Source organism: Nilaparvata lugens, chromosome 11 (genome assembly GCF_014356525.2).
Source record: "Nilaparvata lugens isolate BPH chromosome 11, ASM1435652v1, whole genome shotgun sequence".
NCBI lineage: Eukaryota > Metazoa > Arthropoda > Insecta > Hemiptera > Delphacidae > Nilaparvata > Nilaparvata lugens.
Genome location: NC_052514.1, coordinates 30472480 through 30544568, shown reverse-complemented (window position 1 = coordinate 30544568; position 72089 = coordinate 30472480). Strand labels below are relative to the sequence as shown.

At 34.7% G+C, this 72089-nt stretch overlaps 5 protein-coding genes across 5 annotated transcripts in view; 2 read left to right on the top strand and 3 right to left on the bottom strand.

Annotated features, from left to right (window-relative positions):
* Positions 1-11311, bottom strand: part of LOC111058343 — a 260023-nt gene extending 248712 nt beyond the window's left edge. The window contains exons 1-2 of the mRNA XM_039438141.1: positions 10532-11311; positions 6579-6633 (exon numbers count right to left, since the gene is read on the bottom strand). Of these exons, the coding sequence (XP_039294075.1) occupies positions 6579-6586 (8 nt within the window). The 5' untranslated portion in view covers positions 6587-6633; positions 10532-11311. The remainder of the gene's footprint in view (positions 1-6578; positions 6634-10531) is intronic.
* Positions 11312-24901: 13590 nt separating this feature from the next.
* On the bottom strand, positions 24902-34696 carry LOC111052672 (glycine-rich protein). Its single transcript, XM_022339418.2, has 2 exons — positions 34370-34696; positions 24902-25556 (listed from the first exon to the last, which is right to left on the bottom strand). Exons 1-2 carry the CDS (start codon positions 34388-34390, stop codon positions 25215-25217), a joined length of 363 nt encoding a protein of 120 aa, XP_022195110.2. The 5' UTR covers positions 34391-34696; the 3' UTR covers positions 24902-25214.
* Positions 34697-34780: 84 nt separating this feature from the next.
* On the top strand, positions 34781-36930 carry LOC120353618 (shematrin-like protein 1). Its single transcript, XM_039438140.1, has 2 exons — positions 34781-34933; positions 36507-36930. Exons 1-2 carry the CDS (start codon positions 34913-34915, stop codon positions 36831-36833), a joined length of 348 nt encoding a protein of 115 aa, XP_039294074.1. The 5' UTR covers positions 34781-34912; the 3' UTR covers positions 36834-36930.
* Positions 36931-53822: 16892 nt separating this feature from the next.
* LOC111052671 (shematrin-like protein 1) lies at positions 53823-56598 on the bottom strand. The gene is made up of 2 exons (XM_022339417.2): positions 56379-56598; positions 53823-54458 (listed from the first exon to the last, which is right to left on the bottom strand). Exons 1-2 carry the CDS (start codon positions 56397-56399, stop codon positions 53928-53930), a joined length of 552 nt encoding a protein of 183 aa, XP_022195109.2. The 5' UTR covers positions 56400-56598; the 3' UTR covers positions 53823-53927.
* A 2250-nt stretch (positions 56599-58848) lies between these two features.
* LOC111052670 (keratin-associated protein 19-1) lies at positions 58849-61809 on the top strand. The gene is made up of 2 exons (XM_022339416.2): positions 58849-59066; positions 61126-61809. The coding sequence occupies exons 1-2, from the start codon at positions 59046-59048 to the stop codon at positions 61582-61584; spliced, it is 480 nt and encodes a 159-aa protein (XP_022195108.2). The 5' UTR covers positions 58849-59045; the 3' UTR covers positions 61585-61809.
* Positions 61810-72089: the final 10280 nt, after the last annotated feature.

Here is a 72089-nt window from a genome sequence, read left to right as displayed (position 1 = left end):
TCGAATTTATATCCACTTAATTGAAAACTGTGGTTTATCTCACTAAAGAAGTTCTAACTAATTATGGTCTCTTGAGTCACTCTTCATCCTGGATACTGGATAATAACTACATACTACCACACTACCACCGAACTACTGGATACTACCACAAGTACAAGTATTATTTATAAGATTACGTCTAACTTGTCGTATACGACAAGAGCTGGGTGCTCTTCCAACATGAACGAGAAGGTAATATCATATCGCAACCAATGGAGAGAGCATGTCAACAAAATGCCAGCAGAAAGGATTCCCTTGAAGATTCTGAACTACCACCCGAGAGGGAAAAGAGATATAGGTAGACCTAGAAAAATATGGCAATAGAATATATAATACGTTATAGCTGCTAAAAATTTTCAGTTTCATTACAGATTTACTGTATAATGTAGAAAGAAGAATTTAATTTTAGATTTACTATGTGCTGTAATAGATTTGATCTATACTGTTGTGAGTCGGAACAGGCAAGAGCCTAATCCTTGATGGAAAGAAGAAGTCGTCTAACTTCAGTAATTCCGTTAGTAATAAGGGACAAAAGTACTATCTCCCTTAGTACTAAAGGACAAAATTAGTATTTCCATTAGTACTAAGGGAATTACTGCAGTTAAACGTAATCTAATGAATAATAGTTTGTACTAAGAACGTAGATTAATTCTCTTCAGTAATTTTCTCAATAAACTCTGCAAGTATTTCTGAAATCAAATACCAGAGTTCAACAGAATCAGAATCTGTTATCTCACTCAGCTCCCACAAATCCTTTTTAGTCGTTATGCTATTTTCAATTTTCAACGCAACGCATTCAATATTCCGCCATGTAATGACGCTTGTAATAGTTCCAACCGATGGAATATCATGTTTATGTTATCATATATGATTCATCTCAATGATATCAGAGCTCTAGTGAAATAACAGTCTCGTCCAGAATGAATGGATCTTGTCAGATTCATGTACCACTGCAAAACATGAACGAAGATCGAGTCTGATAAGAACAAGATGGAAATTTCAAACTTTAGATTACAGTTATCATTGACGCAGGTTGAAGTTGATTGCGTCACGTGAGTATGGACTGGAGCATTTATTACTTTGGCCTACGTACCTCATTATGTGAAATGAGGGATGGGATACTAAAATGGACTGCTTTTTGGCCATAATAATGTCTAATCCTATAAAAAATGCTCTACGTTTCATAAAGAAAAGTTAAACATCTTCACATTTGATCAGTTATTCAGCTATAAAATATCATAGAGAAACACATACTATTCGTTCATATCTGATAATATCAACCGATTGGAGGCTGCTCGTCCAATTTGATTCTATTTATTTTCGAGATGTTCCATGTGTATGCACAAATCAAACGAATACCGGTAATTGAAATACATTAAACATTCTTTGTTTGATATTTTTATCTCTGATGCACTAATGAGCTCTAGGTTTGTGCATGTTTAATAGGAAGAATGGTGACGAGAGATAAAAATTGAGATATAGCTTGAATCACAGATCTAACGTGTTTAGATGTTTACTTAGTCTGTGCTTGAAGTGAGTTTCGTATCACTGGGAAATGATCATGAAGCTCACAATGATGTCAGAGGAGTGAATCTGGCCTAAAGCTTTGACCCAAGCGTGACCCTTCCACGGCAGTTGAGGGGGCACGTCACTCATCTAATCACACCGATTCGATTACAAGATTTCTACAGGGTGAACAATATTATTGAGCATGCCCTTAATAATTTGATAGTTTCTATTCAATTTTCAAGTGTTCCATTTTATCAATAATATCCTCACCTATAGAAATTCTGTTCTCCCATACCTTCAATTGTCTATCTAAAAATCTATTCAATTTTCGAGCGTTCCATTCTATCAATAACTCCCTTACCTATTATAATTCAGCTTCTCCAAAATCTCCTATTCATCAATTTCTCCAGATTTCTTGGTCCAATTCAAACTTCAATGTTCACACACGACTTTCCACTCTGATTCAGACATGCAGTCATACAGTCATTATTATTTGAATGTGAGGAACGGGAACGCGACTAGGTGCCACCCCGGCTACTTGACACCCCGTCAATCTGTCCCCTTTTAAAACCGATTTTAGGGGACAAGTTGACGTGAGTCATCCCCGTCTACTTATCTCATTTCTAAGGAGGTGACAACTAGTCGGGGGGACACTCTGGCACGAGAGTGCGAAGTGTCAAGTTGTCGTTTACGGCCATGACTAGTTGGCACCTTCGGTCAAGTAGGTGACAAGTAGTCGGGTGACAACTTGACGGCAATGGTATATTTTTACGAGGGTACAGGTAGTCGTCTACGGTCACGACAACCTATCACCACGATTCCACACCACAATAAATCACGATTCCGGCTGGCTCTTCATTTGAAAGTTGGAAAATGAAGCCAAACTGTCAAGTTTTATATGAAAAGGCATTAAGATTTCCAATTCATCATTGGCCTTCTTATGGACTGATTGTCATCTGAGCGCAAGTGCATATAAATGATTATTTATCCTCATTCTAATTACCAGACTTCATGTAAACCTCAGTTGATAACCAGACTGATAGCTTCATCTAACAACATTGATGGATGAAAATTTAACTGTCCTAGCATTAGGCTCAATTTACTCCTAAACGGTGCGTCTGATGGGAAAATATATAACTGAACAGAAAGTGTTTAGAATTGTGTTCTATATCTGGTTCAGTTATCAAAAGGGCTTATTATTAATTTTTTTCTGTTTTCAAACAACTCGAAAAATTTGTCCTAAAAATAGCAAAGACGGCGAATATCTCCCGAACCGTGCGTTTGACGGGAAAATGTGACTGAACCAAAAGTGCTTAGAACTCAATTCTACATCATAACCAGTGATAGAAATTGCTTGATCTCTCTCCCCACGCCGCGGGGGTGTGAGTTGTGCCAACCTGGTGCTCTGTAGGTGACAGGTAGTCAGGGTGACACCTTGACGCCAGCGTGCAAGGTATCATGTTGACGTGAGTCATCCCCGTCTACTTGTCTTCTTTCTAATGAGGTGACAACTAGTCAGGGGGACACTCTGACGCGAGGGTGCGAGGTGTCAAGTTGTCGTTTACGGTCATGACTAGTTGGCACCTTTGGTCCAGTAGGTGACAAGTAGTCGGAGGGTCAACTTGACGGCAATGGTATATTTTTACGAGGCCTATGGCCAAAATGACCAGTTGTCAGGTAGTCGGGGTGACACCTAGACGGCGACCCGTGAGGAACAATGAGTGTCTACTTGGGTTGCCACTAACGGTAGAGGATTGACTTACATTGTTTGTCATCACAGCTGTCATCAGTGAGAGGATTCTAACATAGAATAGACAACCTATCACAAAAATAAAAAAACTGTGAATTTTAAAATTAATATGATATAAGAATAATTTTCCCTCAAATAGAGCAGTGAAGAAAAAATGAACAGAAAATCAGAGATAAAAGAACCTAACTCCAAGAAATATATAATGCTCGAAGCGTTTCGCTGTGATCACAGCTGTGATGACACAACAATGTTAAAGTCGTCAACTGTGTATGTGCATGCATGTTCTACCGTTAGTGGCTAGCCTCAGACTCGAGTTTTATTTTGTTTGTCGGTATAGCATTACAGTTGTGCGTTCCATTGAACTCATTGTCAATACAGTAAATAGTCAATAAGTCAACAGACTACAGTCATTGTCAACAATAAATCTTCTTCATTAAAAATTCTTCTCCTCGTATATCACCAATCATCATTATGTGATCTCGTCTTTTAGGCTACTTCTTATCGGTACAGATAAAATAGCATATTATGTATTTTTCGGAATCGTGTCATGTCAATAATATATGTCCAAGTGTGCTGGACACTCAGAGCTATTCATTGGAAATTTTTTGGATGGAAATTCAAATTTCCTTTTTAAATATTCCATAATTGATTTTAATAATCCAGCGAGAATTATTATATAATAATTATCGTAATAATGAGCAAGAAGCCCTCATTGAAAAAGTAAATTCGTATGGCTTTTGTTGGTGGGGAGTCCCTTGCGGGAAGGTCCCACCTCCTGAATTTATAATTTAAGCCGTCATTGGGCCTTTACGACTGTCATACTTCAGCCGGGACCGACAATAACGTGCCCATCCGATAACACGGGAGTGATCTGGTTAAAAAAATTTTGGTAATGAGAAGGTTTGAACTATCTCTATGCAGCTATGCAATCTATCCACTAGACCACGGATCATTAATCTCGTTTGATTCAACTCAGCATAGTCAACGATATTGTAAATCGAATATTAATGAAGATTGAATTGAAGTAGGCCTACCTTGAGTTGCGAAACAGTTATTCCAACAAGATTTGAATCGATATCTATCAAATATGTAACTTGGAATATGCAAACAACAGGTCCAGTATTATAAAATAAATGTAGTTGATAAAATTGCCCAGCAAGTGCGTCAGTAAGCTCGATTGATGTGTTCATCTGGACAATAAATGTGATAGGGCACCCTAGCAAGCACGTGATCCAGTGAACAAGAGTGATTAGAGCTATTTTTGAGCCTTAGTATGTGATAAAACTTAGATCGGTACCCTCTCGACCCTTAATTGGCAACTTCCAGGCCATGATGCTGATGGCAAACGTGCTTAGAATCGAGAGAGTACTTGACCAGTGACTTTATTGGCTCCCATCCTGGCTTCACTTAACAGGCTGCCATCAGACGCAATCAGATATCGCCATCTGATGCTACAGTAATACAGTAGTAAAACATTATTACTCGATCCTATCAGGAACAATCAATAAGCGTAGAAAAAAATGCTATCAAAGTCTATGGAACCGATTCATAACTGATCAAAAATAATAATTTATTTCAAATTTGAAATATTGTTGAATTTGTTGTGTTTAAGAAGGATTCGATATAGGATAGTGATATGTTAATGATAAACATGTTGTATTTGATTTGATAATTTTTTGAGTTTAGGCTAGTTAAAATAATTTCACAAGTTTACAAGAGAATTTTGACTTCTTGTTTGAAAAAAGTGAGTTGAAATAGAGGTGAGCAATAACTCAGGTCGCAAACCTACTGTACTCAACTCGATAAAATCTTGATTTGTTTAATCATCAAATAAGAACGATCTGTTATAACTGTTATACACAATCATACATAGATGGTACTGAGTAATGAAGAAGAAGTGTATATAGGCTACATGGTTTCCGTTCATAATTAATTGTTTCAACTTTATTAATGTAGACCTATTCAAATAATAATTTTATTTCATTTCAGCAATAATTTGATTCAATTTTGATTTAAATGCGTATGAGCAAGGCATAATCACTTCTCAATTAGTGGTTCAAGCAAAAACATCCATATTTTAAAAACCATTGAATTCTCTCCAAATCTAGATTATTATATCACGCTCTTTATTCTATTTTCTCTCTCATCCTTATTTTCATCATTCTATTCTCTTCTCTCGCCTCCATCTCTCTTCAGCATCTTGACTCTCAACTGACATCCAAATATCTGAATTGAATTCGTTAGTTTGAAGAACACCGACAAGGCCTATATCCAGGACTGAAACATATGCTTCGGTAACCTCAAGCTGACCTTAATGAACCGAGTTTTGCCAATTCGAGTTACCATATTCGAAAGTCTGTCAACTCATTCAATGCGCACACACAATCACTCACTCACTCTCTCCCTCTCTGTACATTCATCTCTTTCTTTGTTCTCTCTCTCTCTCCCGATGATATTCAATATCATTTTTGATTATATTTATTTATTTATTTACAATGCAAATGACACTAATGTAATAACATTGAATGGCTATGAGCTTTAGAAGTTTGGGGGAGATCTAAAACTGGAAAGCCGATTCTTGTTGTGATGAGAATTGAGGATTTACAGATTATTTCCAAGGTTTCATTTTTGATTTGTACAAGTTATGATTTTTGAAGGCCTTTTTTTCTCAATTTATAATTTGTAGAGAATAGATACCAAACTTGGCTATCATTCGTGTACCTACTCAACTTAGTTTGAACAATCCTATACTCTGTACAAAATAACTTTTGTCTTGGGATGAGCATGCGCAGCAGAGGAGGCATAGAGCGGTAGGGATACAACGGCGGCGAAGTGCCGTTCTGAACCGGCCAGCATTCTCTAATTTCTAGTGAGTATTCAGGCGCTCATGTTAAACTTACAAAGTTTCCACTCTGGAAGTATTCAATCGACTGACTCTAATCGACAAATTGGCAACTGCGCTTCTACCTATGACTCTATCCTTCACTGTAATTGGCTGATCTCCCTCCATTTCTCTGCACCGCATATTCCTCCAAGTTAAAAATAATTTTGTACGGAGTATAACTCATAGACAGAGCCAATAGAATGGAATATTAATGTAACCATTCAATAGAATATATTTCAAAAATAATTCCCAATTATTATGTCATATACTGTTAAACATTGCTTGATTTTTTGCTTGTGTTATTTTTTGGAAAGAAAATGAACCAAACTGAACATTATTAACTGTATATTACTCGTGATATTGGAAATTGTAAAGTTAATAATATTGTTAACATACCACTCCATAGGGAAGTATGATGTCTGCTACCGCAAACGCACCATTGAGAAAGATTCTGTGAAAAAAGAAATCAGGAGTCAGATCATCCAACATTTTTCAAAATAGGGAAACTAACAAAATATAATTTTTATACCGCACTATTGACTGATGCTAAGAACATTTTAAACTCTTCTAAAGTCACAAGATAGTGATAGAGCAGATAAGATTACAGAACAAAATTTACTAATCAAGGATAGATTACTTCAGAACATAACAAGATCATTCTACATTTTTGAAAATAGTGAAAGTAACAATATATAATTTTCATAGTTGAATGATGCTTTAAACACTTGGAACTCTTCTACAGTTGATAGAGCAGATAAGATTAAAAAGCGATGCCTCCCCACTCCAGAGCATAACAAGATAAATTATCAGATGAAGAATATCTTTATATTCAAAATATAACCACTTTCTTTCAACAACCACTTATGACCACTCTCTGCACGGTCGAGGAAGGAAGCCCAGCTATCAAAAATTTCCGATTATAATGTAAGTTTCTAAGTTGTTTCAATCTATCTATGCCGTGTGTCCCCTGTTCTAATTTATTTTATATTCAAAATTATATTGAAATTTGAATAAAATAAAAAATTGATAGCATTTTATGTCATTTCTCTAGTTACAAGCTTTCTGACGGGATAAATTTGAATGGATCAAGTTGAATACGATCCTGGCAAATGGTAATTAACTGCAGTTGACCATTCAGATTACTCGTTAATCAAGAAAGTAGATGAAAGTAAATATTATATATATATATATATATATATATATAATTAATCTTATTTTCTATTAGATATAGAATAGAGAGCCAAATAAAATTTAATTATTACAAAATTTAATATGATTACAAAATGTAAAATCTTCTTAAGCATTCAAAGTATGATCAGAACAAAAACATTCTCTTGTCAAATTTCTACTCAGTCAACAATACTTGTGAATTATAATTCACAATATATTCTAGAGATGTAGAAAATGAGAAGCTGATTAATGTAGTAAGCTACCTGAATTAATTCTGATTGTCGCAATAGTATTTTCAGTAAATTGAAGTCAGGATAATAATTGTGTTGATAAATCTCATAACATCACATTATAATAGATCTCTTCTCCACTATCAACTCTACTGGAATCAATATTATTGAATGGTAGGAATATAGCTGTCAATGATTTCTATCAATGTATCATCTGCTATCATCCATCACAGCAGGATGGAATTTACATTATTGTATAAGAATATATTTCAAAGTGTAAATTGAATTGCGATATGCTAACACGTCCACAGTATCAATAGCATTTTACCTTTGAATGAATATTAGTCTCGCCATCTGCAAATCTATTCACGTCAAGCTGTGTGTAAAATTTGTAATTGTTACAACAGTCTTTTCAGTAATTGAAGTTACCCAAATTTTCTCATTAATAGGTTTGCAAGTTGAAGTGCAATTTTGTTTTCTACATCACCACACAAAGAGATAAACATTTGTCAAATTGTATTGCATTTAAGTGACTGAATAAGTGATAGATGATTCCTATTCATCATCCATTCATTCAAGAGCATATCGCATTATTTACTGAAGATTCTTATCGTTGAACTGGTAAATTCAAGACGTCATCTTCTAGTTCATCTTGCATTGTGTTATCAACTCAGTTGAAACGCGGCGAAAACTGACGCAATCAAGTTTTTTGCTATCAACACTAGATAAAACGCTATTATTATAATAGAGCTAAATTGAGCCAGGAAAATTATTCCGATTAACATTGGTGTTTTTAGTTTTGAGAGCTTGGTGGTTGGCTACGGTACTGCAGTTTTTTTTACAAATTTATCAATCATTATTTTCATTGCATGGATCACATCTGAGTCAGTGTGGAAATCAGCCCATTGCTTCATCAAGAACTTGAAATGAAAGCTTTCCATTAATACATACATCAATGGATAGCTTTGGATTCAGCGAGAATTTCTTTTAGTTTGGCTAACTGAGAGATTGAGTGGGAACTTATTATTTTTGTCCGAATGTTTAGTGGTTTTCTAAATTGATCTAATAAAATCAGTGGACATGAATAGTTTGACTAAAACTTTGAAGGCTTACATTATATAAAATTGATCAGACTTATGAAAAAACTTATCACTTAAGAATTTCTCTAAACTGAATATGCAGTTTCAGAGACAAAGTGAAGAGAAAAATGACTGTAGCTACATATTTTTTTTTACATGAATTGCAAAATACTGAAAAACAGGTTAAATTTGGTCGTTGAAATGTAGATGAATTATATCTACTGTATTTATATTTCTATCTCATCTATGTTAATTAAAATACAAAAATAGAATTATTCACCTATTTATACCAGAAATATAAGTTCATATCCATAGATATATCTGGCTTACAAAATCCCCTAAAACAGGTTGAATTTGGCAGTTAAAAAGTGTGAGCAAATGAAATTTGAGTCAAAATTTGGCCAACCTGAAATTGGTAAGTTAGTATCGAGATGATGTTGGAGCACCTACATATGTGTGTGAGTTCGAAAGATTGAGTGTGTGAGTGAGAGAGTGTACATGAGTCAGCATGTGAGGGTGAGTGAACGAGAGAGAGAGAGGGAATGAGTGAGATAACCTGGTCCAGAGCGGAGGTCTTCCACCTCAAAATTCAGCGCAGGCCTTGGCATACTTGCTGGAGAGCCAACTCCAACTCGATCGACCCAGGCTTTGGATAAGTTGATCAGTACTTTCTCTCAATCTCCCTTACCCCTCTCCGTCCCACCACAAACACCCACCCATCCCCCCTATCCCAAACAAGCACACTAGAGCACAAATCGCAAATCAACAAACTATTGTAAACTGAATCAAAATGTTGCCGGAATATTTCGACACTCCGCCTCTCCTTTACCGGTGGACTACCATTGGCGATAGGGTACAGCTACACTGTTCTAAAAGGTAGCAAATCACTATCCACTTCAAACTGTCAGAATTCGATGAATTGTAAAGCAATGTTGACAGTATGATTCACTATGATAATGAAATTCAGGTCTCATGAATTCGAACACTGCAGTAGCTTCCCAAATATTTGACGAAATATGTTGGAATAATGATTTAATCAATTCGGTGGATAAAATCGTGATAATATATTATCAACTCATGCGTAGCCTCATTGTAATAAAAGCAAATCATTTAATGGGTTATTAAAAATAATCTGCTATAGCCAGACTAGTCCTGGGTTTGATTCCCATACCATCTGGGATTTTTTCAACATCCACATCCATACCATCATAAAGGAATCTGATCTAATCTCATTACCCATGTAAAAGTAGAAGACTAATATTATTCAGGCATCATAGTAGTCTTCTTTTAGACTACCTCAACCACAATGATGAACAGCAGCAATTCATTAGTTATTAATCTAATTGAGTTTTTAATTCTTGTTAGTGTCCACCTCACACAAACTAAACAAATCAACCACTGAACTTTTAACTTGGAGACGGGAATGATTGCAACAAAAGTCAGGTTTTGATCAATCTATAAACCACAACAAAATATTAGACTTTCGTCGTTCAGATAAGCATCTTAAGTCTCTCTTGTCTGCTGACTCCTGACGTCATGTTTCCCTGAGTCCTGACGTGGTAAGCTCTATCTTAAAGTGTTAAACAGACCAAATGGTGCAGACCTGTCAAATGAAATGAAACACAGTAGGCCTATTCGAGTTTTGAAGCTCTGAAATAGAATTGATAGATTGACCGCTTGGAGGTGAATTGATCATTATTCGAGGTGAAGTTAAAGAAATATCTTTTTATTAAATATTCATACATCAAATAAACACATTTACCCTTAGCATCTTCAATTTACTTCAATAATTATTATTTTCAAATAGAGTGATAGAAATAGTTCCATCACATAAAATTCTAATAAAAGATGTTATGATTTTGATACTTACTCATTCTCAATACGAAATTCATTCAGATGAGCTGAAGAAATTCTCCCTAATAAAACAAACACTCCACCCTTCGTAACTATTGGCAATGTGATATCAGAACTCTTTTGAAATGTAGCCCACACAAAACCTCCAATAAAGGACAACTATTGACAAACAACTTCCAATAGACAGACAACTTCATACTACAATGCCAGTACGCCTGTTTAGTTAAATTATTGAATAATCAGTGTTTTCACAATACTGAAGAGACACTTTCCAAATCAAGTCAAAATTTGAAATCCAATTGTTAAACTGGAACATCGATTTTTACGCTGAGAGTGTATCTCATCAACATCACTCTTCCAACGTCTCTTCCACACAAAAAACTATATAATCATCAATGTAAACATTTTTCTAAAAAATCAATGTATAAACACTTCCATTGCAATCATTTTAACAAATTAGAACATCAAATCAAATCAAGTTTACAAATCAAAATTAAAAATATGTACTAGAATTTCAAATAAATTTAATACACTTCAAAACAAATTTTAAGAGGCCTATACTCTCAGGAAACTCCACTATACTCTCAACAATGTGAATACACTCTCAACAGAAATGTGAATCTAAGCTCCGAGTGTTGATATACTTCTAACAAATGTTAAATTATGGACACCACTTGACGCGATCAACGTGATACTGGACGAGAATCAATGTTGTCACACGTATTACCGAACACGATTCATGTTGTCTATGTTGTCACCGGACGGCACGAGTACAACACCATGGCCTAAAGCAGACTGCAACACTGAAAGTGTTGTCAACTAGAAACAGTGATAGCAGACAGCTCCTTCCCCCTCTTCCCATCACTCTTACAGAACAACCCCCCCCCCACCCCACCGAACAAGGGCAATATTCATGAAACGAGCACAGCACGAGTATGATGTCATTACAACCAGCTGCTCTCTCTCTACACTCTCTTCCACTGTATTGTGTTGCTTTGCTATTTCAAATTTGATTTCGACCACGAAATTTCTATTTCAACGCTCTGCTAAACTGTCAGCAATACGATATACTGGTTAATTTACTATTAATGTAGAAATTGTGTAGTTTATCATATTCTACAGTAGAAATGAGAAATGGATCTATCAAATTTTGAACACATATTCTTCGAACCTTTTTACAGATTAAGTTATCTGGACAACGAAATTAACTCACTCCTTCGTTTTTTCCAGGATATAAAAAATAATATTGAAAGTGCTTAACAAAAAAGATCTGATGTCATTCATTAAATATTTACTGTAATATTTACTCGTCAACTGGAGGATTAATTGGATGCAAGAATAACATGAATTTTCCCAGCAATTTATAACAGACTAGCAGGTAACCCGTGCTTTGCACTAGGGAAAACTCTGTGTTGTAAAATGCAATCTCTTTATGTTCAGAAAACATATTAAAAATCCACGTAATTTCATCACAGTTGAGTTTTTTAACAATAAATATGAGTAAATGAAGGGGGTGCTTCTTCTCATCTGTAATATTTACTGAAATTATACTGCTATAGGAATTGTATTCTTGAATCCCTGGTTTGTTGGGAGATTAGTGGACTCGTTCATTCAAATGCACAGATCGTTATAATTATTGAATTGTAATCTATTTTAGTAGCTAGTAGCTAAGAGCCAGTAACATCAATGTAAAATACTTTTGAAATTCAACCTCAGGTTAATTTAATATTCTGAATCATAACTAATTATTAGTAGAAGTCATGTCACATCTCAATTTTTTTAAAAGTTATTCAGCAATTTATTTAGGACAGGAATTCAATTGAGATTTCTACACTTGGGAACTTGCTAACTTATCTACATTCAACTTCGAGCCTTGGTCATTCTATGAAACTAAATCTCTGAGCTGAATATCAACGAAAGTTCAACAATATCAACGAACTTACCATTTCAACGATCTTAGCTTTGACTCTTGAAAACACACATCATTCAACATTCAAATACGACTCAAGAAAACTGATTATAAGAATAGTGAACTCACACTGATTCTACTTCTACAAACTCTATCAAATAATTTGGTTTCTTAAACTAGATCAAATGACTTATTACAAAAGCTTGTCTATTTGTCCCTCTGTATGAGAAGAGATCTATTCAGGGGACCAAGGCTCGCACACCATTACATGTTTTCTTGGTTACGTCTCAATTCGAACTCCGGCTTTTCACAAGAAAATTATTTCTCCTCCACGAGCGTTGAGCCTTTCTTTGTTTCGAACAACCGGAGCTTCAAAAAGGTCAATGTTGGAAGATTTTTTATTAGAAATTGCAGTTTAACCAACTGTTGGAATATAATTACTTCAAATACCCAATGAAAGCTATAGTCTAAAAATATTAACTAAGAACTTTTGCTACTACAAATATTGACCGAAAAACTAAATAGCAGAAGAAAATTCGAAGAATGAAACTGTCCACTGCCAGGGGAGCGGCAAGGGGTACCGGGTTCGATTCCCGGTCTGGGCGCAATTTTTGTACAGTTTAGTTCTTTAAATTTCCTTCAGTTCTTGGATCAATATTTGCAGTAGCAGAAGTTTTTAATTCTATTTATGAAGTTTTCATTGCATATTTGAAAAAAATATTATACAGTAAGTCAATGTTCGTAAAATTCCAAATACAGTAGCTTTTTTGACGTGAAATTGGAACTTTGGAAATTAATTAATAGACCTAGTTAATTCTCACACTAAAAATTCAGTCAGCGGTTAGACACCGAAGTGGTAACATGTAGGCCAGTTTCACACGGCAGAGACCTCGCTCCTGGAATATCATATTACGGAAGATCATATTTCATATTTTGCAGCTCTCCTGTACTTTCACATGGGGATCTTACGAATAAGCCGACAGATCTAACAACTATGCCGCCGTTTGTGAAAAGTATGACTCATCACTTTTTCTCAAAGTCTAACTTCCTTAAAAATATAGATAGAAGATTTCTGATTTTCGGATTTGGATTCAGCGACCCCAAATTCTTTAAAGCGTAAGTCCCATTTTCAAAAATACCCGAAAACAAGGGAGTTATAGCTGTTTTTAATATAGCTTTCCATTATCATATGATTATATAGTACGTACTAAGATAATAATACTCCTGCCTCACAAAGGGACAGGCAAAGGTTTTAAGAAGTTTTTGAACACCTGAGAAGTTTATACATAAAAATTTTTAATTTTTAAAAGTTCTAGTTTTACAAAAAAATATTGAACTATGAAAAGATGAATCCAAATATGAAATCATAAATCATCTCCACTCATCACCCAATAAAATATGAGGAAAAGGAATGTTGTACAGTAAAATTCACTGAATTTCAATTGTCATTCAACAATCCAATTTATCAGGTTCAAATCGTTGAATATCTCTTTAAATTCCCAGCAATTATTGACTATTTCTTTTTACAATCAGAAAAATCTATTATGAACATACAGAATAAACATTGTGCTGATCTGAATCGATCTATGGTAATAATAGGAATTGAAAGAATAGAAAATGTCATGGCATTCCAAGTAGTGATGTCTGTGTATTAGAACTGCTGAGTTGATAATGCATAGTGAAAAAAAGTCATGAATAGCTCAGACCAGCCTGGCCTATGATGAACCGGTATAAACAATTCATAGAACTCTTAGAATTCATAGGAACGGTAAAAAAATCAATTTACGAAAATCTATGTACATGTAACTGGATTTAGAAGATCAATACGATAATGTTCTCTATCACAATTCAATCATAGAAATGTTTAAGTGAAAACGTTGGGCGCAAACCTTCTGCCATGAGGAGACAAATAAATTTATGAAAAGCTTGATAGCTTGAATAGTGATCTGATATTTGTTACACGTTTTTATTCTAAGACATAATATGTCTTAGACTAATTTTTAATGTTTCTTCAATCGGCAGGAAAACTTTGGTTTTTCAAAGTTATCTTACTCCCTTATTTTGGGGTATTTTCAGAAATCAAGATAAATAACCTACCAAATTTCCTACACGAATACAGTGTAAGTTGTATTATAATAGCTACAGTACTTACGTACTGTATAGTACAGTACCTGTTCGTTTTTACCGTATAATTATATGATAATAGAAAGCTTTATTAAAAACAGCCATAACTTCCTTGTTTTCGGATATTTTCGAAAACGGGACTTACGCTTTAAAGAATTTGGGGTCGCTGAATCCAAATCCGAAATCAGAAATCTTCTATCTATATTTTTAAGGAAGTTAGACTTTGAGAAAAAGTGATGAGTCATCCTTTGAGCAAACGTCGGCGCGTAGTTGTTAGATCTTGCCGCTGCTTGCCTCGAGGGGAAAAGACGTGACAAAACGAGGTTCCTGGATAGGAGTCACCATGTGGAAGACACGATTTGACTCAATGTACTTCGACAAAAAAACGAGAACACTGTTCAGTGTTCAAGTTGCACGTCTCCTTCGTGTGAAAGAGGCCGTAGAGAGTGTTTAATAGTATTTCAGTAATAGTATACATAGTTATAGTAGTGTCGTTTAGTGTAGTTTAGTGTCGTTTACTATATTCAATAGAACAATAGGTTTGCTTACGCTGGAAAAATAGAGCCGGCTGTGAGTGGAAGTAGTACGCATGTGCGCGCTCGCGTCCGTACGTTCGCGTCGCCTGCCGCGGTCGGTCACCTCGCGAAAAACCAGCTGGCGAGAAAAAACTGCTGAGCCGTCGTAATAGTTATATTAATCAGAATAATGAATGGAAAGGAATGGAAACTAGTTAAACCTTCGACTTTCTTAATTCCAGAATTTGAAGAAGTTGAAGATAATAGCTGCAATTCATCACCACCACCATCAATCACCATGAATGAAGGAGATACATCACCAGAAAAATTCATTCAACCAGACCAGCTTAAAACTCCGGCAGAGCAAATACTATATAATGCATGGAAGGAAGCTGACAATAGGATGCGAGTAGCAGAAAGTAAAAACAACATGTTTGAAAAAAAACTGGAAGAACTTCAAATCAAGCTGTGTCAGTTAGAGAGCGCTAATTTCAACTCGGCCCCTGCAGCTTCCAACAATTTGAAAGTTGTAGAGAGTGGTAAGTCGGATCAACACCAATCAACAACAATTAAGAAAAATCAACCAAAAGGTGGAAAATCTGATAATGTTAAAAATGCATCACTTAGTACTAGTTACTGTACAGATGAGGAGGAACTTGCCAAGGAGACGGAGTGGGTGAGAGTGAAAAATGGGAGATCCAAGAAGAGGAAGCTGAATACTTCACTTTCGCCTCCATCACAAGAAAAATCACCTCCACTCTATTCAAGAAATAAGCGAAATGCTTCTTCAAATAAAGAGAATAAATCGAAAGATGACACTGGACATGAACAGTTTTCCACCAACAATCAACAGTCAAATAAAATTTTGAAACCACCACCCATCATATTATACAATATTAAAAATTATCAAGTTATCTATAAGATTCTAAATAAAAAAATGGAGAAAAATTCTTACAAGGTGACTTTACTGAATAATGATAGTCTAAAACTCAATGTAACACAGAAGAGAATTTCAGATTAGCTACGGCAGTGCTGAACGAAGAAAATATGAATTGGTCTTCGTTTGAAAACAAACAAACTAGACCTATTAGAGTAATTGTTAAGAAATTGCATAGCACTTGCGATCCAGGTGATATAAAGGAAGAACTTCAAGAGAAAGGATTTAAAATTCTGGATGTTGTAAACATACTGCAGTGGAAGACTAAAGAACCACTTCCAATTTTCATGCTCACTTTTGATAATTCAGAGAATATAAATAAAATTTATGAAATCCATGCAATCATGGGCATGAAAATTGAGGTTGTGCCAATTAAGAAGCCGAAATTTCTACCCCAATGCAAAAATTGCCAAGCCTGGGGGCATACTAAAAAATATTGTAGGAAAGATCCCAGGTGTGTGAAATGTGCCGGTCCCCACCTTACCACCAGCTGTACAAAGCCAAAAGAAGAAAAAGCAAAGTGCTACAATTGTGGAATGGAACATCCAGCTAATTATAGAGGGTGTCTAGTGGCACAAGAACTGCAAGCACTTCGGAATAAGAAGAAACAACCAAAAACCAATGAGGGAAATAAAACTACTGTGCCTCAAAGGATATTAAGAGATGCTCGAGTTATTGAGAATCAGTCTTATTCGGATAGAGTAAAACAAGTCCCAGTTAACAAAATGAATGAGAAAACCCAACTTATATCGCAGAGCTTAGGTGAAGATTTGGGATTGAATATAGCCTCTCAACTCCAATTAATTCTTGAAAAGCTAGTTAGGCAGGAGCAATTCAATAAAACAATTCTTTCTAGACTAGAAAAACTAGAAAATACTACAGTGAAAGAAAGCACTTACAAGAAATATGGAAGGTAGATTTAGAATAATGACATGGAACGCCAACGGTCTATTACAGCATAAAGATGATCTATTGGCAATTCTAATTGAACAAAAAATTGATGTTTGCCTAATTTCAGAAACACATTCCACAAAGCAATCATATTTGAAAATGAGAGGTTACAAAATATATCATGCAGTACATCCCCAGAACAGTGCTCGTGGAGGAAGTGCGGTGATGGTTAAAGAAGAATTAATTCATCATGAGTATAAGAAATTAGAACTGCAAGAGTTCCAGTCGATTTCTGTAAAAGTGAAACTCACATGCCATTCCAGTGGAATGATAACGATCGCAGCTGTCTACTGCCCTCCTCGATTCAGCTTAAAGAAACCAGATTACTGTGATTTTTTAAGAAATTTCACAGGAAAATTCATCATCGGTGGAGACTTCAACTCGAAGAATACTAGATGGGGCTCGAGACTAACCACAACCAAAGGGAAGGAGTTACAACTGGCCGTTGATGAATACAACTGCGAAGTACATTCGACAAGGAAGCCAACTTACTGGCCAACAGATAGAGCTAAGATCCCAGACCTGTTAGACTTCTTCATCACAAAGTACATATCACCCAACACTATAGAGGTTGAGGAAGAATTTGATCTTAACTCCGATCATTCACCAATTGTCCTTACAATCCATAGCTCTGCTGTGAAAAAACCCGGAGCACCACAACTAATAAATAAATATACAGACATAGAATCATTAAAGCACATGATAGAAAATAAAATTGATTTAGACACATCTCTACAAACGACTGAAGAGCTGGAAAATGAAGTACAAGAGTTTGTAACGAGCATTCAACAATCTGCATGGGAAAACACTCCCCCACTTCAGAGTAAAATTAAAGGTAATTGCTACCCCCAAGTAGTAAGAGAGCTGATAGCAGAAAGAAGAAGAACTAGAAGAATCTGGCAAACGACAAGAGATCCAAGAAGTAAAATAGAACTGAATAGAATTACACAGAACTTGAGAGGAGCAATACATGAAATAAAACAGCAAGAGATTAACACTTACCTGGAGGAACTAAGTAATGAGGCCAGTACCAACTACTCACTATGGAGAGCGACAAAGAAAATAAAGAGACCAGTGGAACAAGTGGCACCAATAAGAAAAGAAGATGGAACATGGGCTCACAGCAGTAAGGAAAAAGTGGTTTTGTTTGCAAACCATCTTGAGAAAACATTTACTCCTCATGATGATAGAGTGCTCAATGATGGAATAAATGTAATCATACAGCCAAGACTTTTGGATAATATCCCTCCAACATCGCCAAGAGAAGTTAAAAAAGAAATAAATAATATGGCAAAGAAGAAATCACCCGGATATGACCTCATAACAGGAGAAATACTTCAACATCTTCCTAGAAAAGCAATTGTGAAATTGAGTCATATTTTCAATGCAGCTTTCCGTTTAAAGTACGTGCCAAGTTTATGGAAAGTAGCCGAAGTTATAATGCTACCTAAGCCCGGAAAGTCACTAAATGAAGTAACCTCTTATAGACCAATATCACTCTTACCGGTACTATCAAAACTTTTTGAAAGATTACTGTTGGCAAGATTAAAACCAATTCTACAGGATAAACAACTTATACCTTCTCACCAGTTTGGATTCCGTAGTAAACATTCAACAATTGATCAAGTACACAGACTAACAGATGTAATAGAAAGATGCCTTGAGGAGAAAAAAGTATGTTCTACTGTCTTCTTAGATATTGCCCAAGCTTTCGACAAGGTTTGGCATGAAGGCTTGTGCCATAAATTAGAACAAGTCCTACCCGCAGCATATAGCCAATTATTGAAGTCCTACCTGGACGAGAGATATTTCAGAGTGAAGCTGGATGATGAATATTCTACACTAAGGCAAATTAAAGCTGGTGTACCCCAAGGAAGTGTGCTAGGACCAGTTTTGTATACACTGTACACTAGTGACATTCCAAAGCCAGCAGGAGTCACTATAGCTACATTTGCAGATGATACTGCTATTCTCTCAGTCGCAGAAGATATTGAGGAATCTACAGAAAAGTTACAAAGAGCAGTTAATGAAGTAAACACATGGACAAATCATTGGCTAATTAAACTAAATGATACCAAGTCTGTACATGTGAATTTTACTAATAAAAGAATTCAATATATTCCAGTATATAGTTGGAATATAATTACTTCAAATACCCAATGAAAGCTATAGTCTAAAAATATTAACTAAGAACTTTTGCTACTACAAATATTGACCGAAAAACTAAATAGCAGAAGAAAATTCGAAGAATGAAACTGTCCACTGCCAGGGGAGCGGCAAGGGGTACCGGGTTCGATTCCCGGTCTGGGCGCAATTTTTGTACAGTTTCATTCTTTAAATTTCCTTCAGTTCTTGGATCAATATTTGCAGTAGCAGAAGTTTTTAATTCTATTTATGAAGTTTTCATTGCATATTTGAAAAAAATATTATACAGTAAGTCAATGTTCGTAAAATTCCAAATACAGTAGCTTTTTTGACGTGAAATTGGAACTTTGGAAATTAATTAATAGACCTAGTTAATTCTCACACTAAAAATTCACAGTGGAAATAAGAGCTATTTCAGTTCAATTTAATAACTAATCAGTTCAATAACCTGAAAAAAAGATGCAAGACTCACAAAAAACTATGATAATTCCCTCTTGATATTCACACTATTATGCGATCTCGAATGGTCCCGCAACTGAAACAGCCCATTCACTATTGGACAATTTTGTCTGGCTGCTTTGGCACTTGATACTGGCGCATGCACTCAGTTCCATCAACAACCACCTGGCACGACTGAAAAACGTTTTCGCCAATTTCAAGGTATAATAATTATTCTCTTGATGATTTGGTGATTGGGAATGAGCTTAGTTTAAAATGTTATAATTATTTGATCGCACTTGGATTGCTGATAAAAAATATATTGCGTATGTTTGTAGCCTATATGCGCCATAACAATGTTGTGAGATATCGATGTGTGGTTTTCGCCATTAATTTTCTCTTGAAATTCTGTAACGAAATCAAGTATCATATGAATACCTTTCCATTCAAAAAATGAAGTTGGATTTAAAATGGCGGACCAAAATTTTGAAGTGACAGAAAAGCAACTTTTTCAATTCGAATGGACAGTAAGTTTACCCAGTGAAACTTACTGTCAAATTAGCCTTGAAAAAGAAATATCAAGCTATTACAATATTTTTCGCCACACTTGGATGTAATGAGCTGGTTTACGTGCGTCATATGGAGGCCGAAAGTGATTGTTTTCCGACCAGGCCGGTAAAACTTTACGGCCCTAGGGCTGTAAAATGACCTTGAATAACAGCTGATCGTGTCCGATCTCACAAAAATCATAGAGATAATCTCATAACGATTGTAATAATCTATATAATTATGTATCGTGAATCGCGGTATCATGTCTATAATATATTTTATGAATTACTGTTTCATAATTTAATATTTATTATTGTGTTTTTGATATCAAACAATAGAATACGATGATATCTCCATAGCCTCAACAATATAATGTTGGCTGCATTGTCCATTGTCAGAAAGGTAAGTATCGCAAGTCTTTAAAAGTGAAGAATCGAATTTGAAATCAAAGTACAATAATTGTATCAATATTTAAAAGTGAGGTAGAGTAATAATTGTTTCTTTTTTATTATCGAATTCCACTTCTTAATGCAATCAACAATAATAATAGGAAAATACAGCAGAGATCTAAAGTTTGAGGTAAGCCTACTGGTGAAACTCAGCCTTGACTGAAAAATTCCTAGTAGTTTTTCCGTAATTCATTATTAAAACTTTTAGATAATTTTTCTTCAATATCAAACCATATAGAGAAAACATTAGGCCCACTCAAGATTGAATCTTCGAATGTTTTCTCTGTGATTTAACTATTTTCAGAGCAATATTTTGTTGTGAAAATGCCGGCAAACCGTCTTCAAGTTTGCCGCTTTAGGCTACACTATATTATAGTAGCCTACATACGTTACCTGACTTACAGGCCACCTCGATCAAGAGATGCAATGGCCGAGAGCATAAAGGCGTAACACATCAGAACTCAAATTTCAGTGAAGTACAAACATGATCTAGGTTCGAACCTCGATCAGTAACATTTTTTTTGTCGATGAATTTCGACTTTTATTAGCTATTTTTTATATTAGTTACCGTAATTTAAATTTCAATCAATTTTTTAGATATATTTTGAGACAAAACTGTGAAATATGCAATTATATTAATTTTTCAATCACATTATTTCAAAATAGTAATGAAAATTCTATTCATCCATCTATCCATGAGATATTGCACCAGGCGCAAAGCGCGAGCTATAAAAATTCAAACAATTATTCGAAATATTAATAGTATAAAAATATTGTCACTATTGTAAATTATTAATTAGTAATATTGAAATTAATTGACAGTGAAAGTTGTCATAACCAAGATTCAAACTATCAAAATAGGCTGTTTGAATTTTATTTATTTTTTAATTTCTTATATATTGGGAAGTTTTTTTTTGGTGTGGCGAAAAATAGCGTTCGCACCATGGGCAAAAATGTATTTCCGGCTCTCAATCTTTTCTAGTCCTCGGCCTACGGCCTCGGACTTAAAAACCGATTTCGAGCCGGAAATATCTCATTTTCGGCCCTAGGTGCGAAATATACTATTCCATCAACTCTTTATAATTTATTACAAGTTGCTTAAATATTTCAAAGATCAATACAACAGTTTATGAGCGAGTTGAGGGGGAGAACTCCCCCTAGTGATAAGTCACAAGCCCATAATCTATTCAAACTGATTTCGAGTTAACCCATTTGTTTTTTTGTGTTGTTGAGAATGTGGTGAATGTTCCATATTGAATGAAATCCTCTTGATATTAATTTTCCAAAACCACTAATAGTTTATCAAATCAATTTGAAATATTCGTTTTGGTTGTTACACCATCATCTATCTTTTTTTAACTGGAAGCTCAAACATTGAGCAGCAGATTTATTTATTCATTCTATTCTTCTTATTATTTTATTCATATTTAAAATAATTTGAAAGGATTAACATACCGAGTTTTGATTCATTAAAATAGTCCAGAAAATAGGTTATGTTTTCTTCACTTTATAAAATTTTCTTACCAAACACTTGAAACAAGGAATTTTTAATAAAAAAAGATTGAGATTCAAATTAATAGCAAAACTCCTCTCACATTGCACTCAAATTGTGAAATATTGATTAATTTGAAAAAAATTGTTCCTAGAGAAAAATTGTTCACTTTGGATGAAGCCCTACGATTCACCATTGGCTATGTACCAATATAATTTGAGCTTCACTGTCATAGGCCGAGACTAGAACACTTGAAGTACTTGGGCATGTCTAGTCGCTCGGCCAATGACAGTAGAGCTCAACCTATATTGGTCAACTAATGGTCACTCTTGGAGTTTCACCAATACTGTAATATATTCTGCTCATCAATGCTATTCTCCTGCCCAGCTCCTATTATTCCTTATCATTTTACTCAATTTATGAAACATAATCATTTGGAAACACAAATAATATTGGATTCGGATAAGCTGTGTAATAAACTCATTGTCTTAAAAATAGAAAGAAAAAGAAAAATCTCAGTACCTTTTTTGGATTATTTAATCACAACATGTTTCAACATTGATGCCATTTTCAAGTGATATGAAGTAAATAAATAAATATTCTCATGGGTATTTATTTATTTACTTCATATCACTAGAAAATGGCATCAATGTTGAAACATGTTGTGATTAAATAATTCAAAAAGGTTACTGAGATTTTTATTTTTCTTTCTATTTTTATTACAAGTAGCCCTATACAGAAAAGAGACTCATTGTCTTAACATTGTAATCACACCATGTTCCAAACTTTCACCCTAAATAAAGGCTTATCTTCCTTGTACTATCATAGAGGTGTCTCATTTCAGTTTCAGTTTCAGATTCAAGCCTATGCTCGTTTTTAGTCTATGGTAATACTTTTTCTTGTGCGAGAGTGAATTCGTGAGCTGAGAAGATAAAACAACCAGACCCTTGGCGGGCTTCGAACCAACGACCGGGCGCAAACATACCTGACCGGTCTTTGAAAAATATCAAGCTTTGAACTGGAATAAGCACGAGTTGTGTTGTTCAGAATAGATTCTTTATCGAGTTATAAGATTTAACTAGATGAGTACGATTTAAATGAATCATTGAGGAAAATCATTAACTAGTAGAGCTATCTTTATCAAGCAACCATTAGAGTTGTCATACTGGGAGTTGACCAGTCTATCGTGAATATGAAAATCTTTCCCAATTTCAAATATGGTGGAATTAGGATATTAAGAGAAATGTACCAAATGGCAAGGCACTGGTTTAACTAACAGGTAAAGGTGTTCCCTTCAGCAAAAATAATTACTCACAGTACGCTTTTTATAATACTTTTCTTCTAGAATCAGTACTAAACTTCAATGTAATCTTAAACTGAATTCCCAGCCAAAATTGACCAATTCCCATAATTTTGCTTTTTATTATAACTTAACTATAGTGGTTCAGCATTCAAAACTCCCTAAAAAGTCAGGTCAAGAGAAGAATTAGCATGTTCCTCGTGACTCGATTCAAACAATTTGTGAAAATACCCTTAAATTTGTATCTCATTCTCATACTCAGTGGCCTACGCAGGGGATGTCGTATGGGGATGTACCCCTCCGAAATGAGACCGAAATATTTGGATATGTGGCCGGATCAGCCACAATTATTGACCTGTTTCTATGCTCAATTGTATTCTTTTTAAAACTTATCATCCTCATTCTGTATTTATTACTTTCAATATACTTTCATCATATTTTTCTTATGTATTTGAAAATTGCATGTACTGTATCTCTTATTTTTTTTAGTAACTTGCTTAATACGATTGTAAATTGTAGGGGAGACTGTTTTGGGCTTAATGCCTTTAGTCTTCTTTGTTCTGTAATGAATAAATAGATAAAAAATCGAAAAAAGTCTAAATAATATTCAAGGGACAAGAGAATAGCACAATTATAATATTATGAGCTAGCCAGTGAGTGGTCTAGTGCGTGCGGCTACTAGGATAGCACAAAACTACAGATATCACTTAAAGTTAGTCAATCTTGTTACTTTTCACCATAGATTCAATAGAAAGAAATTCAATGTGGCTTGAATTCCTCTAGCTCATTACAGTTTATCCAATTTCATGCATGTGGTTGTAAAGTGTGACTACCTATAGTAGTTCATATCGTTCAACAATGCTCAAGCAGCTTTTTCTAGAGAGTACCTCCGAAATTTCCCAGTCACGGTCAACGGGTGCAGTTTCCACTGTAGGCATGGGGAACTCATCGCTTCAATTTTTGGATGAATAGTTTCATACCCCCAAAATTTAAGTTCGAGTACTAGAGTGAAAAATCATAGAAAAATTGTGAATCAAGTTAAAACTTAGTCTATGATGCTAAAGTTTATTCACAAATTCATTTGGAACCAATATTATAGCATGCTAATAATGAGTAGGTAGGCCTATTCAGGGCTACTACAAAACTATTATTTTTTGAAACAATTGAACGACTGATGAAATTCTATTCCATTCCATTCTTGATATTCAATCAGAAACCGTAGGCCTATCAAAATCGAAATAATGAGAGTGGCCTAGCGAACACAAAAAAATAGACTGTTAGTAAATTCGCACCAAATTGGAGGTATATTTTCAAAATTTTTCGGGCCCTGCTTTTGTAGTAGGGGGGTATTCCATACCCCCACACCTCCCGGTGTCACCCCCAAAGTTTAGGTGCTTTGTACGCCTATGTTATGATCCCTTCCAAAATATTTTCTGGATACGCCACTGCTCATACTCGAATTTTTCAAACACTCAAAACAATTATTATCTGAATCTCCTATCTGTATAACACATTCATAGCAAGTGCGTTCCTTAATCCACCGTGAATCAACAAATAATTTCTCTCAGGTGAATAAATACGATTACCAAAGCAATAATTTTATTGGAAGCAATTACAATCGTTAAACATCAGTTTTATCAAATTTTTAAAAGGGAGGAATTTTGATTTCTAAAGCGGAATTCGAATATATCCTTAAGTTATCAGTAAATTTCAAATGATAAGTTTCATTTTGAACATCAGTTTTCAAAAAAAGGTGAATTCTTGAAGAATGATTCTAAATAGTCACCTAAAGCAGCAGAAATGAGTTTTATGTATTGATCTGGTAATCCAAATAAGGGATTTAGATTATATCTGCAGCCGTCTGCTGTAGCACCAGTTTCATCAGCATTTTCAATCCGATGCAAGATCCGATGAATCTTCGTCATCATTATCATCACCAGCATTGTATGGTACTATATCACCACCAAAATCACGTCGTCTACCACAACTATATGGACATCTTCGGCATCCATATCCATATCCACCTCCATATCCAGGGAATCCATATCCACCTCCATATCCAGGGAATCCATATACACCTCCATATCCATATCCATATCCAGGGAATCCAGAGTCATATCCTCCTAATCCATATCCGCCATAGCCTCCGCATGGACGTCTCGGGTAGTAGCCACCTCCGCAGGAAGCCTCGCTGGGCACCAGTTCATACATCACTACTATAAGTGCTAGAGCCTGTGCAAATTTGAAAAAAAACAGGGATCAATTTCAAAACAATGTTCAAAAAACAATCCTTATATAAGATGACTTTTCCAAAACTAATGTGCAGGCTACCATTGTACAGGCTACTTACGTGTGCGGTTTGCGTTAAAGTGAATAGAATGTATGGATACATAGATATATAGAATACTAGCAGGGTACCCGTGCTTCGCTACAGGAATTAAAAGATGAAATTATTTTTGTGAAACATTTATAATCTAAATCCTACCATAATAATTGTTTAAATCGTTTTTGAGATTACGCCACAACTTGGCATGAAAATAATTGAGTCAAATCATTCGAATAATTAATTGATGTGTTGGAAGTGCTCTGTGGAAGAGTAGTCTTATTGCAGCGAATTTTATAGAATATTGGGCGGGGCTTAAGAGCCGATCTCGACTTTATTCATTGGTAATTAATATTTCCCGTCGACAGTTATAAAATTAGCTGTGATCATGTTATTTTTGTTTTTGCTTGATGCAATTGAACATTAGATTCCAAATCAAGTTGATTCGGAATTTGATGACTGGTAGCCTATCCATGGATCTCTTCCTTATTCTCGAATTTTCGGCATAGCTTGTCGCTTACTTTTCGTTTCACTCATCCAAAAGTGTAAAAGCAGCCAATCCACTGATTCTTTCTCCCATGGAAGTTCATTCATACATGAGAGTTCATTCATAATTGTTTAGTATAACATATTGTGGCTGATTTCTTATGTCCTAAACTTTACTATAATAAATATTAAAGTGGGATCATTTTAATGTGAATTTGCATGAATCTGAATAGAGTGTATTCAATCACTTTGATTATTGACTACCATTATATGATTTCTTTCTTTGATCTTAGCTTAAAACCGAAAGCTTAGGGATGAAAATTTGGATGTAAACTAACATGCAACTCAATTTAATTTCTAAATTGACAACTTTAGTATTTACTTGTGATCTATCAATATCAATAGATTTGTCTTGTGTCATGCAATGACATCACGAAAGGAAATAGGAGCAGCTGATGGAATATTATGGTTTTTTTTCGATTTAGTTTTTAGTTGATTTTGAAACATGAAAATATCAGGCCCAGTGGTAGAACAAAAGCCTGTTCAATCAGGATTAAATTCCATGAGAATTGATCAGAGAAGGGTTTTTTTTAAAGAAGGTTTCTCTGATTGGTTCTCCTGGTATTCAGTCCGGATTATGAATTAACAGATGGTGCAACTGGCTCTCTCAAGGCCATGGCTGCGTACAACATAGAGCAACATAGGAACCAATACAATAGATAGTGAAAAAATTAGTTGCATTTTTATCACCTCACAATGAACACCACATTCAACTACCGTATTTTTGGAGAGACCGATTGAACCGAGCTCACTGTTGAACAAAACAACAAACTGTAAGTTAGGCCTACTGTAACTGCGCTGTGTCTTTTGTTTAATCTATTAACCAGTTATTTGTAACCATTTCACTTTGCTTTTTTGTGTTAAGTGTTAACTTTTTTAAAAACTGCAGGTAATTTTAGACATTATTCATACTCTGAATCAGCTGACATGCATTTAATATATGGGATGGGACACTGTAATAATACTGAAGCAAGACATTTGTATTAAGAGAACTTTCCTAACCGAGTATGTCCAAGTTCAAGGTTTTTTGCTACTATTCATCAACGTCTGTTTGAAACAGGTTCTTTCATGTCCAAAGAGCACATTAATGCAGGCAGACCCCGATCTACTAGGATTTTGAGTTGAAGGAACAAGTTCTTAATGAAATTTATGAACATCCAGAGAAGAGCATGAGAGAATTGTCAGTGCAGTTTAATGTCAATCAATCTATTATTTGAGGATACTAAAAGACCAACAATTACATCCATACCACCTCCAGAAAGTTCATACTCTATTGCCACGAGACTGTATTCCCCGTGCTGGTATTTGCCGATGGATTTTAGAAAAACTTGTTAACCCAAACTTTTAAACAACCGTTTTATTTACCGACGAGGCACACTACAAGAACAGCTAGTTAACGTCCACAACCAACATATTTGGGCAGCTGAGAATCCACATGCCATCAATCCAAATCGTCCACAAGATCAGTTTTCAGTAAACATTTGGGCAGGAATCATAGGAGATCATCTGTTCGAGCTTCCTCCCAGGCTTGATGGCATAATCTACTTAAACTTCTTGAGAGAGGAGCTATTTATCTTACTTGAAGATGTACCTCTTCAGTTGCGCCAAAACATTTGGTTCATGCATGATGGAGCTCCAGCACACTTCAGTGTTGCTGTTCGTGAACACCTGAATCACAGCTTTCCAAATCAATGGATAGGCCGAGGTGGGCCAGCTAGCTAGGTGGTAACATGGCCAGCTAGGTCACCACACTTAAATCCTTTGGATTTTTATCTTTGGGGACACTTGAAAACCTTAGTATACAATACTCCGATTGATACCATTGAAGAACTCCGATTAAGGATTTTGAACAGAATAGAAATGATAAAGCAGACTCCTGAAATATTTTAACGGGTCCGACAATCGATGAGAAGACGTCTGAACATATGCATTAAGAACAACGGAGGTCACTTTGATCATCATCTTTAGTCTTTTGGTATAAATTTAATGTCATTTAGATATGTTACTTTCATATAAAAATAAAACTTTTCATAAAAAAACGAATACTTTATTTGCAATCAGCTACAACCTATGAGTTATTAGTTCTCTCCTCATAAAACAGCAAATTTTTATTGTGTAATGTACTACATAAGAATACATTTTATTCAACTTTTATCCAAATTTAGTTTACACAGCTTACATAATTATTTTCAAAATTAAATTCTCTACAATTTTTATTGCAAAAAAATATTTGTTTACTGGTCATTAAAGAAAGTTATTGGGCATCAAACGTAGAGGTCTGTGCTTTTCTACTTGGATTTTTTGCATATTTTAACTTTTTTCTCAAAAACTACTCACACTACAGCTTCCAGACTAGTTTTATTCAATTTTTCAGATATTTTTCCATATGAATCCACCATACGTTTTTCAAAAACTAGTCCCCAAACAATTCAGCATCGGTGTATTTCACCAGAGGAACTGAATTCCGGGCGAAATCTTTCACCCTGTATAGCTCGCTAATGAAGCGTTTATGGATATATGTTTATGAGAACTTTTTTCTTATTTTTACCTCTACTATCACGTATTAAAATATTTTACCATAATTAAGAATCACCCTGTATATTTATATATATATATATATATATACATAGATTATGTCATATTATGTAGGACTATATGGACTAGTAGTTCTGTGAACAGTAGACCTCGCGCAGTTATAAACTACGGCCTCCATCAGAGTGAATTATGTCCTGTCCTGACGTGTCGGCGAGATATCGGTGTGTAAACAACTAATGGGTGTTCCAAATGTATCGACAATAATTATTGACCGAGCGAAGTGAGGTCTAAGATTCAAGTCGACGGTTTTGCATTTCTCTTTTATGTTCAAATGTTTATAATTATGTTGCGCATTTACAGCGAAACGCAGCAATAGATTTTCATGAAATTTGACAGGTATGTTTCTTTTTGAATTTCGCGTCGACGTATACATAAGGTTTTTTAAAACTTTGCATTTTAAGGATAATACGAAAGGAAAAGGAGTTTCCTTCGAACACCAATATTACCGTAAAAATCAGACTATAGAATATTATTCATCATAAATCAGCTGTCTAGTGGACATACTACCCGTTCAAAAACATCGAACATCTTGAAAATGTATGTTTCCATCAACGTTAGTAGACTGTCTGCTAACTTTGTCTTTCCATAAGCTGAGGCCATGATTCTGGTTTGGAGTTTGGAGTTATAGAAAACATTTTTTTTACATTTTTCTTTTTTAATCTGATGATTAAAATTGCAACAAATATTATCGAAAAGAAATTGATTTCTAAAATCATGAAAAGTGAGAAATGAAGTTTTTAGGAAATCAGCATTATGGTAGTTTATTTTGTTAATTTCAACACACCGATTTTTCGCCAACACTATAACACAGAATGTTCTCTGATGGGTTGATTGGATAGGCGTATCGACGGCAGCCAGAACTGATAACAGCGCTCACACTCACATTCCGGGACGACACGTCACGGTACGATAGGACAACGCTCTATGTTCATTAAGGATTTTTTCTAGACAATTAAAATTTTTGAGAAAACATAACAACAGGTCAATGTGACTTACTCAGCGCGAGGTCTACTGTTCACAGAACTACTAGTTAATATTAATATAACTATTATCATTCGAATGATAATCATCAAAAGCTTACCGAGTTGAAAGCAGAAAAAAGTCGGGAGAAAATACTATGCTACTTCAAGTTATCAATTATTGCATGCCTCACTGCATGCGATTAATAGTCCACACTACAGGTGTTTTTTCACTAAGTTACATTGAGATATTGAATTGCATTTATGATGAATAATTTCTATAGTCTGATTTTTACTCTAATATTGGCGTATGAAGGAGGCTCCTTCTTCCTTTTATAATATTATCCTTGAAATGGAAAATTTCCAAAAACCTTGTATATACGTCGACGCGCAATTTAAGAAGAAACATACCTGTCAAATTTCATGAAAATCTATTACCGCGTTTCGCCGTAAATGCGGAACATATAAACATTTAAAAATAATAAACATAAAGAGAAATGCAAGAACCGTCCACTTAAATCTTAGACCTCACTCCGCTCGATCAATTGGAAAGTATACGTTGGTATATGTTGGAATTCACTGTCTTTCATGCATGCCAGTTTATTAGGTTTCGTAGAAACTTAGATTGGACCATTAATAAAACAAATGAATATGCTAAGATGTTAGTCCATAGGTACAATAATTTTCAAATTTTTTTCACAGAACGACTTGGACAAAAATGCTCTGAACTAGCGTGAGATTCACGTTATGAAGTCATCAACTGATTAACATTGGTTTGCCATCCTTGCCCAAGCTAATAGCTCCATCCTTTTCCTAACGCCGCTCCGTTGCCAAATTGTTTGTAGCCTACGTAGGAATAATTATGATGAATTATCAAACTATGTCATCCCAATTGTGTATATTCACCACTAAATCATGCTAAATATAGGCCTATCTTCTAGACGAATAAAATATAATCTATTATGAGATAATATGATTCATTATTATTAACAAGAAACGACAAGATTAATATCAGATCATATTTAACGGGATAACAGATTCGAGCTGTAACTTGAATTATAGCTTTCTGCTATAGAAGGCTTATGAAGAGGAAAATAAATTGGCAACAGTGTCAGCCTATAATTATTTCCACTGACGTTGTAACGTGAATCTTCTTCTGTATAATATAAAATAAATAAATAAATAAATAATTTTATTTCCATCATAAAATTCACATGACATTCATTTTAAGTTTTAGAAATTATATGACCACTTTGACAAGTTGTGTGGTCATTGTTAGTAATGTATTTAATTGTAATTACTAAATTGTTAAGACATAGATTAATTATTTTTTTGGAGTTCAGTTCATCACTTTACAGACATTTTAGCGCACGACGTCTGTAGCATCCTGTAAACTTTAAACACTATTCCTAACAAGCCAAGATAACCAGCAAGAAGCAAAAAATCAAAATATAACAAGACAACATACAATTAACAAAAAAACAAAGCAGCAAACAAAACAATACCCAAACCGAAGAACAACTGGATTCATGAATTTTTAATCAAACATAATCAACTCTAAATAAACAGTAATACAAAAAACTTCAAACCGGGTTAATTCTTAGAACATCAACATCCGTTTGCATCCATAGCCATTCTTTAACTTTCCTTAAAAATTTATTCTTATTATTACATTTCCTGATATCCATTGGCAAACTATTGAAATATTGTGTACCCAAGTAACTAAAAGAATTTTTGAAAATCATTGTACTAACTTTTTGAGATCTAAAAAAATTTGAATATATGGATCCAATCATTCATTCATTCACCATGAACAGATATGAAAGAAGAATTCTAGTAGTTCTGTGAACAGTAGACCTTACGCAGTATTCTCATCCACAAGTACCTGATTGAAACTATAGACCTTATGGAAATACAGCAATAGACTGGCTTCTCCACACATCTGTGTAATCACTTGTCAGCTGATTTATGATTAATAACTCTATAGTCTGATTTTTACTCTAATATTGGCGTATGGAGGAGGCTCCTTTTTCCTTTTATATTATCCTTGAAATGGAAAATTTCAAAAAACCTTGTATATACATCGACACGCAATTAAAAAAGGAACATACCTGTCAAATTTCATGAAAATCTATTACCGTGTTTCGCCGTAAATGCGCAACATATAAACATTTAAACATTCAAACATTTGAACATTATGCCAAACCGTCGTCTTGAATCTTAGACCTCACTTCGCTCGGTCAATAAGAATAAAAGGAGACTTTGATGTATTCAAAGAGTTCTGAAATGACGCTGAAGATTCGTCCAAAATCGACGGTTTTATAGCGTTACCCAGCGTTTCTCCTTCGTTCTTCAAGCTTTCTAAAGAACTAATAATTGAGATAAAATGCTCAAATTTTGATACACAAGTTCAGCTGAAGTACCTATACATATCAAGAGTGCTCAACAGGTACGTAAAATGTACACCTAAAATCGATGTTTTCTACGTTGTTTATTATTAGTTCTTGAAAAAGCTGAGACAACGTAGAAAACATTCTAATAATTATTATTATTAGAATATTATTCACAATTTTTTTCAAATTTGGTACACCAGCTCAGATAAACGTCTAAAAATTTTGTTTTGGAATGACGCCAAAGATACACCTATTATCTCTGCTTTTTCGAAAACAAATGAGCAGAAGTTTTCAAATATGGTTCAAATCTTTAAGCTAAGGTGTGAAGATTAAGCATTAGTAGGACTTTTCAATAATGCCAAATATATGCCCAAAATCGGATGTTTTTCGTGCGTTTTCCAGAATTTTCTCTGTTTTTTTTTATAAAGAAGACAAAAAAAAATCAAATTTGTTAAATGGGTTCATCTGAGGTGTGTAACAGAATCTTCAATATTAATTAAGAAAATTCATCATCAAATTATTGAAAAATTTAAAAGTTTTGGAAAATGATACATCAATATTAATTTACCAGTTTCAACAAGGAAGAAAAATAGTTATTATTACATCAGACATACCGAAATCAGCTATCTTTTAAGGCAGTGGAAAGACAGAGAATCAGCAACGCTGCTCTCGTATCTTTATTCACTATCATCATTGCATGCACCTTACTATAGATTATACTCTCTACTTATAGTCCAGTCAAGCGGTCATTTTTCAGGAAACAGCCCCGTATTTTGGTATGCTGAATTCGAATCTGCTGACACAAGTCTGGCGTGTCAGCAATTTTCAAATTAGAATTCAGCGCCCCAAAAAATACAAAGAGAAAAAAATTCTTTTGGGGATGTTTCCTGGAAAATTATCATTTGACTGGACTATAAGCAGCGTTAAAGAATATGGGTCCTACAATCCAAGACATATGAAAACTACAGAAGAGTAAATAACGAAGAGTAATATAGAAGAGTAATAGAAGAGTAAATATGAATTCGCATTGTTGAATAATGATTGTATGGAGTTTGGATGGTATCGGACTACTCAATTTTTCACTTATAGCTCTAAATCCGATTTTGAACGATAGAATAATAATTATGTCTCTTCTAATATGACTGGTTTCTCCTAAATTACAGATATACGTTTTGAAAGTGAGTTGCGGGATTTACAATTCACGGAAACTGGAATACAATAAATGAAAATAGGTTCCATTTATAAATAGGCTCCTTGTAAATAAGTTCACAAGTTACGAATGCTATAATGGCCCGTAGGCATATTATACCACGGTTTGCCATGTTATAAACAGTGTACCTCTCGTTAGAGAGTGCCTCAAAAAATACCTGAAAATTGTCATACTCTTATAATCTGAACACGTTTTTGTAAAATGATAATAATTATTCACATTCATCTACAAAAATGTAATGACAAATCGTGAAATTAAATGAAGGACTCATAAATTAAATGAATCGTGGAATAGGACTCTACTCTGCTCTGTTTTGCAACATTCAATATTTTATTATAGTAATTCGTGTGTTTATATATTTCGTTTTTTAACTATTTCTTCTCGAACTTAAAGACGAAGGATGCTAGCAGTAGATAAAATCAGCGTCATTTTGTTATGTAGACTATGTGAATCAATATTCTGATGATATCATCAGAGACGATTATTGCAATGTATAATAACGGTACGGTATCTCTTCTCTAAGGTCAAGGTATTTCACCAATACAGATTTCAAAAAATCCTCAATACAAGCCCCTCTAGGTAACCATCAAATACAATCTGAAGTTAAGAGGGTCTCTTATTAACAGATAGTCAGTATTCAATATGCTATAGAATTCATATGCATACATATGAATAAAAATAGAAATCGGAGTATTATTTTTAAAATAATGCTATTATCAAATGAATCACTTGATAATGGCATTATACAGCCGAAACATGTCGCGACTGAATAATAATTAAAAGGGTACTCACATTTCCATTTTTATTTATATTCAAAAGTAGCCCTAAAGAAAAAAAGACAATCTAGCATACAGTACTATTGTACTCTCTACTATTTCTAGCTAGTTCAATACTCTAAATACTTAATAATTTTCAAAACTACACAAAATGAACTTATGAAATATACCACCAATAAAGCAAAAAACACAGATGTTTAGTTAATAGTTGTGAGAAGTGAATGAAGATTTTTCTGTACTTACAATGAGAACTTGGGACTTCATTGTGCTGTTTGAGATTTCTCCAGTAATGATGAAAGCTCTTCAGGGCAAAGTCTTTTCCACTTATAATGACTAAACAAGTAATCTCCATTTATATATACTCTGGGAATCGCTTTTACTCAATTTGATCATGACCCTAAGTCAAATAATCAATTATAAAAAATACGGAGAACTCATAAAAAGTTCTCTAGACTCCGAAACAAATCCATTTGATGCTTCATTATGTTTGTCTCAAATCCAAATATTCGATCATAATTCCTGCAGTATGTGTTCTTTCGAGAATCAATCTGATTAAAGTGTTCAGAAAATGTTTTATCTAACTGAAAAATAGGATTTTCAAGTTATTCAAAATTGATGTTGGTGTTTCTGCAACGGAATACCCACAATAAGGCGTTACATGAATTAGTCACAGAGAGTTTTCAAAGTATAAATACTTGGTGAAAGTTGTGAAATTTATCAAACTCAGCTTGCATCAGCAGATTTGTTCCTTCAATCAAGTGATCACAAGCTCTGCCTGTATTGAAGATGAGTTCCAAACTTTTCTTTGCAAGTACCTCATAGTATTCTACTATTCCAAGAGTCATCATCATTGTCAATTCAAATAACATTTTGCTCATTCCTTAATCATGGAGAGATTCTCCTTCCACTCTTTCTTCTCTTTATAAGGCTTTCTATCTATCATTTTTCTTCTCTGAAAATTTTCTAATCCTCATTTCATAATGTTTTGGAACCATACAGTAATGGAATTCATTCTGATTTTGATTCCATTAATAGTTTAAAGCTCATTGATTCAGGTAGGTATCCCGAAACTATATATAGCATTATATTTCCTCCCTTAACTTATTTCTATCACAGAGAGTTTACTTTTATTCTCATCTTCTCGTATATTTTCCACCTAAAAATTTAAAAAATGTTCATTTCATATTCCTATAATACTTTTCTTCTAACATGAGCTGGATTTGTACTGTCCCTTGAGAATTTTAAGAAACAATGAAGTTTTCATGATCTCGCATTGATAAATTCAAATTTAATTTTTACACTTCTAGAAATAACAAAATGCAAGACTCATGATTTTGAATCTCAACATATAGTTTGGAGAATGAATTTTCACAAATACATGAGAGTGAATTCATCTGTATAGAAACCATACTGTAATGAAATTCATTCTGATTTTGATTTCATTGATAGGTCAAAGTTCATTGACATAGTACTCAAGAGCTCATTGACATTTTTGAAAATTACAAGCAGAATTCAGTTTCATTTTTGGATTCTGAATTGAAAAATTGTTCACGCCAATCAAAATAATTTGAATTCTCAACTACAATTGAGACGACCTTATGTTTTATCCATACTTTTTAAATAGAAAACTGGCGTTATTATTGGATCAGCCCTGCGACACAGTCTGCGGTCTGCGATCCTATCGGCTCGATAATTAAAGCATCATCGTATCATAGAGAGCGATCTAGAAATACATAATTGGAGAAACCTATAGGATCATAATCGCTCTCAGTGGGGCCGGTTCCTTAATTTGGAAAAATTTTATGAACAGACATTGATCACTACCTCCGTAAACAAAGCCATAGTGCATTACAGGTGGTTGATGGTAACGTCAGCACAGGTAGAGCTCCTACACCAATAAAAACACTAGCTAATAATTATATGTCAGCTGAAATAAACAAATTTTTATTGGTGTAGGAGCCCTACCTGTGCTGACGTCACCAGAATGCACTATGGCTTTGTTTACGGAGGTAGTGATCAATGTCTGTTCATAAAATGTTTCCAAATTAAGGAACCGACCCCACTGAGAGCGATTAAGATCGCTGCAGCTAAGGCTGCACAGATAGCCTTTGCTTGAAAACGCTTTTCTTAACAACCCCATTCAGTTTGATTTAGTCGTACGTTTATGGTGAGTGTAATCAGTTTTGGTGCAGATATATGATTCAGATTTGTCAGGTTATTATCAGATTTGGTGTAGGTTTGATAATGAGGTTACGGACTGACATTTTAAGGACGGTTTACGAACAAACTCGACACAATTTGATTCAGCGTTTTCAGTAACTGTTGCTGAAGATAAGTGACATTTTACTGTAGAATAGTGATTGAATGCTTTGAATTGCAGGTACTTGCCACCTTGGCACTTTCAGCTCTTCTCTCAGCAACGGAAAGTGATGCCGTATATAGCAACTATGCATTAGGAAGTTATGGTGGTTATGCATATCCATCCTACGCATACAGATACCCATACTATGGATATGGATACCCATACTACAGTTATGGATACCCATACTACGGATATAGATACCCATACTACAGTTATGGATACCCATACTACAGTTATGGATACCCATACTATAGTTATGGATACCCATATTATGGATACGGTGGCTATGGAGGATATCCTTATGGAGGTTATGGAGCATACCCTGGTGTTGGCTGTGTGGCATAAGGATGAAAATATGATCAAATATTGATCATTGATATCAAATATTTTCCATTAGGAAACATGTTGTTTGAATTTGAATAAAATCTGAATTGGAGTAGAACTGATTATAATTCATCTCTTGTACATTCCCAGACCCTTACTGTAAGAGGTTTGAGCTTGCTATTCTTGTGGGATGGCATATTGTTAGTATGTAACATTCTTGTTAGCTACGCTTTTCAAATGAAAAGTAACATTTGAATAGAACAGGTTTGTTGAAATGAAACTTACCGTTCTTATCTCTGATATAAGTATATTTTACATCTATCAACCATGACATAATTTTATAGAAATGGAAGCTTCACACAGTTCAATGGATAACTCATTTTCAAGGAACTTTTATTGAAATGAATGGAATTACTTCAATTGAGTAACATAACGACATCCTCAAATTAAAAATTCTGTAAGGCTAGGAAGATACACATCGATTATTGTTCGTACGATTTTTCGCCGTCCTTATGAATTCTATTAGATTGAACAGTTTATGCTTGTCAAGTTCCGTTTAATCTGATAGTATTTATAAAGACAGCAAATAATCGAACGTCCAAAAATAGATGTGTGTATAACTGGCTTAGCAGTGCACAGCGAAGAAAGAAACTGACACTCATGTTTTAGGAACGATAGGCCTCTAATACCAGCTCATCAGGTTTTTCTTTGAAAATTAAATTGTGGTCATAATTATTATCAATAAATCCAAGTACTGTATAGTAGCCGAAGACGATGCACACTAAGGTAATATGTTTCATGAAATTTCAAATTAGGTTCCAGTGAAATCAATGGAACCGATAAATCCAGAGAAGTACACACGCAGTTTCAATTAATTACACTCCCGCACTCGACAATATTCCAGTTGTTATTTTTTTATTTCATGCAATTCTCAGTTTTTCTCACACACAGAGCTTCCTTTATTCCTTATTGATTTATGCAATAAGTACACCATCAAAATGATAGGGAGAGAAGAAATAAGGTAAACTTGTGCTATTCCTCTCCCAAATTTAGATAAGGTTACACATAGTCCGAAATGGTTAAGAGTATTGTAGTTGTTCACTTCACACTATTTTCAGTCCTTTATTATTTACACAAAGTAGATCTCAGAATCTAGATGCTTCAAAACCAAACGTAGAAGAAATATTTTACATTATTATCACTAAAATAGGAAAATACGTTAATTTCATTTTACGTGTCCATGAAATGTCATTTTGTCAAATAACAAATGGCATTTTCTGCCAACCCCCCCCCCTCCCACCAAAAAAACATTCTAGGGGGGTAATGCATGCATTCCATTTGTATTTTGCATCTGTTCTTCTTGTTGTTATTGATGAACTATTTTTATTGATTCTAACGGTCGATCAATAGAAGTGGCTGTGAGATTCTTGAATAATCTTCAAATTGATCAGGACCAGCACTGAGATTGATAGTAATGAGCGTACAATTGTATTGCCATTTCCTGATTGTGCAAGGAACCGAGAAATAAAGTAATTGAGATTGTTGCTCCCTCTTTCCTTCCAACACCACGACAAAAATCACATCTTCTCGGAGTACACCTTGATTAATATTTTAGGTCTACTCTCGTTCAAGTTTCGTTCGCGGGTGCCAAGACGCAAGCTGCGTCATTGAATAATGAAACAAATCTTGGAGAACCTCAAAAATAGGTCAACAGTGTAAACATAATGACTGACGGCCTTTTTCCGAAGGTTTCTTACTTATTCATGCTGGCACAGAAATCTGGGATATTTACGGGGGAGCGTCATTGATGTTGATGTGGAGGGGGGAAGCACCCTTGCAATTAGGCTGATAATAAAGGTATACAGTCAACAGAGTTTACTACAGTATTTGACTGAATGAAGATAGTACGGTAATTAGTAAGAGGCGGCTTTTAGTGATCATAAATCATGCAGAGTAGTATTTGAACTAGTATAGAATAGAATCACAATTGATTTTTATCTTTGGGATTTACGTCAACTTGATAATTCCAAAACAAAAAACATTCAACTTTCACACCTATTTTACAAGAGTCCCCCACCATCAATGGGATTGATTCAAGTTAAATGGGATGAGAAGTGGACCTCAGTGGTCACGACATCGGCGATGGGAGCAAGTCCCCCCCCCTTAATAATCATTCTACGTAATAATGGATTTTACGTCCCCCCCCCCCAAGGAAAAACTCGAAAATTCAAATGAATGGGTTTGAATGAATGAGCTCACAATTTTTCAATTTTATTCAAATGACTTGAAATTCTAAAACTACATTTATTGAGTAGATATCTAAATTTCATCGACATTTTATTTATATTTCTAATTTTTTTACAGAATTACCCTATTTTACTAGTAAACTCATTCAGCAACATCCCCACCCCCTCTAGGTAATCAGCATAGGACCTTTCATGAGGTTTTACTATCATGTATGTGCCACATTATAGGCATATTGATGATAACAACTATTGTAATAGCCAAATAATATTTATTCACAAGGGAGAGTTTGAAAACTCATCTTCATTTCATTACAGATAGAGAACTTGTAACTGATGACAGAGATGACAAAAATATGCTGATTCAAGCAAAATTTTGATAAATTCCACTGTTTTCACATATGATTAACAGTCCAGGCAATGAATGCTCCAAATAATAATAATATCGAGTGACCTGGCTGGCTCAGGTCTGGTGTCAGAGTTTTCAGGTCGCAACTGATCAATTTCAGGGCCTCTGACATGACCTAACGACTGCTTTTTAGGCAGCCGGGACCGACGTCTTAACGTGTCCATCCGAAACACGGGAGTGGCCCAAAAAAGGTATAGAGGAAAAAGTTTGGAACACAGTTTTTGACTGCGTTTTTTCATTTCTGGCTTACACGCATGTATATTGGAGACAATGCATTTCAGCGACATAAGTGACGTAGCAAAAATGAAGCTAGATAAATTTACTACAAGTTTTGTTAAGTAGAGTTTTGTGATATCTCTTTCAATTTTCGATATATTCACTTTTAAAAGTGTAAAATCTTTGAAAAGACAGTTTTTCAACTTTCAAGGCTTATTACTCAACAACAATGCATCGAAAAAAATAAGTACTAGACGATGGTTTGTAGAGGATTAATTCTCTTCAATTTGATGTATTATTTCACCATTTTATGCTTTCCATCAATTGTATAGCAGCTTTAGTGTTGTGTGTGAAATACTCAATACATCAACAATAGATCATTCAATTATGTAATTTGGACACAATATCTGGAACACAATTTTTGACTCTGCATAATTAATGATTCTGCAGCTTCATTAAGACTAGTTAGGAGCTGAACATATTGTGGAGCGTGATTTGAAGGCTTCACACATGTAGGGTGAATCTTGTACTGAGTCAATGGTGTAGCGGCTATAAATTTTGTAATTGCGTGCGTGGACGCTGAATGTACACCAGACTGATTGATTCACTACAAGATTCAATACAATTGTCGGAATCGCGGGAGGCCTAAACGCTCGCTCACCCTTGATTCTTCTAATGTCAAATTGTATAGTGATGAAATTTTTATAAGTAGTGTAGCAATCGCTAAACACTGAAGACGGATACCTTAAAATTATTACCTGTGAAGAATGAGCATACAAAATCATACAGGTCGAGCAAAAATCCCGATGTAGATAATTTACGGGACTGCGTCTCTAATAAGTTCTGAAGGATTAAAATACGGTATTTGGACCAAATATCGTTCAGAATATATTTCGAGAACAGAGTCTTGTCGGGTTTTAAGCTCTATTGTAGGAATTTATATGATCTATGGCTGCCACTGCTGTACAATTGATGCGTTCGCTCCAAAGTCGAGGTAGGTAACAGATAAAAGCTGATATATGAGCAGGTAAGGACAAAGAATAAATATCTCGATCTGACCCCACTCGCTACATCCACTTAGACCTGTTCCAATATCCAGCTCAATTCAATTATTTCAATGATCGTATTCGATCGGTTCTTGATGATATAGAACGTATCAGACACAATAATTGACAGGCTTAAGAAATAATCGAACTCAGAAAGCGAATTAACAAAACTGAAATATATTACAATAAAATATGTAATCATACAGTGCAGGTTCAGAATTTGATTCACAGGTTGATAATAATTTAGCATTAACAGAATAGTTAAAAAATTTCTTGTGCTTGCATGATACCATGCGTGATTCAACAGAATTTTACGATTGATAAAATTGAACAATTTTGAAAGGATAGTGAAAAAAAGGAATTATAAAATATTTTTAAAAAATGTTCGGGGTCGTGGTTCAGGCAGCGGAGGATAGTTAATCAACTACAAATTCTTATAAATTCAATATGAATAAATTCTAGACTCTTAAATGCTAAAGCGCTTGTCGGCGTGGCCAATAATTTAACGAAGAAAAATTTATGTTTTTCTGCACTGAAATATTTTCGAAGCGTAGATTGGGGCCCCTTATGACTTATAACTCACGTGAAATTCCTTGGTAGTCGTGGTTTTCTTCTTTAGATCAAAAATCGTTTGATCGGCGGCAATCCAGGCTTCGGTTTCAGCACGTGGGGAATTTTAATTTAAATATCTCCTTCACCGAATTAATTAAGGGATAATTTACTTTAAGCTTTTAAATTTATCGATTGATGAGAACAGAAATTTACGAATAACAAATAAATTGGCCTAAAATATCGGCTCACAAATAGAACATTTAAAATCGAACAAGAAATTTTCACAAATAGGTCTTTGGTAACTATAAAAAAGAGATCTACATGGTGAGGATTTCAAAAGGGAAGTGCTGCTCTTTTCTCTAAGCTTTTAGGCTAGACCTTGCTTCTCAGAATCTCAATGTAATAATTTGCATAAAAATTTGCCATTGGTAGAACGCTTGTGACGTAAACATGACGTCAGTGGCAAGTAGTAGAATACAATTCCTTTAATTACAATAATAATTTAATTTAGGTAATCCTTAAAACTGCTTAATCTTATAGACATAGTTTCTCTCATACAATGTACATGTGCTAGTGTAACTGATAAGGCAGGGTTGGTGTCTGATAATAGATTAACATGTGTTGCTTTCAAACGATCACCGTCTTGGTGCTATTTCTATGCACTGTGATTGGCTTAGACCTGCCATAGAGATTTAATTACCATGTGGTTCAGTTGAATTAAATTATTAATAAATTAATATTCTTGTACAATTTTATTAGGTTTGAGATTATTATAATTAATTTCTGCCGTTTTATCAATAATATAATTTCATGCTATGACCTATTTAGTTACAATAAGACCTGACGTATAATATAATTTCTTAAATAATAAATAATTTCAACAATAATACATACATTTTATTTTTTATTTTGAAATTCTTGATCCTTTATTGATAGTTTTATAATTTTTAGGAATGATATTTTACCTTGCATGAAAACCGGCATGACATTTGACAATGCTTTGAATCAGTCAGCTGCGTTCGAACTGTTTTAAAAACATCTGATCGATGGTAAACAAAGTGTAACCTCAAAATCAGTGAGCGATTCATAAACAATTTGTGTTTTATTTGCAAAATAATTATAATTTTATTGAATAATTTTCCTAGAAAAATATTCAGTACAGAACGGTACTCTTATCAAATATACAGTTACTGATAAGTAAGTGTTATCGCTCGGTCGCTAACTATTCCTTTAGCAAATTCCTTCATTTTAAAAGGTAATCACAGTTTTTCTCTCTTTTCATGAGATCTATTTGAAAAATTCATCACACAAAAGCCCCCAGGATATTTTAAATAGGTAATTGGGAGACGAGTCGAAACAATGACTATTTGAAAAATCCGATATTGTGATGAATACACTATTTCATCTCCTTACTTCTACGAAAACTCAACACTTAACACTAAAAACAATATATCGTGCACTTTTGGCTACGAGAAAATAAATAATTGATTGTTCCTTTCATTGGATACAATCGAAATACAATAATTAATGAGGTCTCTTTGGATCCTTCATTAAAACAACTCCACAATTTCCACTCACGGGTGGCTTATGAGCAGACCCATAACTATAACAAATATACAAAATTTCACATATTACTTCTTAAGATTTGAATAGTATTCGCAACAAATATAGACTTTCATCATTTTTTCATGGTTATTACAAGTTTTGACTCTTTGGTTTGGCTTTTACATAAATTGGGTGAGAGTGTGATTTTACTTCGGTGACTTGACAATCGTCTACCGTTTGACTCGAGCAATTCCTTATTTGCGCTTAGTACGTTGCGTACAAACAGGGTTACACTTGAAATGGCTTTTTGATTTTTATCAATGTTGGTTACAAATATTAAGTCCTTAAGATTATATTTATCAATTTGAATTTCAATTCATGATCTTTTGATGCAACAGTAATAAATTTCACATTTGAAGGTAAGAATTTCATTTTCTTTGGAGTTTTTTAGAGATACATTCATATAACACAGAACATGCGCATTTCGTGCAAATTAACATAAATATATATTTTTGGTTGCGTTTTTTACTTATAATTCCACATTAAATAACAGGTTACAATAATTAACTAACGATATTGCTTGGATTCTATTAACATTGACTCCGTGATTTTGCACACATTGGTTGGTGGGGCGAAGAAAATTATCGGACAGGCTTTGGTTCTGAATAGATTTTTCTATTGATTCTGTATTTCGAGGTTAGATTTACACATTTTTTCAAATAAACTTTGTTTATTTTCTTTCCTCCTATTCACTGCTAATTTCATGTTATTTCTAATTTACAATTATTTTCTGTGGATAATATAATTCTTGTTTCTATTTTTCAGTTGTGCAGATGATACCAGGCGATTGTTTCGGTGATGATTGTAACATGAGGCGGATGGCTTGATTAGGTTGGTAAATTTTTAAAGTTGTTTCATAGTTTTAATTTCTTGACTTAGATTTGATAATAATTTCTTCATTTGATGTGGATTAATAATATTTCCTTATTAGCTGAGATGCGGCGAAGTTTAGGTTATGTTGATTATTAGGCTGTAGTAGAAAGATGCTGGTATGCAAAGATATGATTTGATGGGTAGGCTGTGATTATGAAGAAGTTTGATAATTGATGTAATTCACAACGTAGCTTCCAGTTAATTCAAAATGATTTCTTAAGCCCCCATCTAAATTTGATTCGGTGTCCTTCAAGGTTCCATTCCAATTTGCAACTATCCGTTTTATTAAAACTTGGCTTAAAACGAATGTGCCGGTGGTGTAAATCAATTCTTACAAACGTATTTCCTCTTTGTCGGCCGGTAACATGCAGTTTGATCTTTTTAAACCTGACATGCCGGTGGTGTCTGTGGGTTTTTTCAAATAATCCTTTCCTTTGTTGCATGCCGGTGTACAGTCTGTTTGATTTCAACCGGACATGACTGCGGTGATTGTAGGTCCTTCCTGATACCGTCTTCCTTTTTTCTTGCATGCTGGTAGGAAGCTTGATGTACGATTTTAGCCTAACATGACGGCGGTAGTTGTAGGTTCTCCTAGATATTCTTCTTCTTTCTTGAATTGTTTTGCTGCTTGTGTGTGGTCTTGACTTTATGCGGATTTTAATTGTTCTAATCTTGTTTTCTGATTGTTTTTGATGGATACTGATTTGATGTGTTGCAGGTGCTGTCCTTGGTGGATGGGAGATACGTGCGGTCGGCGGTCCGGGCTGCTCTTCCACTCGGCGGGCAACGTCCTTGGATTCCTGGTGTCCGGCGCGCGGTGGTACGGGATGTCCCTCTATGCCCTGGATGACGTCCTCAGCTTGGCGGGCGATGTCGTCCGGTCCCTCTCGGCGTTCTGCAGGGTGCGGCGCGACTTCAGCCTTGACATTTTCGGTAGGTTGGTCTTCCATACATGTATCACGTCCGCTTGCTTGTTTGACTTCCTTTATTTGGTCGTAGTTCTTATTTATATTGTTTAGTGTTTCGTTCAGTTGTTTCCTTTCTTTGATCATATCATTCAATGCTTCCAGGATGAGACTCATCTGTAACACGGAAGGGGTGGGTGTGTGGTCTTCGGATGGCGGCAATGGTTCTATGACATGAGATGCGGGCGTCTGGACCTCTGGAACGGCAATGCATGGGCGTTTATCCCGCGCGACATCTTCCGTCCTTGAAGTCGCCGATGTGGGTTCCAGGATGCGGTGTGGTACTTCCATAATTTATTGGATGATGTGAAGGTGCAAGTGCGTTGAAACGACCACAAACATGTGAGGTTATGTGAAACGATTATAAGTGAATGATCAGAAATTGAAATAGTGTAAAAAAAAAAAAAAATTTGTTGAAGTGAAGGAATACAAAAGTGTGCTTCAATAATATGTTCAGTGATGAAATGAATCAAGTTAGCAATATCGTTAACATAAAAATGATAATAACACACAGGATACAATGGACACTTATGCGGTAACGAAGGTACGTCTCTTATAATTTATTACTTTTATTATTATAAATATTTTACTCTTATAATTTCTTGCCGCAATTATATATATAGGGCTAGTATTCTTCGCAAAATTTTATATAAAAGCAGTGATGCTCTGCTTGAATTCCACAATATATCCGTGATTTAATTTTACTTCCCTCTTTATGCTTTAAAAATTTAAAAAAAATATAAATGACTTCAATCCTCTTTTCCATAAATTTTTTATAAATTGTTTTGGTGTAGACCTAATACTCTTAAATAGTATGACCTTTCTTATGGTATTTCTTATACCTATGACTTATAATATGACCAATTTTCGAATAACACAATAATAAAATTCTGAGTTCGATTCTTTCTCTAAAAATTCATCAATCGATAAATTTCTTTTCTGTTCAAAAATTGGGTATGGCACGTTTTGCTGTTTTGTATAACAGTGAACAGTTAATATTAAAATTGAAGAAATTCACAACCATGAATTTTTCAAAAAATTTTCCCGTTGTCAGCGCTATAGTATACTGAGCAACTAAATAATCCTCGTAGTCGATTATCCACCTCTTCAATGCCTATCACTGTTGGGCGCCAAATCATGTGGAGCGTGATTTGAAGGCTTCACACATGTAGGGTGAATCTTGTACTGAGTCAATGGTGTAGCGGCTATAAATTTTGTAATTGCGTGCGTGGACGCTGAATGTACACCAGACTGATTGATTCACTACAAGATTCAATACAATTGTCGGAATCGCGGGAGGCCTAAACGCTCGCTCACCCTTGATTCTTCTAATGACAAATTGTATAGTGATGAAATTTTTATAAGTAGTGTAGCGATCGCTAAACACTGAAGACGGATACCTTAAAATTATTACCTGTGAAGAATGAGCATACAAAATCATACAGGTCGAGCAAAAATCCCGATGTAGATAATTTACGGGACTGCGTCTCTAATAAGTTCTGAAGGATTAAAATACGGTATTTGGACCAAATATCGTTCAGAATATATTTCGAGAACAGAGTCTTGTCGGGTTTTAAGCTCTATTGTAGGAATTTATATGATCTATGGCTGCCACTGCTGTACAATTGATGCGTTCGCTCCAAAGTCGAGGTAGGTAACAGATAAAAGCTGATATATGAGCAGGTAAGGACAAAGAATAAATATCTCGATCTGACCCCACTCGCTACATCCACTTAGACCTGTTCCAATATCCAGCTCAATTCAATTATTTCAATGATCGTATTCGATCGGTTCTTGATGATATAGAACGTATCAGACACAATAATTGACAGGCTTAAGAAATAATCGAACTCAGAAAGCGAATTAACAAAACTGAAATATATTACAATAAAATATGTAATCATACAGTGCAGGTTCAGAATTTGATTCACAGGTTGATAATAATTTAGCATTAACAGAATAGTTAAAAAATTTCTTGTGCTTGCATGATACCATGCGTGATTCAACAGAATTTTACGATTGATAAAATTGAACAATTTTGAAAGGATAGTGAAAAAAAGGAATTATAAAATATTTTTAAAAAATGTTCGGGGTCGTGGTTCAGGCAGCGGAGGATAGTTAATCAACTACAAATTCTTATAAATTCAATATGAATAAATTCTAGACTCTTAAATGCTAAAGCGCTTGTCGGCGTGGCCAATAATTTAACGAAGAAAAATTTATGTTTTTCTGCACTGAAATATTTTCGAAGCGTAGATTGGGGCCCCTTATGACTTATAACTCACGTGAAATTCCTTGGTAGTCGTGGTTTTCTTCTTTAGATCAAAAATCGTTTGATCGGCGGCAATCCAGGCTTCGGTTTCAGCACGTGGGGAATTTTAATTTAAATATCTCCTTCACCGAATTAATTAAGGGATAATTTACTTTAAGCTTTTAAATTTATCGATTGATGAGAACAGAAATTTACGAATAACAAATAAATTGGCCTAAAATATCGGCTCACAAATAGAACATTTAAAATCGAACAAGAAATTTTCACAAATAGGTCTTTGGTAACTATAAAAAAGAGATCTACATGGTGAGGATTTCAAAAGGGAAGTGCTGCTCTTTTCTCTAAGCTTTTAGGCTAGACCTTGCTTCTCAGAATCTCAATGTAATAATTTGCATAAAAATTTGCCATTGGTAGAACGCTTGTGACGTAAACATGACGTCAGTGGCAAGTAGTAGAATACAATTCCTTTAATTACAATAATAATTTAATTTATGTAATTCTTAAAACTGCTTAATCTTATAGACATAGTTTCTCTCATACAATGTACATGTGCTAGTGTAACTGATAAGGCAGGGTTGGTGTCTGATAATAGATTAACATGTGTTGCTTTCAAACGATCACCGTCTTGGTGCTATTTCTATGCACTGTGATTGGCTTAGACCTGCCATAGAGATTTAATTACCATGTGGTTCAGTTGAATTAAATTATTAATAAATTAATATTCTTGTACAATTTTTATTAGGTTTGAGATTATTATAATTAATTTCTGCCGTTTTATCAATAATATAATTTCATGCTATGACCTATTTAGTTACAATAAGACCTGACGTATAATATAATTTCTTAAATAATAAATAATTTCAACAATAATACATACATTTTATTTTTTATTTTGAAATTCTTGATCCTTTATTGATAGTTTTATAATTTTTAGGAATGATATTTTACCTTGCATGAAAACCGGCATGACATTTGACAATGCTTTGAATCAGTCAGCTGCGTTCGAACTGTTTTAAAAACATCTGATCGATGGTAAACAAAGTGTAACCTCAAAATCAGTGAGCGATTCATAAATAATTTGTGCTTTATTTGCAAAATAATTATAATTTTATTGAATAATTTTCCTAGAAAAATATTCAGTACAGAACGGTACTCTTATCAAATATACAGTTACTGATAAGTAAGTGTTATCGCTCGGTCGCTAACTATTCCTTTAGCAAATTCCTTCATTTTAAAAGGTAATCACAGTTTTTCTCTCTTTTCATGAGATCTATTTGAAAAATTCATCACAATATTAAAAATCCTTATCCCTAACCCCTGTGCCAAAGGTGGAATACCACATCATTTTGTTAATAAGTTGACCTGCCTTGTCTGCTTTGAGAATTTCACACTCAACACTTGAGCTGCTATTACAATTGATGGAAATCATAAAATGATGAAATAATACATCAAATTGAAGATAATTGAATGCTCTACATATCATCGGTCACTACATATTTTTTCGATCCATTGTTGTTGAATAATAAGCCTTGAAAGTTGAAAAAGCTGGAAGAAAAACAGTCTTTTCAAAGATTTTAAACTTTTAAAAGTGAATATCTCGAAAACTAAAAGAGATATCACAAAACTCTAGTTAACAAAACTTGTAGGAAATCAATTTATCTAGCTTCTGTTTTGCTAAGTCAGTCAGGTCACTGAAATGCATTGTCTCCAATATACATGTGTGTAAGCCAGAAATGAAAAAAAAAACAACTTTTAAACCATCCTCAGCACAAGGGGTAGGGATGAGAACTTTTGATATGTTTACCTTCTAAGTAGTCCAAACCAAGCTGCGAAGTGAAATATTGTGTTCCAAAACTTCCCTCCAAATTCCCCTGTCAATAATTGATCTATTGTTGTTATACTGAAGATTGTACACTCAACACTATAACGGCTGTAACAATCGAAGGGAGATGCGTAAAATAATACATGAAATTGAAGAGAATAATTATGATGCTCTATGAGCTCATGATTAGCACGGACTTTTTCAGTCAATCTTTGAAAAGTTATAAGGCAAAACATGAAAAAATCGGAGCCGAAAGGGTTTTTCTTAAAATGTGACACCTTCGAGAGCACCTAGAAAACTAGAAGAGATATGGGAAAATGTTTCAAATGAAACTTGTAGGCTAATTTGTAAGCCTAAATTTTTTATTCCACAAAAATTTCCGAAAGACGCATATTGTTCGAGATATGTGTAGAAAACAAAATACGGTACTTTCAAACCACCCCCACCCCTTTAGCACAGGGGACTTTTGATTTTTTTATCCCCTTACTATCCTTAAAATAGCTGCGGGCACAAAAATTGTGTTCCAAACTTTTCCTTCTATACCTTTTTTGAGCATTCGTTGCCTGGACTAATAATGGTTACCATATAAACATTATTGTAACATTATGTACTGAACTGAATGGCTTTCTAGGAAATCTATTGCCGTTTTCAAATAAAGGTCAACTTGGATAATGAGCATGGATATGATAGCCTACATATTTATTTGTGAAACACCATCAACATTGATATTTGAATTAGATAACATGATTTTTTCAATGAAAGGATATGATCATTAATCAAGATCTTGGGATTTAATACATTTTTACCTTAGCATTTGCTATTCGCACGTCATTATCATCTCTCCATACAACCCTATCATTGTATCGTTTACGGTTTAAGAATTTACACTCAACACTATAACGGCTGCAACAATCGCAGAGAGATGCGTAGAATAATGAAAAAATACATGAAATTGAGGAGAATATGATGCTCATGATTAGCACGGATTTTTTCAATCAATCTTAAAAAAGTTATAAGGCCAAAATGATGAAAAATCGGAACCGGAAGGGTTTTTCTTCAAAATGTGACATCTTCGAGAGCTCATTGACCGAACGTAGTGAGGTCTATTGTTTTAGCTCGAATTTTCTTTCGTCTGTCAGTAACGCATTTACGGCCAAACGCGTTGATAGAACTCGAGATTTGGCAGAAATATTCCGTTTTCATCTGTGCTTCGATATACACAAGCTTTTTTGAAATTTTGCATTTTAAGGATAATATGAAAGTAAAAGGAATTCCTCCTTACTCCGATATCACTAAATAAATAAATATATATTGTGAAGCTGTATTTTACTCGCCTCACATATGTAGGATGAATCCTGTACTGGATCAATGGTGTAGAGGCTATAAATTTTGCAATGCGTGTGTGGACGCTGAGTGTACACCAGACTGATTGACTCACTACAAGATTCAATACAATTGTCGGAATCGCGGGAGGCCTAAACGCTCGCTCACCCTTGATTCTTCTAAGGACAGATTGTATAATGATGAAATTTTTTATAAGCAGTGTAGCGATCGCTAAACACTGAATACGGATACCTTAAAATTATTACCTGTGAAGAATGAGCATATAAAATCATACAGGTCGAGCAAAAATCCCGATGTAGATAATTTACGGGACTGCGTCTCTAATAAGTTCTGAAGGATTAAAATACGGTATTTGGACCAAATATCGTTCAGAATATACTTCGAGAACAGAGTCTTGTCGGGTTTTAAGCTCTATTGTAGGAATTTATATGATCTCTGGCTGCATCTGCTGTACAATTGATGTGTTCGCTCCTAAGTCGAGGTTGGTAACAGATAAAAGCTGATATATGAGCAGGTAAGGACAAAGAATAAATATCTCGATCTGACCCCACTCGCTACATCCACTTAGACCTGTTCCAATATCCAGCTTAATTCAGTTATTTCAATGATCGTATTCGATCGGTTCTTGATGATATAGAACGTATCAGACACAATAATTGACAGGCTTAAGAAATAATCGAACTCAGAAAACGAATTAACAAAACTGGAATATATTATAATAAAATATATGATCATACAGTGCAGATTCAGAATTTGATTTACAGATCGATAATAATTTAGCATTGACAAAAGGAGTTAAAAATGTTCTTGTGCTTGCATGATACCATGCGTGATTCGACAGAATTTTACAATTGATAAAATTTAACAGTTTTGAAAAAATAGTGAAAATAAATTATAAAATATTTTTAAAAAAGTTTGCTCGGGGTCGTGGTTCTGGCAGCGGAGGATAGCTAATCAAACTACAAATTCTTAGAAATTCTATATGGATAAATTCTAGGCTCTTAAATGCTAAAGCGCTTGTCGGCGTGGCCAATAATTTTAACGAAGAAAATTTTATGTTTTTCTGCACTGAAATATTTTCGAAGCGTAGATTGGGGCCCCTTTTAACTTATAACTCACGTGAATTTTCCTTGGCGGACGTGGTTTTCTTCTTTAGATCAAAAATCGTTTGATCGGCAGCGGATCCAGGCTTCAGTTTCAGCACGTGGGGAATTTTTAATTTAATATTTCCTTCACCAAATTAATTAAGGGATAATTTACTTTAAACTTTTAAATTTATCGATTGATGAAAAATAAATTTACAAATAACAAATAGATTGGCCTAAAATATCGGCTCACAAATAGAACATATAAAATCGAACAAGAAATTTTTACGAATAGGTCTTGGTAACTATAAAGAGATCTGAACGGTGAGGATTTCAAAAGGGAAGTGCTGTCTTTTCTCTCAGCTTCTTGGCTAGACCTTTCTTCTGAGAATCTCGATGTAATAATTTGCATGAAAATTTGCCACTGGTAGAACGATTGTGACGTAGACGTGACGTCAGTGGCAGGCAGTAGAATATAATTCCTTTAATTACAATAATAATTCAATTTATATAATTCTTAAAACTGCTTAATCTTCTAGACATAGTTCCTCTCATACAATGTACATGTGCTAGCGTATATGATAAGGCGGGTTTGTTGTCTGATAGTAGATTAGCATGTGTTGCTTTCAAACGATCACCTTTTTGGTGCTATTTCTATGCACTATGATTGGCTTAGGCTTGCCAAAGAGATTTAATTACCATGTGGTTCAGTTGAATGAATCATTAATAAATTAATATTCTTATACAAATTTTATTATGTTTGAGACTGTTATAAGTAATTTCTGCCGTTTTATCAATAATATACTGTTCATGCTATGACCTAGTTAGTTACAATAAGACCTGACATATAATATAATTTCTTAAATAATAAATAATTTCAACGATAATACATACATTTTACTTTTTTATTCGAAATTCTTGGTCCTTTATTGATAGTTTTATAATTTTTAGAAATGGTATTATATCTTGCGTGAAGCCAGCATGACATTTGACAATACTTTGAATCAGTCAGCTGCGTTCGAACTGTTTTAAAAACATCTGATCGGTAGTAAACAAAGTGTAACCTCAAATTCAATGAGCAATTCGTAAATAATTTGTGCTTTATTTGCAGAATAATTATAATTTTATTGAATAATTTTTCTAGAAAATATTCGGTACAGAACGGTACTCTTATCTAATATACAGTTACTGATAAGTAAGCTTTATCGCTCGGTCGCTAACTATTCCTTCAGCAAATTCTTTCATTTTAAAAGGTAATCACAATTTTCTCTCTTCTCATGAGGTCTATTTAAAAAATTCATCACAATATATATATATATATATATATATATATATATATATATATATATATATATATATAATCTACTCTGAAGATAGGATTAATCAGACTATAGAATTATTCGTAATCAATCAACTGCCAAGTGATTACACAGATGTTGAGAAGCCAGTCTACTTCAGTATTTCTAAAGGTCTATTATAGTTTCAATCAAATATCTCGGGAACTGTTGAGGAAATCAAGAAATTCCACAAAACAAAAAGTGTAGAGAATTTATCACGCTTTATCTTGGTTTAGTTATGTCGGTTCAACTCTTTGTTTTCAAGACATGAGCGTGGAAGCAAAAGGTTGAAAATGCAACTTTTAAACCACCCTCATCCCCTTAGCACATGAGTTACGAATGGGGACTTTTTATATGTTCTCCTCCTAACTAGTCTCAACAAAGCTGCAGAGTCAAAAATTGTGTTCAAAACATTTCCTTCAAATTCCTTTGTCAATTGGTCTATTTTTGCTAAACTGGAGTTTTCACACTCAACACTAAAGCTGCTGCAACAGTGTTGTAGGGAAATGCGTAAAAGTGTGAAATTATACATCAAATTGAAGAGAATTCAATGCTCAATAAGCTAATGATCAGTATGGATTTTTCTCATCGATTTTTAAAAAGTTATAAGAGCAAAAATAGAAAAAAATTGGAGGCAAACGTGTTTTTTTCAAAATGTCACACCTTTAAGAGCGGATATCTCGGAAACTGGAGAAGATATGGAAAATGTTCAGGAATGAATATTGTAGGAAATTATGTAAGCTTCAATTTTGTATATAACAGACTATACAACTCTTTGTGTATAAGATACATAGTGTCCATAAGATACATAGTTTCGTGTTATATGCGAGAAACCAAAAAATGGTACCTTTGAACCACCCCCATCCCCTTAGCACAAGGGGTAGGGGTGGGGACTTTTGATATGTTTACCTCCTTACTACCCTAAACAGAACTGTGGGGTCAAAAATTGTCTTCCAAACTTTTCCCTCTATACCCTCTTTTGAGCATTCATTGCCTGGACTATAATTCTTGAGGAAGGCAAAAAATCGAACGTCCAAAAATCGATGTGAGTGTAACTGGCGTAAAACGTTGTTATCTCTAAATGTTACTTTTACTTATGTTGAATGACATTATAATTATATTTATCTATCATTTTTCCAACAGATGATGATGATGGGGAAGATATAATTTCTATAATGACTAAACCAATAGTGAAGTATTTAGATTGAGGGAAACTGTTGAGATTGAATAATAGACAAATATCAATTGAAGACGCCTTTATTGATATGAATTCAATTAGGAACACTCATATTTGAAAATTATTGTTATAGGAAGAAGAATAAAGAGTATCTTCTCTATCTTAATTATTAGTAGGCTAATGCTTGAGGATATGCTGGTTCTGCACCAAAATTAGGTCCATAGTATCCAGCTGACCCTGGAGCAACTACTGCTCCATAGTATTCACCTGGCACTGAAGCTACTGGTCCATATGGCCCTCCTTCTCCATTGTATCCAAAAGATGAGGCGCCATATCCGAAATATGACCTTTTCGTGTCATATCCGGTAGTGCGTACGGTGTCGTGTCCGCCCAAACCATTGGGATAAGTGTAGCTGCCAGAGTCGTATAATCTTAATGAGGGGCTGTAGCGGAGAGTACCAGGACCAGTTTGGAATGGTGAACCGGCCCAAGGGGGAGACACCTTACTATAACCTCGTCCAAAGGGATAGTATCCTTGACCATATCGATATCCGAGTGAAGCAGGTCCATATCCAGCTCCAGCTGGACCAAATCCTTGATCAAATCCTGTACCATCATATGCTGCAGGACCATAATAAAGTGCCTGTGCACTGCTCTCTTGAGCTGGCAGAAGAGTTGCCAATGCCAAGATAACGAACGCCTGCAAAAACACAACAATTCAATTAAAACTTGATCAACCAAAAAGGATCAAAACGGATTCCATTTATACATAGTATTATTAAAGCCCCATTAAAATGTTAAAAGTTGACCTTGAATGATCATTACCTAACGGTAACCCATACACAGAGTTGGTGAAAATTATGGTAACAGCTTTATATTTATTTCAAAATTATAAATGACAGTCTATTTCCTTGGAGATCCTATTCATATGAAGAAGTAAATAATTTTTTGTAAAAAAAATTTTTTCTCACCATCTTGGACCCGTCATATTGAGTCCAACTTCACTTTTTTAAATGAGATACATGATTCCGATACATAATTTCAAGAGAAAATGGATGAGAGATATCCCTGTAACTTACTTTGAAACAAAGTGTTTCTACTTCAACAGAGATTTAAAAAATAAAATAATTAAATATATATTTATGTAATAGTACTCGTTAAAATAGGAATAATCCCAGTTTTGTGTTATGGTACATTTTATCCACATCTTATATCACACTTATGAGAATTTGTCTTCAGATTTGAGATCATTTTAATTATGCTCTTATATTATCAATGAAATAAAACAAAATATGTTGTATATTCTACTGGAATGGTTGTATTGCTACAAAACATGGGTTTCAATATTCGAAGCGATAAAGGTAGGCTGAGGTAAATATGATTGGGCCTATTATATTTTTTATATAAATTGGTTATGCCTATGACAAAAGGTCACTCTCGAGTGTTATCGGATGGGCACGTTAAATTGTCGGCCCCGGATGATTTATAACGACAATTATGTTGTTTAGTAGTACGGTATTCTAGATATTTCAATTCACGATAGTATGATGATAAAAATTGTTCTTTTTAGAACAATAATGAATTTTAAAGAAAAATAAATTATTCTTGGCCGTTTTATTCCACAGCAGTCCAGGCTCGCGGCAAACCAATTCACAACTATGACTAGGAGATGAGGGACTCCAGGCCTATCAAATGGAGAACAGATTAAACGCATATTGAGGATGGGAAACAATAATTATTGCCAAGCTGAGTTTTCTTTTATGAAATTGTTGAACATCATTACTGTAAACTTTGCGACGTATCTCGGTATACCAAGGTAATGTGATCTATCAATTTATATTGTCATTGGAATTCATAAAATACTTTACTAAACGAATATGGGTCCATTATAATTGAGAATAGTGTTATTTTCATGTGTGTAATATTTTGTGAAGTGCTCATCTATTTTTTTTATAATAAATTTAAAAAGTTGTATTGTGTTCGCTTGAATTATTCTTGAGTTCATTCCATTAGATGAGAATACTGAATAACTTGTAATAGAATTTCCTTATTGTTATTAATTATTAGCAATTAATGAATTAATCCAGCATTTTTGGAAAATCGTTGCTTGACAAAATTTCTTTGATTAAAAATGTCTTACCAGAAAACAAAACTCTGATGATTTCTATTAATCTTGATTAGTAGGCAATGATTACTGATCTTAGGCTACACAGGTACAATTCCTATAATAAGAAAGACTATACTGATAATAGTAAATTAACTATTAATTTTGCAACCTTTCTGGAACTCAGTTGAAGTTGAAATTTATTCATGGAGCTAAGATGGAGTTTTAATTGAGATTTATCAACAAGAAATGTCCAACAGTCATTGATCAACGTAACGATTGAAATAAATCGCATAATTGATTGAACAAAACATCATAGACAAGACAAACCCGATAAATAGGCCTACTACAAAATAACTGATAATAAAACATGCAAAAATACAGCAGTGATTAATACGAAAAGGTACAGTAAATGAATGGAAAGATGATAACGTGATTCAGTAATGAGAAATAGTGATGATAGGAAAAGTATCTGCCAAATCCAAGCAATCAACCATCTATAATATTTATATTTACCAAGTTAAGTCTGTGTCCCATTGTAGTAGATTTAGATGAAGAAGTAGGTCCACTGAATGATATTTTCCAACTGTTCCCCTTTGCTTAAATACTCATCAGCCATTCGTTCAGCTCGCTTTAGCGCTAGTTTTTGATATGTATGAAAAGAATTCTGAGTTGACCGAGACAAATTATTTTTACGCTCATTAGCACCCCTAAACTGGGAGTTGACATTAATTTGCATTCAATATGAATTGAGAATGCTATCAATATAATATACTCAATGTGGTACTATTATTAGAAAACTTTAAATTAACACAAAGCACATGCATATCAAATTCGTAAGTTACAATAATTGATTGTACATTCATCATTCATATACAATTTCAATATTGTAGCCTATACCATATCTGTATGAATATTTGAAAAGTGGAAATTTCCAGAGCCGGTGCTAGGTTTTACTTCCTATTTTATTAAATATTTCCTATTTTTGGACGCTATTCACCTCTATAGCTAACAGATTAATCATTTTTGGTCGTTCAGACACACAAATTATATCAATTATACACCAATTATATCTAGGCTACCAATATTTTGTCATTATTCATTCATGAAACACTCTAACCCTCACACTTGCTACGGCATCACAATCGAAAAAAAATCGAGAATATGTCAATATGAATACTAATATTCTATTCTGGAAAAGTAGAAAAAAACAAGAAAAAAGAGAATATTCGTAAATCCGTAAAATAATGGAATGATACATGAAATTGAAGAGAATACGATGTTTTATAAGCATCATGATCAGCACAGATTTTTCAATCAATCGTTGAAAACTTATAAGGCCAAAAAGATGAAAAAATCGGAGCTGGAAAAGTTTTCTTCAAAATGTGACATCTACGAGAGCTCATACCTAGCAAATTATGAGAGATATTGAAAAATGTTACAAACTTGTAGGCTAGTTTATGAGCTTTAATTTTGTATTCCAATAACATTTTCGAAGTCGAATATTTTTCGAGATATACCGTATGCAAAAAAACAAAATATGGTACATTCAAACCACCCACACCCCTTTAGCACAGGGGGTAGGAGTGAGGACTTTTGATATGTTCACCCCCTTACTATCCCTAAAAGAGCTATGGGGTCGAATATTGTGTTAGTCTTTCCCTCCATTTCCCCTTCCAAACCTTTCCCTCTATAATCTTTCGTTGACTGGACTACAAAGGGTTAAATTTGTGAGCTAAGTTACTGTAAATGTTTACTAAAGCTGCGTTTACACCAAAGAACAAAATGTTAATAACTTAATCCCTATAGATTCTATTACCTACATTGAACGTAACTTATCATACAAATGATGAACATATGTGTTTGTCAAGTTCCGTTCAATCTAATAGAATCTATAAGGATTAAGCTATTAACATTTTGTTAATTGTCTGGTGTAAATGCATCTTAACCCTTAAAAATGAGTTAATTTTGATAGTTTAGATTATTACTTAGTTTAGTACCTATTTACCTCATATGCGATGCTGTTTCCATAATTTTCATAACATATAACCAAGAATAGATGCAAAAGCTGTTGAGGTCAGGAATTGGAGGAGTGCTGCCATGGATGGAGTAGAACGGAGGCAAAACTTAGAGGAGGCCCCAAGATCTGCTTTGGATTGTCGAGCCAATGATGATGATGATGATAATAACCAAGAGCCGGTGAATATTAGAAAATTACAATAGTATTGTTAAATCAGAACACATTTCTGTCTTTTTCCTTGCTCACAAGCTTCATAGTTACAAGGTCTACAGTAGTATTTCTTTTCAGCCTATAATATTGCATGAATAATCAGTTTTCATCTTCATCATTTTATAGTTAGTATATAATATTATATTTCTGTATATTTCTTCTATTCTCATATTTTCCATCTCCTTTTTATTGAAAACTGTATCTTGTTGAAAATTATTATATTCTGTGAAGTAGGCAAAATGGGTTTCTACCTTTTGTTTCCATGAATAAATGAATAAATTCTTATTCAATGCATAACTCAATAAAATGGAGTACCGTACCAATATCCGTTAAATTAAATTTGTGACTGTTTATTTTTCGTCTTCCAAATGCAATAATTTAATTATTCTACCCTTATCCACTGAATTGACTGGATTTCTCTTTATAGGCCGACTTCAGAAGTAGTTTTGCAACTTTCTTCATTTCAACTGACCTTCAGGAAATACAAAAAAACCTTCAATTTAAAAAAACCAATGAAGAATTTCATGCTTTTTGTGAGAAAATAGTATGGAAACTTGAATTTTAAGAATGTTTTCGAAAGTCATGTTTCTTGATCGTGTATCTTGATTTGATGTGCATGGATTTTCTATTGATATTCAACTTTAATTGGAAATTCAAGAGGTTCCATGGCCAAGCCTACGGTTCAATACAAAGAAATCTAGAATATCACGTTCAATTCAACGGTATTAATAATATTTTTCAATAAAGAATTTCTCAAAACTCTCCTAATCTGGCATGATACGGATTAGATATGGGTGAAACTTGAATTTTTCCTCTATCACTGATGCTTTTGGGGGATCAGGGTGACGAATCAAGCTAGTATTTATAGAGTCCCAAGTCAGATATATCATCACACTTCTTCTGTGGAGAATCATCAGCTTGTTCGCCTCTAGAAGCTCTACTACTTCCTCAAGATGACTTCGAAACTATTCTTCGTAAGTTTCCAATTTAATCTGTCATTTTTCAAAACAATATTATGTTCATTTTAAATTTTAAATTAAATGTATATTGAATACCAAGGTACCTAGAATACAGGTACATTGTTGGATACTGTATTATATTATTCGTCTATAGGCTACAGCAGTGATGAAATTTGAAGAATTGGAAATAGTAAAAAGATTGTTTCCAAATGAAACCACATGAAAACTCCCACATTGACTTGAAAATAATTATATTGACTTTAGGTACATTCAGGTCTTACATGAATTAAAACTTAAAATAGTAGAGAGTTTGTTTGCTGAAGGCTGTGTGCATTAATAGAATAATTTATTCACAGATGTATTTCGAATTATCATCAATAAAAAATTAATATTCCACTTGCGGTATCAAAACAGTGCTCAGCTATAAAAATGTGAGTACTTCTTCTTCTCAACCTTTTCCTACTGAGGTGGGGTCGGCGTTTCGGGTCGGTCGCTTCCAGAAGTCTCGGTCGTGAGCTTCGTTTGATGTTAGTCCCTTCTCCACAAGATCTTGAGTGATACAATTTTTCCATTTCTTCCTAGGTCTTCCCCTCTTTCTAGTGCCTTCGACATTTCAAGTGGTCGATCTTTCCTCCCACATAATCGTCCTCCCTTCTCTCCACATGTTCACCAATTCATCCAGGCTGTATTCACTCGATGTGCTATTTCGTTGTCCAGTTCTCCGTCTTTATCTTTATGAGTACATAATTTGCGGTCTCTTGAAATATTTAGTAACTAACTAATTACAAGCATAGGTATCAGGTACGATACTCATCCATTATAACATAATAGATTGAGAACAAAAGTATAATGTATTACGTCTTCTAAATATAAAATAAATAATATGATGTATAATATATATCTTGAATAATATATTCAGATATGTATAAAGCCTATTAAATATATTTCATCTACACAGTGACAAAATTTTAATTAACTGATAGAATTTGAAATACGTAGCTATATAGCTAGGGTTACCAGACGTCAGGATTTCGTCCGGATAGTCTGTATTTGAAAAGCCTGTCCGGTTTGACGTCAGGATATGTGAAATGTCCGGATTTCACTTATAGGAACTGAAAATGTAGTCTAATTGGGGAACTATTTATTCTATTTATTTACAATGCAAATGACACTAATGTAATAACATTGAAAGATGAAATAATAAGGTAGTCCTTGTGCTACTTTTCTTCCAAATTTATAAGTGACTAAGTCCAAGATAAGGTTAGAATTTCACGTGTACAATTTTTATAAAATTTTAGTCCAAAATAAACATTAAAACTATAATAGTACCGGTATGATAGAATTTTAGCGTTCATCACTATTCCACCGTCCACTTAAGTTTTGAAAATGTTAAACCAGCATAGAGTTTCCCAACAACAGATGAAAAACAAGTATCTGCGATTTGTTCCAAAAGCAATATGTGTCCTATGTTCAAGAAAACAACATGAAAATTTCTACTCCAATCAATTTTTCATTCCATTATCTAATTGGAAAAATATCTTTGTTATTCTCACTTGCTGATAACAATAGCTTATAAATTAGTTTCAATCATTTATCTTCAAATGAATAATGTTTCTGAATTTAATTAACAGTTACCTAGTGTTTTGTTGAGATGTAGTGAATAATGATGAAATGATGTACATTGATTGGGGCTCAATTGATAACTCAAATAGAGATTAACACTGGGCATAGTAGAGAGATTGAATGGGTGGGCTTTGATTATAGAATATGGTTACACGATGAATTTTGATAAATATTTGCCGTCTGTGCCGTATTCTGTTTTTCAAAGAGTCAATGCTGCACTCGGAAAAACAACTAATGCATGAGTAAATTTTGATTTCTCATCAGATTTGAGCATACCTAACTTCTCCATTACAAAAACGATGTAGGCCCATCGAAATTATATTGTGACTTAATTGTTTCCCAGTACCTCAGATTGAGAAGAAGCAGTGAATTGATATGACATGATTTAGTTGGAAGTTGGTGTTTGATATGAGTGAGCATCACTGTTAGATTGTTTGTGTGTTTGTTGCAGGTTGTTGCTGCCTTGGCACTAGCAGTACTCCTGCCAGCACGGGAGAGTGATGCCCAGCTACTCCCCTACTCTTACTCATCTCCAGATGCATATTATGGTGCTGATGGATATGGTGCACCCGCATATCCTGTTTATGGTGCTGCACCCACATATGGATATGGATATACTGCACCCGCAAATGGATATGGATATCCTTCACCCGGATATGGATATACTGTGGAGAGAGGAGTTCAATGCAAATCTTATCAAAGATATTATCCAAATTATTCTTATGGATATGGGTATGGATATCCAGCATATGGATATGGGTATGGATATCCAGCATATGGATATGGATATGGAAATTCACCATACGGATATGGAAATCCAGCTTATGCAAATCCAGGATATGGATATCAAGCTTATCCAGCTTATGCAGGATATGCTGGAAATCCAGCAGGATATGGATTTGCAGCTTAGGCAAATCCAGGAATTAGATATGGGTATGCAAATGGTATTGGATATCCAGTAAATGAATATTAGCAACCATTTGCTCCTGCATATTAAGTAGCCATTGAAGATTTCATTAATTTAGCTTAAAAATTATTATCCACAGATTCTGAATATCATCATTCATTGTGGTAGTTCTCCTGTTGTAACTCAATTAATATGATCTGTCATCAATATAATAACTGCTGGAAAGTATATTGTATTTTATTTCAAATCTTGCTCCACACAATGGTATGATCATTTATTTGTAGTATATCCTTTCTCTTAAAAAGTGTACACATATTCAGTTAGAGGGCACACTGGAGACTACCAGAAAACCTCCAAATCTTGATATCCCCCCTGGCACTCCTGTGACACCCCAAACATTTTCGACACATTTCAATCAGCCTCGCACAGAAAATTCAATAGTAGCTTTTTTCGATCAGCTTCTGGAGATCAGTTAGTTTATATCCATAGTTAAATGTTGACCAAATTCAAAGGGCAACCCAGGAAAGGTCATTTTTGCCGAAAATATGAAGATTTCCAATATATGGAACATTTTCAGCCAACACTACTCGTTTCCTGTTAAAAGTGAAAACAGAATTTGTTGCGTAGCACATTGAAGGTCACAGGTAAAACTACATTCCTTGAAAATTCTACCCCCTGGCACCCCTACCTAGACATGTAGGTCAATATACACATGAGAAAGGGGATATGTAGTTCTGATTCTTCAATATATTGTTTGGATAAGTCCAGAACAAATTTTTTCATGCAAAATTTCCTTGTGCTAGATACAGAGTGGCCCTAAAATCCTCTTTTTCTGGTTCATTTTCCAGTTTTCAGCTATTTCCGCCAAATCCTGTAATCTAACAGAAAAATTCGCTCTTGCCTTTTTTTAGATCATGAAATATAATGATTGTAATGAAGTGACATCATTCCAAACCCTCTATCTTTGTCGAGGCGGTTCAAAATCATGCATCATGAGTCAAATTCGGTCAAAAAATAGTAAATTCATCCTTGAGTGTACTTCAACCAGTATTTCAATACACAAAAATAACCAATTTCTATATTCAAAGCTATGTATCCCGGTAACCCATTATTATAAATCATATTATTGCATCTTGAATTGCAGAATAGAATCTTCTCTTTCATTAAGTGAAGACGATTCATGCCAAATTATATCTTGTAATGATGCATGATTCGATCGTTGAAAAAAATTAAGAAATTGAAGATACTTTCCTCATATTAACTGTCTCGGCAGTGCTGTGATAGGAAGCCGTGTCTCAAGGATTGCTGGCCTGTGGTGCTGCATTCCATGTAATATCATATAATTATCAATAGAGTAGAGATTGTACAGAGAGCAATTCTCAAGGCGGGATTAAGAAAGAACAGAAAATATTTCCACAGCCATTCTATTTGGAGAATCAATAATTTTGTCTTTAAAAAAATTATACATCAAAGTTCTGTTAATAGGACATATACATACACAAGTATAAAAATTCCAATTCCATTTTCATTCCAATTGCTCACACCCATATTACTAGGTATGCTTCAAATGTCGGTGTTAGCAAAATCCAATAAACTGGATCTATTTTAAAAACCAAATTGCTTCTATATTTCACATATATTTTGTCTCATAACTTTCAACTTCCTTCCAACTAGAGTAATTCATTCAATGCTGCTTCTTCTTTAATTATGAAAAAACACTTCAAAAATCGGTTATTCGAGGTGGACAAAGAGTTTGCCATCTCGCTTATCATTGCTGAGGGAGGTCGGTCCCATTGACTTGCACTCCTCATCACTTTTCGTCTGCTGCTTGGAACATGCTATATATATTTTTTTATTTATAGTCATCCTCTTCAAACTTGAATGAATTAGATTTTTGGTTTGCCGTTTCTTTAAAGTTTCTGCATCTTCTATCAATCGTATCTTAATTTTTCTTATTTAGCCTTTCCACTGATTAATACCTGAGATTGAAAACCTTCATTTCCTTTTTATTTTTTTCCTAGAAAACTATTAATTTTTTCTCAACTCATGCTCACATACAGTATATATACACTATAAATAGTCCAAATAGGTTATGATCCATACACTTATGAATATTCAAGTGCAATAATTCCCAGTCCAAACATTTGAAAACAGAAAAGTTCGGATTTAGATTGTTTAAAAACCAAATTGATCAACAAAATAGCATTCACTAATCACTTGAAACTGTAAAATAATGATTAACTTTGAAAATGTTGATATACTTTAATTCAGAATGATATAGGCCTACTATGTTTGCTACAATAGTTGTTAATATAAATAAAAGAACAATGGATCTTGAATAGAATCATATCATTGGTCATGTCAACAAATTAGATATTAGATTATTGACAGATGACGAAATTATCAGCTGTTTTTCCTAGGATCCTTTCCATGTTCCTCAGCAAGTTTTTTTCAGGAATGAGAGCCTGTGCAATCGAATTTTCATATCAGGAACCTCCTATATTGCAAATTTCATTAAAATTGTTAGAACTATTTTCGAGATCCATTGGACATACATACATACATACATGGATAAATACAATATCGGGGCACCGATCATATCTTTATTTTATTTATTTATTGATACACAAAACACACTTATTTTAAATGATTAGGGAAGGACTAACAGTCACAGCCGAAAACTGAACTGTTTCTTCCCCGAATTTTGATGTATACACTATAAATAAGGTAGTCCAAAAAGTAGGTTATGTTCCATACACTTTTGAATTCAAGTCCAATTTACAGTTGTAATGTCACGTTTGGGGTACACATAAAATATATGCCCCACGTTGGTTGTGACATGTTATGTAACGCCGTATTAGGGTGTACATATGCCAGCTGGCTATAATCGGTAGAGCAAATGAGATCAAAGAATTTCTATGTTCACTCCTGCTGAAATGAAAATAACACAGTGTTCTTACCAGCTCTCCAAGGAGCTTATATAAAATTCTGCTATCAATTGCTGCAAGCTGCTGCCGTTTCATCAATCTGCAATTCTTACTACTGCCCTGGATGATTCTGCAATTATAGATGCTGAAGTGATAGACAAATATAAGGAATCTAAATATTGTGCAAGACAATAAATCATCGACACCAATCCAACTCGCTACCATCTGACAAAGGGGTCAGCAATGTGAGATAATACCTAGTGGGATCAAAGACGACACTCTATCAGAATTCCTAATAATTTCTATCAATTTATATTGCTGCTTCAACTTAATACTATGACTCTGTGTTTCAATCAGTCCAATTTCGATGATGATTCTGAGCAATTTAGATAAATCTTAAGAATGTAATATTTCGGAAGATTTGATAATCAATGCTGTATATCACTGATTTATCCAATACATTCGGTGAAGAATGAAGTAGAATGTGGTAGGTAGATATTTCTATGATTACATCAATAATGAAAAAAAATGTGCTAATACCAGAATGGTCATGCATGAAGATAGGGCTATAAATGAAAGGTACACCATTTAACAAATAAAACCATATATAATACAGAGATTCAACGGGCGATAATAAAACATGAAACAATCAATATAAAACAATATGAGAATATATGAAAGAAAAGTATCACAGTAGTAGCTCACTAAAATTTTACTAGGCTTACTCATATCAAATAATGAATCTTTTATTTTATTATTAGCATACAATATACAATCTATAGCATACATTTTTTTATTATAGAGGCTCAATCTCTCGACTTGCTTTTGCTTGTCAAATAAAATCTATAATTCTTGTAAAGCCATATTTGACCTACATATGCCCAGCCTGGCTGTCTGTCGGTAGAGCATGAGATATTTTAATATTTCTGACAATTTAATAAAAATAACATATGATTCTCACCAGCTCTTTGAGGAACTTATACCAAATTCTGCTATCAGCCACTGCAAACTGCTGCTGCTCTGTCAATCGTTAATTTTTACTGCTGCATTGACTAGTTCCGCAATAATTATAGATGTTGAAGAGGCTGTAATACTGCTTCGACTTGATACTAAGGTTTCATTGAATGAGTTGAACCATTTAAATAAATCTTGAGAACGTATTATTTCTGAAGATTTAATGATCGGTACTGTATATCGCTGATTTATCCAACTTATTTGATGAAGAATACAGTTGGTTGATAATTTTACTAATTTCTCAATAATGATAATAAAAAATACTAGTACAAGATTGGTCATGCAAGAAGACAGCATTAAAAATGAAAAGAACACCATTCAATCAATAAATATGTAATTACAATAAAAATCAATGAGCAGAAAATAATATATGAAACAGTAAAAGCAAAAAACAACATGAGAAATACACAAGAAAAATATCACAGCTCGCTCAATTAAAATTCTTATTCTGCTCAATAGCATCAATTAACAACTTTCATGATTTTAATATCAGCATACATTCTACAGATTCCTATAGCTCAATGATTTGACTCGCTTCTGCTTATCAAATTAGAATTTTATATTCCAAATTCTCAATAATATAAAATAATTCAATAATAATTGATACTTTAAATATAAAATCTCAAGGCATAGGTTCAGCCATCAGTGGAAATTAGATAAATAATATATCTTGTGAACTTGAGCTTCTATAAATCTTATTATGCAAATAATAATACTGATATTTATGTACATTGCCGTGCTACCAATTTTTCCTTAAACGGTTGGAATAGCATTTAACACCTATCAACCTAAGGATAGTTGTCGGTTCCAATGAAATAGATTCTTGATAAACTGTGAACGGATCTATTGCCTATGAATGAGAAATCCAGTTTTCAGAGCAAATTAACTTATAATCTTCAGATGAAATTACACAAATACACAAAGAAACATATGTCTTAAGCCTAATTATTTCAGAGTTATTACGAACTAAAATACTTATCTAGTTTACAGTTGAAACACAGTGGCTATTGGCTTGAAAATACAAACCGCTATTTAATAATAAACTAGTACACAATAAACTTGTATAAAACTCAATTTAAAACATTAATAAATTCACTTAAACTGACAATAAGTCAGAGCACAAAATTACACAAACAACAGCCAGCCATGTTTTTTGAAGAAGAAGGAACAGGAAAAGACACAAGTTGCAAGTCACGAAGCCAACGCCTAGTTCAGTATCGATTTTTACAGACACGTCACCAAAAAATTATAATTTACAAGTTTAGAATTCACATTCTACATCTGTTCTCAATAAAACTTTATTTTGAAAATGTTATTTTAAATTTTTATATATATCTCGATTTAAATAAACCATTTATCCAGTAATTTGTTAACCCTGCCTCGGTGACACCATGGAACAATGCAACAAACATTCACGATAATAAATTCTCCGTCAAAAAATTTGTCCGTCTATTGATAACTCTGACATTTACTATAAAGTTCCATAGGTCTCGAATTGAAGATTTGATTCCAATGTGAGAAGAAAAATGTAATATTACAAATACCCCCCTCTTGACATAAAAAATTTTACTGTTTGAAAAATTTAAAGAAAAAAATTTACATTGACCCTAATGAAAATTGTTGAAATTTAAATTTGAGAACAGTAACAATTTTTTCTAGAAAAACAATACATGTCACCCTATAATTGAAAATTATTATAAAAATTCATCAATAGCGTTTGTTATATGTTTCCAAACAATATTTCAAAATATAGAATATCAATATTACTTTTGATTTAGCTTTATAATTTAAAGAAAAATATCTCAACAGAAAGTTTAATATGTAAAGAATAGTTTTTTTTTTTTTTGAAATTGCACATAAATTTAATAGATAGAAAAATTCAATTTTTATTGCATAAAAAAAAAATTTAGTATGTTGAATGAAAAATTTATTATTATTATTTTTTTTTTTTTTTTTTTTTTAATGAATTGATGAATTGTTACATTTAATTTTCACATAAAATTTCAATAAATCAAAAAATGTTCATTTCTTTCACTATTGACGCAGTTGATTTTATTGATGCACATTTTGGAAAACAGTCCGTTAAGGCACTCAGTATGATTTTCAGTTAAGTGTGACTCCAATGTGATGACGTTAAGTGTTGGGCTGATCTGGATGCACGTAGTGTTGGGCTGATACTTGTAGTCGACTGCTGCATACCAAACTCGATACAGGTGACATCTCAGTTAGCATTGCTTCATGTTTGTAGTAGACGGCTGCATTCCAAACTCGATACAGAGTCACATAAATTTTGTATCATATTTGTAATTATACAATGTACATTTCAGGCTTGAAATGACAATGTAATTCGTTTTTTGGAAAAGAGATAGACGCTGCATACAGGATTAATTTAGGTGAGGATTAATTTAGGTAAGGTTTGGTTTTTTGATATTTTCAGCTTTCAAGGTTTAGAGTTCTGCATACAGGAATAATTTAGGAGAGGATTTTTTGAATCAATTCTTTCATGATACTGTGACTGTTCTTCTGAATTCAAAGTTGTGAATGTGAACATGGATGGCAATTACCTCCAGGTAATGCAGTAGTGTTGAAGTTTGAGATACAGAGTCAGCAATAAGCATTGGCATTGCTATTGGCATATGCTTTGGTGTTGGCATTGGCATCGGCGTTGATATTGGCATTGGCGCAGGCATTGGCATTGGCGCAGGCATTGGCATTAGCATTGGCGCAGATTTTGGCATTGGCGCAGGCATTGACGTAGCTATTGGCATTGGCGCAGGCATTGATATCAGCACAGGCATCGGCGTTGATTTTGGTGTTGGCATCAGCATTGGCGCAGGCATTGGCGTAGCTATTGGCATTGGTGCAGCATTGGCGCAGATTTTGGCATTTTGGCGTAGTTATTAGTGTTGATATTGGCGTAGTTATTAGTGTAGGCATCAGCATTGGCACGGATTTTGGCATCAGCATTGGCACAGACATTGATATCAGCACAGGCATCGGCGTTGATTTTGGTGTTGGCATCAGCATTGGCGCAGGCATTGGCGTAGCTATTGGCATTGGTGCAGCATTGGCGCAGATTTTGGCATTTTGGCGTAGTTATTAGTGTTGATATTGGCGTAGTTATTAGTGTAGGCATCAGCATTGGCACGGATTTTGGCATCAGCATTGGCGCAGATATTGGCTTCGGCGCAGGCATCGGCGTAGATATTGGCGTTGGCATCAGCACAGGCATCGGCGTAGATTTTGGCGTAGTTATTGGTGTTGATATTGGTGTTGACATTGGCGTAGTTATTGGTGTAGGCCGCAGCGTAGATTTAGGCGTAGATATTGGCGTAGTTATGTCACACTAGTTTGAAAATCACCCAAATGTTCTTAACACTCTTCATGGCGTTCACTTGTTGCTGATTTCGAGATTCACATGATAACTATTTCAATGTTAATGTCTGTGCTGTACCTGTTGTCTTAAAATGCTTATAAACTAAAAAGAAAAACTTGATTAGGCTATCAATACAATCTAATACACATGAAAATTATTTTTAAGTATTTATGAAATTGAAATTTGTTAACATCTTATTATACAGTCAGCAATACATAAATTGTGAAATATGGACATATCAATGATAAATTTAAAAAAATTCATTTTCATCTATTCACTGTTCAAATATCAAAATTTTAATCCATTCTTCAAAATAGAAATAGAATTTCATAACACCCTGTATCATTATCAAAATTGTAAAAAAACATCAGATTATCACAACAAAATTTAATTTCAATACATATTTCAATAATTTCAGACAATTGGTCTTCTATTCACAATCATTTCATAATATATCTGCATTTCATTATCATTTAATATAACATTTCATTTATAGCATGTTCATTTCACATTTATGATTTATCATTCAGGGTTTCAAAATTATTTAGTTTTAATTTTGTTCAAAAATTGTATAAAAAGCAAATTATTTAATATTATTAATCATCGTTTGTTGGATACTACAGTTTATTTCGACTTTTCAATGTTCTAAACACAAACTACATTTCATGACAAAACTTTACTATCAATCATTAAACAAGAAATCATTCAAAACATTATCACGTACACCCTGAGTAGCTTCAGAGGTGGGTGATTGATACCCAGGTGTTGCTCCTGGATGACTTCGCTCAGTCGTAATGTGGGCGGGGAAAGGAGGCAAGTCGAAGTTCTTCTTCCTTCTTCTTTGATCCTCAGCTGGCGTGAACAGCACCTCCTGGTGCTTCTGACGGCGTGAAGGTCGCTCTCTTCTCTGATGACACCACTTTGATGTAATTTTGTATCGGCCTTACGGCCTCGGTTCCGCTCCAGTGGAGTAGGAAAAGGAAGGACAGAAAGGATAGGGACGGCAGACAACGGTCCGCTGTGCCCTGGGGAGAAGGAAGAATAGGGACGGCAGACAACGGTCCGCTGTGCCCTGGGGAGGAGGAAGAATAGGGACGGCAGACAACGGTCCGCTGTGCCCTGGGGAGAAGGAAGAATAGGGACGGCAGACAACGGTCCGCTGTGCCCTGGGGGAATGGGAGGACAGGGACGGCAGACAACGGTCCGCTGTGCCCTAGGGAGATGGGAGGACAGGGACGGCAGACAACGGTCCGCTGTGCCCTGGGGGAATGGGAGGTCAGGGACGGCAGACAACGGTCCGCTGTGCCTGGGGAAATGGGAGGACAGGGACGGCAGACAACGGTCCGCTGTGCCCTAGGGAGATGGGAGGACAGGGACGGCAGACAACGGTCCGCTGTGCCCTGGGGGAATGGGAGGTCAGGGACGGCAGACAACGGTCCGCTGTGCCCTGGGGAAATGGGAGGACAGGGACGGCAGACAACGGTCCGCTGTGCCCTAGGGAGATGGGAGGTCAGGGACGGCAGACAACGGTCCGCTGTGCCCTGGGGAAATGGGAGGACAAGGACGGCAGACAACGGTCCGCTGTGCCCTAGGGAGATGGGAGGAAAGGGACGGCAGACAACGGTCCGCTGTGCCCTAGGGAGATGGGAGGACAGGGACGGCAGACAACGGTCCGCTGTGCCCTGGGGAAATGGGAGGACAGGGACGGCAGACAACGGTCCGCTGTGCCCTAGGGTGATGGGAGGTCAGGGACGGCAGACAACGGTCCGCTGTGCCCTAGGTAGATGGGAGGACAGGGACGGCAGACAACGGTCCGCTGTGCCCTAGGGAGATGGAAGGTTAGGGACGTACGGCAGCCAACGGGCCGCTGTACCAGGGCAGGAGGTCGGGGACGTACGGCAGCCAACGGGCCGCTGTACCAGGAGCAGGAAGGTTTGTGAGCGGAATGCTCTGGACTGGGGCTCGTCCGGCGTTTAAATACTCCCCCAAAGTGGAGGGGATGGAGTTGAGCCGCCGCCAGAGGCGGTGGAAATCGTCCTGATGCGCGGAAGATGGTGCGCCATCGGTACCTCCCTTATCTCCGCGGTCGGCTAGCATTGCTGATAGCCGAGCGTCTTTCTCCAATATTAATAATTATTTAGCAATATCTTCCGTCACAATTTTACTTTGTGACACCCCACTCCTACTTGGGGGGGGGGGGGTGTTCGGAGCCCTCTATGGCACCACCTTAAAAGGCGTGAGCCATCTAGGCATCACCTTAAGAGGTGTACACCTCTCAGGCATCACCTTTAGAGGTGTATGACACTCGCTATGAGCCTCATCTATACCTGGTCCACAGGTACATATTTACATCGTCCATTCGATAATCGGACTTTTATGCGTGGCTTGCCGGCCCGTTTGCGCTTGCCTGATGTTGTGTTGCGGTGGCACATCACTGGATCCATATTTCGAGAGGGGCCTTGTCTGGGTTCCTGGGACGGTGGGACTACTTCATTGGTAGTTGAAGACTGCGTTTGCTCTTCCACATCCATTTCAGTTGAGGAGGGTATTGACTCCTCCACATCCATGACAGTAGGGGGTGGTATTGACTCTTCCACATCCCTCTTGGATTCACCACTTGTGTTGGTGGCTGGAGCATGAATCGTGGCCTGGCGTTCAGAGTCAGTCATCTCATTCCTGTGATCCATGTTGTCCTGAGATTCGGATTGTACAGCTGATATTGTTGGGACTTTTGTTGTCCTACTCCCCGATAAGGGTGATCGCAACATAATTGGCTGTCTTGAAGGATTCAATTGGGGAGGATCCCACTCCACCTCTCTTGTGAATGTGTGAATATTCACTCTGTTTTTACGCATAAATTCCATGCCTAATAGCAGATCTTGTTCAAGTCCTTCCATTATAGATGCCACTAGTGGAACTGTGATTTGTTCTATGGTCACATTAGTAGTCACTTTCCCATTTAACGGGGTTGACCGTCCATCAGCTAATATCGCGCGGTGATGTGCTGGTTCTTTCCGTATCATCCCTATTTTTTGGAGGACTTCATAAACCTCACTACTCATATAATCAGCTTCAGCGCCACTATCTAGCAATGCCCGACACTTTTTACCTCCGATTGTCACAGTAATGAATAGTCTGTTGTCCCTTGATGACTCTTCAATCACAGGAATCCTGTGTGTCGTTCGCATCAC

Bases quoted from the DNA above. Each gene is read 5' to 3' on its own strand.
- LOC111052670 (XM_022339416.2), top strand. From the start codon at position 59,046: ATGACTTCGAAACTATTCTTC. The intron at 59,067-61,125 runs GTAAGTTTCCAA...TGTTTGTTGCAG, and splicing joins TGACTTCGAAACTATTCTTC to GTTGTTGCTGCCTTGGCACT.
- LOC111052672 (XM_022339418.2), bottom strand. From the start codon at position 34,390: ATGAAGTCCCAAGTTCTCATT. The intron at 25,557-34,369 runs GTAAGTACAGAA...AAATTTGCACAG, and splicing joins TGAAGTCCCAAGTTCTCATT to GCTCTAGCACTTATAGTAGT.
- LOC111052671 (XM_022339417.2), bottom strand. From the start codon at position 56,399: ATGGGACACAGACTTAACTTG. The intron at 54,459-56,378 runs GTAAATATAAAT...GTGTTTTTGCAG, and splicing joins TGGGACACAGACTTAACTTG to GCGTTCGTTATCTTGGCATT.
- LOC120353618 (XM_039438140.1), top strand. From the start codon at position 34,913: ATGAGTTCCAAACTTTTCTTT. The intron at 34,934-36,506 runs GCAAGTACCTCA...TTTGAATTGCAG, and splicing joins TGAGTTCCAAACTTTTCTTT to GTACTTGCCACCTTGGCACT.